Raw genomic sequence first — 72,089 nt, 5'->3', positions numbered from 1 at the left:
GAATGTCTTTTCCCTTATGTCGAGACTGTGACCCTGTTTCTGGACAACACCCCCAGGCAACTTCTGACAGATCGCTGCAGTCAAAGAATAGAATTTTGAATCGTCTCCCATTGTCTAAGACGCACTGTCAAGTTGTTTTAAATAGTTTAAAATGCATTAAAACAACTTAATGGAATATATAGAAAAGAAATTTTAAAATGAGTGATTTTAAGGCATTAAAATAATGTAAAATGACTCCAACAATTACCAGCATTATCTTCTTCTACAGAATCAGCAACTCCTATTCCCATGAATGCGGCTTGCCTGCTGTAAGAAGGCAAGCCTGATGAAACTTGAGATGAATCCTGACTTCTCCTCAAAATGACCACGTCCTGCTATTAAGTATCAATCGTGATGGAGCAGCAGGTCTGACCACTAGTCGACATTTTGGACTGAGACTATTCACCAGGGTTGTTTATTCCCACCGTAGATGCTGCTGGACTTGTCGTTCCTCCATCATTTTGAGCGTGTCAATCAGAGAAGCTACTGCTTCTATGGATGTTTGTGTGTGACTCCCAGCCTCCTGGATGGCCACATCTGCGCCAGGTATGTTAGAGACCAGGTTAGGGAACTGGAACTGCAGCTCGATGACCTTCGTCTGGTCAGGGAGAGTGAGGAGGTGATAGAGAGGAGCTATGGTCACACCGGGGCCTCAGGAGACAGATAAGTGGGTAACAATCAGGAGAGGGAAGGGCAAGAATCAGATACTAGAGAGTACCCCTCTGGCTGTCCCCCTTAACAATAAGTACTCCTGTTTGGGAACTGTTGGGGCAGTACGTCCTACCTGGGGGAAGCAACAGTGGCTGCGCCTCTGACACAGAAGCCCCCTTCTGTGGCTCAGAAGAGTAGGGAAAGGAAGGGGATGGCAGCAGTGATAGGGGACTCTATAATTAGGGGTTCAGACAGGTGATTCTGTGGACAGAGGAAAGAAACTCGGATGGTAGTTTGCTTCCCAGTTGCCAGGGTCCAGATGTTTCTGATCGCATCCATGATATCCTGAAATGGGAAGGAGAACAGCCTGAGGTTGTGGTACATATTGGTACCAACGACATAGGTAGGAAAAGGGAGGAGATCCTGAAAACAGACTACAGGGAGTTAGGAAGGAAGTTGAGAATCTCGGGATTACAGCCTTTGCCACATGACAGTGAGTATAGGAATAGAACGAGGTGAGGGATAAATGCGTGGCTGAGGGATTGGAGCAGGAGACAGGGATTTAGATTTCTGGATCATTGGGACCTCTTTTGCGGGAGGCGTGACCTGTACAAAAAGGATTGGCTGCACTTCAGTCCGAGGGGGACCAATATCCTGGATGGGATGTTTGCTAAGGCTATTGTGGAGAGTTTAAACTAGAATTGCTGAGGGGTGGGAACCGAACTGAAGAGACGGAGGAAGGAGTGGTTGGCTCACAAAGCTTGTAGACAGTGCAAGAGGGAAGATAGGCAGGTGATAGAGAAGGGATGCGCTCAAATAGATGGTTTGAGATATGTCTATTTTAATACGAGTATTATGAACAAAGTTGATGAGCCTAGAGCGTGGATGAATACTTGGAGCTGTAATGTTGCGGCCACTACAGAGACTTGGATGGTTCAGGGGCAGCAATGGTTACTTAGAGTGTCAGGCTTTAGATGTATCAGAAAGGACATGGAGGGAGGCAAAGGAGATAGGAGTGTGGCACTGCTGATCAGAGATAGTGTCACGGCTGCAGAAAAGGAGGAAGTCATGGAAGAATGTCTACTGAGTCTCTGAGGATGGAAATTAGGAAGAGGAAGAAGTCAATAACTCTACTGGGTGTTTTTTATAGACTACCCAATAGTAACAGGGACATCGAGGAGCAGATAGGGAGAGAGATTCTGGAAAGGAGTAATAATAACAGCGTTCTCGTGCTGGGAGATTTTAATTTCCCAAATATATCGGTATCACCCTAGAGCAAGCGGTTTAGATGGGGTGGAGTTTGTTAGGTGCGTTCAGGAGGTTTCTTGACGCAATATGTAGATAAGCCTATGAGAGGAGAGGCTGTACTATGGGAAATGAACCTGGTCAGGTGTCAGACCTCTCAGTGAGAGAGTATTTTGGAGATAGTGATCATAATTCTATCTCTTTTACACTAGCATTGGAAAGGGATAGAAACAGACAAGTTAGGAAAGTGTTTAATTGGAGTAAGGAGAAATATGAGGCTATCAGGCAGGAACTTGGAAGCATAAATTGGGAACAGATGTTCTCAGGGAAATGTACGGCAGAAATGTGGCAAATGTTCAGCAGATACTTGCATGAAATTCTGCATAAGTATGTTCCACAGAGGCAGGGAAAGGATGGTAGGGTACAGGATCTGTGGTGTACAAATGTCAAGGTCCAGTCCATTGACTTCTCATTTCAGTTAATTTCCTTTTCCCTGTGTTCCACTGGGCACCTTGATTAGGGCAGTGTTCCCCAACCTTTTTTGCACTGCAGACCGGTTTCATATTGACAATATTCTTGCGGACTGGCCGACCGGGGGCGGAGTGGGGGAGGTAGGGTTGCCAACGGACAAGAGTAGCAATCAAATACGTTGTTTACACGGAGAGACTACAATGACCACGAAGTCTTGCGCCGGCATCAGTGCGCATGCGTGATTTGCGCTTGCATATACGTGCCGATTTTTTCTATGCATCTCGTTTTTGACGATTCTGTTTGGGGGGTGAGGTTAATCACGACTGGAATATAGGTGATAAGTGGCTAATACACTCAATTTCATTTCTAAAAGGGTTTATCTAACGAATTTAATATTAAACACACAGCGCATATTCTCCTCGTATGAATATAGTGATAAGTCAGATAGGACAGGGGCGCTTGAAGTAAGTGTTGAATGAACTTCCAGTAGAAGTGGTAGAAGCAGGTTCGATATTATCATTTAAAGAAAAATTGGATAGGTATGTGGACAGTAAAAGAACGGAGGGTTATGGGCTGAGTGCAGGTCGGTGGGACTAGGTGAGAGTAGTGTTCGGCATGGACTAGTAGGGCCGAGATGGCCTGTTTCCGTGCTGTAATTGTTATATGGTTATGTAAGTAAGTCAATAGCATCATAACATTTTAAGTAACATTCGGATATTAAACACACAGCGCATATTTTCCCCGTATGAACATATAAAATCATTGCAACACACCAATATCGCTGAATCAGTGGGAGCACTGGGCTTGTTTCCCTGCAACAAGATGGTGCCATTGAGGGGTGATAGGAGACAGCGATACTCGAATGGGTTCCTTATGTCCAGTCTATTCCACAATTTAGTTTTCGTTGCATTCATTGCAGAAAACTTCGCTTCGCAGTGATATGATGTTGGAAATGGAAGCAACGTCTTCAGTGCTTTCCTGGCTACCTCAGGATATTTAGCCTTGACTTTGATCCAGAATGCCAGCAGAGATGTTATGTAAAACATACTTTTCAGCCCGCCGTCATTTGTAAGCTCGAGGAGTTGATCTTCTCCCCGCGCTGACATGGATGACGCGCGGGTAATGACCTCATGTGTGTAATGGCTCAACAGTGCGTGACGGGGAATGAGGAAAGCTGACTCCTATCGCCAAATCATATCGTTTCCTCGCGGCCCAGTAGTGCATGCTTTGAGGCCCGGTACCGGTCCGCGGCCCGGTGGTTGGGGACCGCTGGATTAGGACACCTGATCCTCATTTGAACCGGCAGCATAGAAACTCCAGCTTACATCTACTCGCTGCTGGTTCGTCACCTCAGCAGTGCGGCTATGCTCCTTCCGGGCTGCCAAGAATGAGTTGAGTCGAGAGCCTGTCATCCGTAGTTCCTGGGTCGAGTCGAGAGCCTGCCGTCCAGCTGAATTTTGCCAGTTGTTTGCCGCTTCATGTGCTACCCGGAGTCGAGGTACGAATGGACTGTCGTTGTTTGTTTTTATTGTCTTGTGTCCAGCTGAGTATTGCAGGCCATTTGTCGCTGCTCTGAGCCGTAATACAAACTGTCTGTCGTTGTTTGCTTTTGGCGTCTTGTGTCTGGCTGAGTATTGCTGGCTGTTTGCCGCTGCTCCAAGCCGTGATATGAATTGTCTGTCATTGTATGGTGTTGTCGTCTCCATGTCCAAACCCAAGTCCAAGCTCCATGTCCATGTCCAAGTTCCGAGCCCCGGTGCTGCGTCCAAGTTCGAGTCCAGGTTCTGTGATCCAGTCAAGTCCAAGTCCGTCTCCATGTCAAGTCTCCATGTCTGTGTCCTGCACTTAGGTCCACTCCCTACGCCCCATTGTAACAACAAAGGCTGTTGAAAATCTAGTCAAGAAGAAAAGAAAAGCTTACAAGAGGTTGAAAAAACTAGGTAATGATAGAGATCTAGAAGATTATCAAGCTAGCAGGAAGGAGCTTAATAATGAAATTAGGAGAGCCAGAAGGGGCCATGAGAAGGCCTTGACGGGCAGGATTAAGGAAAACCTCAATGCATTCTACAAGTATGTGAAGAGCAAGAGGATAAGACCAATCAAGTGTGACAGTGGAAAAGTGTGTATGGAACTGGCGAGATAGCAGAGATACTTAATGAATATTTTGCTTCAGTATTCACTACGGAAAAGGATCTTGGCGATTGTAGAGATGACTTACAGTGGTCTGCAAAGCTTGAACATTTAGATATTAAGAACGAGGATGTGCTGGAGCTTTTGGAAAGCATCAAGTTGGGTAAGTCACTGGGACCAGACGAGGTGTACCCCAGGCTATTGTGGGAGGTGAGGGAAGAGATTGCTGAGCCTCTGGCAATGATCTTTGCATCATCACTGGGGACGAGAGAGGTCCTGGAGGATTGGAGGATTGCAGATGTTTTTCCTTTATTCAAGAAAGGGAGTAGAAATAGCCCAGGAAATTTTAAACCAGTGAGTTTTACTTCAGTGGTTGGTAAGTTGATGGAGAAGATCCTGAGATGCAGGATTTATGAACACTTAGAGAGGCATAATATGATTAGGAATAGTCAGCATGGCTTTGTCAAAGGCAGGTCGTGCTCTACGAGCCTGACTAAATTTTTTTGAGGATGTGACTAAACACTTTGATGAAGATAGAGTAGCAGATGTAGTGTCTATGGATTTCAGCAAGGCAAATGATAAGGTACCCCATGCAAGGCTTATTGAGAAAGTAAGGAGGCATGGGATCCAAGGGGACAGTGCTTTGTGGATTCAGAATTGGTTTGCCCACTGAAGGCAAAGTGTGATTGTAGATGGGTCATATTCTGCATGGAGGTTGGACCAGTGATGTGCCTCAGGGATCTATCTGGGACCCCTTCTCTTCGTGATTTTCATACATGACCTGGATGAGGAAGTAGAGGGATAGGTTAGTAAATTTGCTGATGACACAAAGGTTGGGGATGTTCTGGATAGTGTGGAGGGTTGTCGAGTTTACAGTAGGACATCCATAGGATGCAAAACTGGGTTGAGAAGTGCCAGATGGAGTTCAATGCAAGGAAGTGTGAGGTGGTTCCTTTTGGTAGGTCAAATATGATGGCAGAATATAGTATTAATGGTAAGAATCTTGGCAGTGTGGAGGATCAGAGGGATCTTGGGAACCAAGTCCATAGGACACTCAAAGCTGCTATGGAGGTTGACTCTGTGGTTAAGAAGGCATTCGGTGCATTGGCCTTCATCAACCATGGGACTGAGTTTAGCAGCTGAGAGGTAATGTTGCAGCTATATAGGACACTGCTCATACCCCACATGGAGTACTGAGCTCAGTTCTGGTTGCCTCACTATAGGAAGGATGTGGAAACCATAGAAAGGGTGCAGAGGAGATTTACAAGGATGTTGCCTGGATTGGGGAGCATGCCTTACGAGAATAGGTTGAGTGAATTCGGCCTTTTCTCCTAGGAGCGACAGAGAATGAGAGGCCACCTGACAGAAGTGTACAAGATGATGAGAGGCATTGATCATGTGGATAGTCAGAGGCTTTTCCCCAGGGCTGAAATGGCTAACACAAGAGGGCAATGTTTTAAGTTGCTTGGAAGTAGGTACAGAGGAGATGTCAAGGGTAAGTTTTTTATGCAGAGAGTGGTGAGTGCTTGGAATGGGCTGCCGGCGATGGTGGTGGTGGCGGATATGATAGGGTCTTTTAAGAGATTCCTGGATAGGAACACAGGGCTTAGAGAAATAGAGGGCTATGGGTAACACTTGGTAATTTCTAAAGTATGGACATGTTCGGCACAGCATTGTGGGCCGAAAGGTCTGTTTTGTGCCGTAGATTTTCTATGTTTCTAAGTTTCTATGCTTGGATTATTGTGATGGAGAAATTGGAAAACTGGCTCCCTTATAAAGCTAGGAGATTCCAAAGGCATTAAAACACTTCCCAATTAAATCATTCATAGGGAACTTGGGAAAACTCACCATACACCATGGTATGTCACTGCTGCTAAATAGCCAAGGATTATAAGCAACTTTTGAGTCATATCTTTACTTTTAAATCTGTTGGTTAGGCTTTAACAATCCATCTCAACCATCTGAAGTTTATTCATTATTGACTTTTCAGACAAGATTTGCCTTGTTTGGAACTAAGTTGAAACTACCCAAACTAGAGGATTTAAATCAACACCAATAAGGTCCAAAAATTGTTGATTTTATGTTTCTAGATATGGTACTTAAAGACATCTGCCGCATGTATGTCATGTCTTTGGCTGAGATTGAAAGCAGAGCACATATCTATAAAATGGAACAGTGTGTCTTTGAAACACTCTGCAGCAAAGTTTCCTTTAATTTATATTTTAGTTTTCACAGCAAGTATCTGCTTTAAGATTTATCATTTCTATGGTTTCTCTTTCATTTGAAAGAAAGCATGGACAGAAATGTCAATGACAAAGAACTGTGGAGTGACAGTGTTCGCACTCAACAATTAATGGGCCATTGAATGTGTTACTACAGATCAGTGGCACATTAAGCACCTCATCTAATCTGTGTTAGATGAATATTAGGCAGGATGATTAACCAGTGGCTGAGATACTTTTGCCATTTTTTAACCCCCATGGCAGTTAGAATGCCTTGCAGGTACCTTGACGAAAAGTGAGGGGTAGAACTTTAAGTAGAATTCCCAAAATGCTCAGCAGAGCACTTTCAGCAGGGTCAAATCAAAGGTGGTGAAGAATCAGTAGATAGGAGGGAGACTCAAAATCTGTCACTTTGATACTACAACAACCTCTTACTCAATATTAGTAAGACCAAGGATCTGATTATTGACTTCAGAAGGAGGAAACCGGAGGTCCATGAGCCAGTCCTCGTTAGGGGATCAGAGGTGGAGAGGGTCAGCAGCTTTAAATTCCTTGGTGTTATCATTTCAGAGGATTTGTCCTTAGCCCAGCACATGAGTGCAATTATGAAGAAGGTATGGCAGCTCCTCTACATCCTTAGAACTTTGTGAAGATTCAGCGTGACATCCAACTTTGAAAAATTTATATAGATGCGCAATGGAGAGTATATTGACTGGTTACATCACAGCTTGGCATGGAAACACCAATGCCCTTGAGTGAAAATTCCTACAAAAAATGGTGAATATGGCCCAGTCCATCACGGGTAAAGTCCTTCCCATCATTGTGCACATCTACACAGAATGTTGTTGCAGGAAAGCAGCGTCTATCATCAAGGACCCCCACCACCCAGGCCAGATTCTCTTCTCACTGCTGCTATCAGAAAGCACATGCAGGAGCCTCAGGACCTATATCACCATGTTCAGGAACAGTTATTACCCCTCAACCATCAGGCTCTTAAAGCAGAGGGGATAACTTCTCTGAACTTCACTACCATTAACCTGATAGTGGCTGCTTCACCGCAGTAGTGGAGGGCATGGACTGACTTGCTGGAATGGGAATGGGAAGTTGATTTGAAAAGGGTGGTCAGCAGGACGGAGCAAAGGTGCTTGACACAAAGATCCCTCATTCTACATTGGGTTTCACTAATGTAGATGAGGCTGCACCTGGAACCCCAAATATGGCAGTCTCGCAGGTGAAGCGTGAGCGAGGAGGTGAAAGGAAAGATAGAGCATTTCTTTCAGTAGCAGGGATAAGAGCCTGGAGGGTGATTACTGGGGGAAGGATGCATGGGCAAGGGAGTCATGGAGAGAGTGATCCCTGTGGAATGTGAAGAGTTGGGGGTGAGGTTAGTAGTGGAAGGGAAAGATGTATTAAGTGATTGGACCCCATTGTAGATGGCAGAACTTAAGGAGAAAGAAGTGCTGGATGTGGAGGTCATGGGGTGGTAGGTGAATCTTACATCTCGTAGTTCTCTGAGAAGACCAAATTAAATAAAGTACCAATCTGTGCTGCAACTCCTCTTTCAGGATATGGGTGCCCGAAGGTGTCTGTTGAGATAAAACTGCCCCCGCTCTGACATCCAAGGCATCCACCTCCACGATGAAGGAAAGGTCCGTGTTAAGAAGAGCAAAATGGGAACTGTTATGAACGCTGTCTGAGATTTGCAAAAGCAGTCTCTGCTTTAGTAGTCCAAACAAAAGCGCCCGTGGATCTCTTAGTTAGTGCTATCCACAGGGCTGCCACTGAGCTGAAGTTCCTGATGAACTTTCTGGAAAAGTTAACAAATCCCAGAAATTGCTGGACTTGTTTCACAGTGGATGGCTGTGGCCAATCACTGACTGCCTGTGTCTTAATAGGGTCCACCTTGAGATTGTCATTAGAGATGATAAAATTGAAAAATGAAACTGTGGTTACTTGAAATTCAGATTTTTCCAGCTTCACATAAAGTCCATGATCTGGAAACCTCTTTAAGATATTTCTGATGTGAGTGATGTGTTTCCTCCATAGACTTCTAGAAAATTAGGATGACATCCAAGTAGACGAAGGCATACTTATGGAGAGCATCCCAGAACACGCCATTTATGAAGGACTGGAAAGCTGCTGGCACATTAGCAAGTGCAAAGGGCATGACTAGGTACTCATAGTGCCCTATCAGTGTGTTGAATGCAATCTTCTACTCATTACCCTCCTTTATGTGGACCAGGCTGTACACACTAGCTTAGAAAATAGTCTTACCCCTTGGAGAACCATGAAAGCAAAGTTCATGAGTGGAAGAATACTTGGCCATTATGCAATTCGGCTCTCTATAATCAATGCATGGCCATGGGCTTCTATCTTTTTACTGTACGAAGAAGAAGACTGCTTTGGCTGGTAAGGTGGAGGGGCAAATGAATCCCATTTCAGGAACCTCTTTTATGTACTCCTCCATAGAGCTTCTCTTCGGGTCTGAGAGCATGTTTAATCGACTCAGTGGAGGACAAGAACCAGACAGTAGGTCTATTGCACAATCGTAGGGTCAGTGATTGATTGGTGAAAGAGACAGAAGGCCATGGAAGAAAGAAGAAAGGAGGGAGGAGTACCAGAGGGAGATGATGGACAGGCAAGGAGATAACATGAGAGAGAGACAAGGGGATGGGAAATGGTGAAGGGGTGGGGAGGGCAGTGGAGGCATTACTGGAAGTTTGAGAAATCGATGTTCATGCCATCAGGTTGGAGGCTACCTAAACAGAATATAAAGGTGTTTTTCCTCCAACCTACATGTGGCCTTATCCTGGCAGTGGAGGAAGCCATGGAAAGACATATCGGAAAGGGAATGGGAAGTGGAATTAAAATGGGTTGCCACTGGGAAATCCCGCTTTAATTAGCATTGATTTTTCAAATTTCCAGTAATGCTTCCACCCCCCCACCACCACTCCCATCCCCTTGTCCCTCTCTCATTTTATCTCCTTGCCTGCTCATCACCTCCCTCTGGTGCTCCTCCCCCCTTTCTTCTTTCTTCCATGGCCTTCTGTCTCTTTCACCAATCAACTTCCTAGCTCTTTGCTTCATCCCTCCCTCTCCAAGTTTCACCTATCGCCTGGCGTTTCTCTCTCCCCTCCCCCCACCTTTCAAATCTACTCTTCAGCTTTTTTCCCTCCAGTTCTTCTGAAGGGTTTCGGCCCAAAACATCGACTGTACTTCTTTGCATAAATGCTGCCTGGCATGCTGAGTTCCTCCAGCATTTTGTGTGTGTTGCTTGGATTTTCTCTTGGTTGTAATTTGATTATCGAGGTAGCTAGATCAGAGGCCCTAAGTCCTCTACTGGCTTTCCCAAGGCAAGGGCATCCTTTAATTCACTTCAGAGTCTGTGGTGGTACAGAGTGGCCCAACCCTCCTCATTCCAGCCACACTGACGCACTTTAATCAGATGGTCCAAGGCTCTGTAAGCGCCAGCATGATGATGGAACACCCTCTTCAGGGTGTTCATAAATTCTTCTGAATCTCAACAAACCTCTGACCTCCAATCCCAATGCATGGTTGCCCAGGCGAGAGCTCTCCTGGTCAGGAGAGAGATCATGAAGGCCACCTTTCCCCTCTCCGTAGGAAACCAGGATGGCTGGAGTTCAAACACCAACAAACACTGAGTGAGGAAGCCTCAGCAAGAACCCAGATCACCACTGAAACCCTCCGGGGTCCAAGATGGACCGACTCCACAGAGCAACCGACAGCCTCACCTGAGCGACTCTGGCTTCCACCCTGCGACAGCTGGTGCATGGCGGCCTGGAGGCCATGTATCTCCAGGCTCTGTCTCAAAATTATCTCGGTCTGTCAGGCCACAGCTGGCAAGAGGTCCTGATACCTCGCTGGGTCCATGTTAGGCTCAATCATACTGTGATGAGAGACCTAGGCGAGGATGGTTAGGACCCAAGTATTGGAGTATCTGAGACTGGAATTGAGACATGAGACCAGACTGAGATGAGGACAGGGTTCCAAACTAGACACTAGATGAGAATCCTCAGTTCAGGTGCTCTTTAAATATAAAAATTCTGACGTCAAAGCATGGCCACCAATTAGTGGAGCCGGCCTCTACCTTTAAAGAGACTATGCCAGCTATCCATATTCCGGAGAATCGGAGCATCTAAACCCTGGAAGCTGGCGTGGTCAGGTGCACATTGTAATAAACGGTAACACAATTTGTTCTGCCAGGCAAGGTTCTGTTTAGACATTGCAATGTTTTTCATTCTCACTTTCATTCCTGACTGTAACTCAATTGTGTCTTCTTCTGCTGTTTCTATTGATACAGCGATTTCACTGCTCTTTAAAATGTGAGTTCTGCTTCAGTTAGGAGCCGATTTTTGAATGCTTTCTTGTAGGATTCTACAAGCTAAACAATCTATCAGTGCATCATTAAGCCCAACACTGAACTGACAATGATCAGACAATGACTATTAAGTTCCTCAATGGCACAATATCTCCCTGAGGTATTTAACAAAGGTGAAAGGAACAATTGAGAATAGCAAAAATGTTAGACTCCACATACGGTGCAAAATGTCCTATACAGCAGAATTCTCACACTCATATCCATAAAGGTGACCAGATTTCACTATGCCAGATTAATCAGGCAAACATGCATTTTTTTTCCAAAAGGTGACTGGGTGACATCATAACGATATGCAGATACGTGACTATCATGGTAATAAGGAAGAAAATGAAAGAGAAATGCCCTTGAATTAGATTCCTCGATAATATTTGTATGCATGTGTGTTTGTTCTTCCACTGCTAATCAGATGATGATATTACAGCTCGATATTTTTGACTGTTGCATTGCTGATCTCAAAGTCAAGACAAAACTAAAGCAGAATAATTAATCACTTTGCTTCTATTCATCCCATACTTGGAGATATATTTCTTTGTTATCTAATGTACTGTATTACAGACACAGTCACATAGATGAGCTGGGTAATTTAGCAGGGAATCCTTATTACCATGTCAAGAAAATCATAATTACCTTTTTAATATTCTGCAACATTGCTACATTCTGCTGTTGAATCAGTATGCCATGAATGTTGCTTTTTCACTATAAAATTACATTGGGTTATAGTTACTGAATAATCATAATTATAGCTTTCAGTCAAACAGGAATGAATGTTTATCACCTCTATCTCAAATATATACACATGAGGTCACTAATGTCATTAAACATTACTGTAACATTGTTGATAATTACTCAAGCATATGTCAACATCTATCTTTGTGCTTTAAGTTTCAAATGGCACTAAATAAATCCACAAAACTTTGGATATTTAGTGACAATATATTGGTTCATTATAAGAAGAAATCATAGATATTAAATATAAATAGTTTATGTGTAAGAGAATAAATGGTCAGATGTGTATCCATGCATGAGCAAATTTGGTGCTTTCATGTTCTTAAACGAAGCCAGTTGTAAGTACACACTCACTCACTCACTCACTCATTTATCCAATCACTCATTAACAGAGACATAGTCATATAAACACTCATACCATGGCCAGCTGTTATGCTGTACTCAATGTAGTGAGCTTTGAAGCTGCCTGGCTTCATCTTGCTTGCATTAGCAAGGATGTGCTCACAAGGTAGTGTCAGATGTCAAGGGTATACAATCACTATAGGCATTTGGCATCAAAAATATGGGAAATTGCGCGTTTTCTCAAAAAAATGCGGTTTGCTAGTGCTATCAAGAAGTAACAATAAGACTATGCAGCATTATTTCATGTCACCTTTGTACTTTGATTTTCCCTGCTGCACTATTCCTTTTTAAATATATGAACCCATCCGCTGTGTGATTTCCATGCAACTAAGCTGGTGGAACAGTAGCACAGCAGATAGTGCTTCTCTCTTCCAGATCCAGGAACTCAGGTTCGATTCTGCCCTCCAGTGCTCTCTGCTTGAAGTTTGCATGTTCTCCCTGTAGCTCTGCAGGATTGCCTAGGTGCTTGGGTCCCCCTGTATCACCCAGAAATTCTGGGTGGTATGTTGACTGGCCATTATAAATTACTTTAATATCGGTAGGTGGTGGGAGAACCAGGGGAGGTAGTAGACATGTGGGATAGAAGAGATTGCAGGAAAATAGGTGGGTGAATAAAAGGGTTTCTCTGAATGCTGACATAGAAATATAGAACATAGAAAACCTACAGCACAATACAGGCCCTTCGGTCCACAATACTGTGCTGAACATGTACTTACTTTAGAAATTACCAAGGGTTACCCATAGCCCTCTATTTTTCTAAGCTCCATGTTCCTATCCAGGAGTCTCTCTATCATATCCGCCCCTACCAACATCACCAGCAGCCCATTCCACGCACTCACCACTCTCCGCATAAAAAACTTACCCCTGACATCTCCTCTGTACCTTCTTCCAAGCACCTTAAAACTGTGCCCTCTCCTGTTAGCTATTTCAGCCCTGGGAGAAAGCCTCTGACTATCCATAAGATCAATGCATCACGTCATCTTGTACACCTCTATCAGGTCACCTCGCATCCTTCGTCACTCTAAGGAGAAAAGTCCGAGCTCACTCAACCTATTCTCATAAGGCATGCTCCCGAATCCAGGCCACATCGTTGTAAATCTCCCTTGCACCCTTTCTATAGTTTCCACATCCTTCCTGTAGTGAGGTGACCAGAATTGAGCATACTATTCCAAGTGGGGTCTGACCAGTGTCCTATACAGCTGTAACATGACCTCTCAGCTCTTAAACTCAATCCCACGATAGATGAAGGCCAATGCACCATATGCCTTCTTAACCACAAATTCAACCTGCACGGAGCTTTGAGTGTCTTATGGACTCAGACCCCAAGATCCCTCTGATCCTTCACACTGCCAAGAATCTTACCATTAATACAATGTTCTGCAATCATCCTTGGAAATTTACAAAGATGTTGCCTGGATTGGGGAGCATGCCTTATGAGAATAGGTTGAGTGAACTCGGCCTTTTTTCCTTGGAGCGACTGAGGATGAGCGGTGACCTGATAGAGGGGTTCAAGATAATGTGAGGCCTGTATTGTGCTGGAGGTTTTCTATGTTTCCATGTTTCTATTTGACCTACCAAAATGAACCATCTCACACTTATCTGGGTTGAACTTCATCTGCCACTTCTTAGTTTTGCATCCTATTGATGTCCCACTGTAACCTCTGACAGCCCTCCACACTATCCACAGCACCCCCAACCTTTCTGTCATCAGCAAATCTACTAACCTATCCCTCCACTTCCTCATCCAAGTCCTTTATAAACATCACGAACAGAAGGGGTCCTAGAACACACCTCTGAGTCACACCGCTGGTCACGGACCTCCAGGCAGAATATGACCCCACTACAACCTCTTTGCTTTCTGTGGGCAAGCCAGTTGTGGATTCACAAATCAATGTCCCCATGGATCCCATGCCTCCTTACTTTCTCAATAAGGCTTGCATGGGGTACCTTATCAAATGCTTTGCTGAAATTCATATACACTACATCTACTGCTCTACCTTCATCAACGTGTTCAGTCACGTCCTCAAAAATCATGCTCGCAAGGCACGACGTGCCTTTGAAAAAGCCATGCTGACAATTCCTGATCATATTATGCCTCTCCAAGTTCTCCTAAATCCTCCCTCGCAGTATCTTCTCCATCAACTTACCAACCACTGAGGTAAAACTCACTAGTCTATAATTTTCTGGGCTATCTCTACTCCTTTTCATGAATAAAGGAACAACATCTGCAACCCTCCAATCCTCCAGAACCTCTCTCATCCCCATTGATGATGCAAAGATCATTGCTAGAGGCTCAGCAATCTCTTCTCTCACCTTCCACAGTAGCCTGGGGAACATCTCGTCCGGCCCCGGTGACTTAACCAACTTGATGCTTTCCAAAAGCTCTAGCACATCCTCTTTCTTATTGTCTATATGCTCAAGGTTTTCAGTCCACTGTAAGTCATCCCTACAATCGCCAAGATCCTTTTCCATAGTGAATACTGAAGCAAAGTATTCATTAAGTATCTCTGCCATCTCCGGTTCCATACACACTTTTCAACTGTCACACTTGATTGGTCCTATTCTCTCACGTCTCATCCTCTTGCTCCTCACATACTTGTAGAATGCCTTGGGGTTTTCCTGAATCCTGTTCGCCAAGGCCTTCTCATGGCCCCCTTCTGACTCTCCTGATTTCATTCTTAAGCTCCTTCCTGCTAGCCTTATAATCTTCTAGATCTCTGTCATTACCAAGCTTTTTGAACCTATCGTAAGCTTTTCTTTTCTTCTTGACTAGATTTTCAACAGCCTTTGTACACCATGGTTCCTGCACCCTACCATCCTTTCCCTGTTTCATTGGAACATACCTATGCAGAACTCCACACAAATATCCCCTGAAAATTTGCCACATTTCTGCCGTACATTTCCCTGAGAACATCTGTTCCCAATTTATGCTTCCAAATCCCTGCCTGATAGCTTCATATTTCCCCTTACTCCAATTAATGCTTTCCTAGCTTGTCTGTTTCTATCCCTCTCCAATGCTATGGTAAAGGAGATAGAATTATGCTCACTATCTCCAAAATGCTCTCCCACTGAGAGACCTGACATCCGACCAGGTTCATTTCCCTATACCAGATCAATTACAGTCTCTCCTCTTTTAGGCTTAACTACATATTGTGTCAGGAAACCTTCCTGAACACACCGAACAAACTCCACCCCATCTAAACCCCTTGCTTTGGGGAGATGCCAATCAATATTTGGGTAATTAAAATCTCCCACAACAACAACTCTGTTATTATTACAACTTTCCAGAATCTGCCTCCCTATCTGCTCCTCGATGTCCCTGTTACTATTGGGTGGTCTATAAAAAACACCCAGTAGAGTTACTGACCCCCTCCTATTCCTAACTTCCACCCACAGAGACTCAGTAGACAATCCCTCCAAATTTTCCTCCTCTTCTGTAGCCGTGACACTATTTCTAATCAGCAGTGCCATGCCTCACCTCTTTTGCTTCCCTCCCTGTCCTTTCTGAAACATCTAAAGCCCAGCATCTGAAGTAACCATTCCTGCACCTGAGCCATTAAAGTTTCTGTAATGGCCGCAACATCACAGCTCCAAGTATTGATCCACGCTCTAGGTTCATCAACTTTGTTCATAATACTCCTTGTATTAAAATAGACACATCTCAAAGCCCTCAGTCTGAGCACGTCCATTCTCTATCACCTGCCTATCCACCGTCTCGCATTGTCTACCAGCTTTCCCTATTTGTGAGCCCACCGCCCCTTCCTCATTCTCTTCAGTTTGGTATCCACCCCCAAGCAATTCTAGTTTATACTCTCCGCTATAGCCTTAGCATATCTGCCTGCTAGGATATTGGTCCCCATTGGATTCAAGCGCAACCTGTCCTTTTTGTACAGGTCATGCCTGCCCCAAAAGAGGTCGCAATGATCCAGAAATCTGAATCCCTGTCCGCTGCTCTAATTCCTCAGCCACGCTTTTATCCTCCAACTCACTCTATTCCGATACTCACTGTCACATGCCACAGGCAGTAATCCCGAGATTACTACCTTTGAGTTCCTGCTTCTTAGCATCCTTCCTAACTCCCTGCAGTCTGTTTTCAGGACCTCCTCCCTTTTCCTGCCTATGTCGTTGCTACCAATATGTACCACAACCTCAGGCTGTTCTCCTTCCCACTTCAGGATATCGTGGACACGATCAGAAACATCCTGGACCCTGGCATCTGGGTGGCAAACTGCCATCCATGTTTCTTTCCTGTGCCCACAAAATTGCCTGACTGACCCCCTAACTATAGAGTCCTCTATCACTGCTGCCATCCTCTTCCTTTCCCTACCCCTCTGAGCCACAGGGCCAGACTCTGTGCCAGAGGTGTGCCACTGTTGCTTTCCCCAGCTAGGTCATCCCCCCAAACAGTACTCAAACAAGAGTATTTATTGTTAAGGGGACAGCCACAAGGGTACTCTCTAGTAATCTGACTCTTGCCTTTCCCTCTCCAGACTGTTACACACTTATCTGTCTCCCAAGGCCCCAGTGTGAATATTTCCCTATAGCTCCTCTCTATCACCTCCTCACTTTCCCTGATCAGACAAGGATCATCAAGCTGCATCTCCAGTTCCCTAACTCAGTCCTTAAGGAGCTGCAGCTCGACGCATCTGGCACAGACATGGCCATCCGGGAGGCTGGGAGTCTCCCGGACATCCCACATCTGACAACCAGTACAGAAAACCGACCTCACAAACTTACTTCCTATTCCTCACAAGTAACTGACTTCGCCTCAACCCATTATCAGCTAAGCCCCGTTGAGCCAAAGCCCCCCTACTCTGTCTCCCGCTCCTCCAATGCCCACTCTATAAAGCTGTCTGCTTTTAAACTTCTCCTGCTGGTCTAACTCGTGACATACTTGTGCTTGCGCAGTCATGTCACGATCAAACTGCTGAATGAAAAACTGTCTCCTTTTAAACTCTTCCCGCTGGTCTAACTCGCTGATGTTCACACGTTTGCGCAGTCATGCCTTGAAAGAAGGCATCGAAGACATGATGCCTTCTTTCTATGTTACAAAGAATAGGAGAACAACATATGAGAAATACTTCCTATCTCCAAAGATTTTAAAATAAATGTTATCATTACTCATAGATCTATGTAATTATTGAATCATAAACATTACAACACAAAGAATTTTTTTACCTTTGTCACCATTATAGCTTTTCAACTACCACCAATCTAAGTATTGAAAATCAATTTTCTGTTCTTGTTTTTCAATCACTTAGCATTATTTAAACATAAATAATTGATTTAATCCTTTTCAATGGATATTTATTGCAAAGAATGCAACCTTATTTGAAAATGTTGTGTTAGCTTCTCAGAAACAAGAGAAAATCTGCAGATGCTGGAAATCCAAGCAACACACACAAAATGCTGGAGGAACTCAGCAGGCCAGGCAGCATCTATGGAAATGAGTACAGTTGATACCTTGGCACGAGACTCTTCATTAGGATGCGTAAAGATTTCTGATGAAGGGTCTCAACCCGAAATGTTGACTGTTTACTCCTTTCCATAGGTGCTGCCTGGCCTGCTGAGTTCCTCCAAAATTTTATGTGTGTTGTACCTTAGTTTCTCCTTTTATCCTTCTGGTGATAATCCTGAATCTGTGTGGTCACTATCAAGTCACCAGTCAATGATTTACTTCTTTGAAATGAATGATTCACGATTAAGAAATTCTTTTAACATTTCTAGAGTAGAGAAAAAATATAAAGTTCTTCAAAAATCTAATTTCTGATTTCTGATTTCATTAGCTTTCTTATCAGTTCTTTGCCAAAATGGAATAATGTCCTAGCAAAATGATGACATAATCAATATCTTACATAAAATCAGCATTTTATTCACTGTCCTCCATACAAAACATCTCATAGATCATTGAGTTTCACCAGAGATACAAGGGACAACTGATGCTGGAAACTGGAGCAGAATACAAAGTTTCAGCAGAACTCACCAGTCTATTAAGATGCAATTCCTTTTGCTGTTACCTTCCTTCAAAAGAACCACGGAACCACATAACAGAGCATCCCATTAACATTGTCAACAGTATGATGGGTTGTTGGTATCCACTTTTTCATGAGTTTTACTGCTATGCATTATATCCATCCAAAAGATTCATTTGGAGCCCTTCCCTAATGTCGGTTTTAGAATGCAGTGTCTGAACATCTGTGATCAAAAAGGAGAGTCTTTCATATTAAAGATATTGGCAACATTCGGAGACAGAGAAAATTGAAAGCATTGGGAGGCAAATAAAATATGAGCAAAACTTAATAATTTGCAGTATGTTTGCTCAGATGGCAAAGAACTTGTGGAATTTGATAGCATAGAATATAATCAAGAAGGATATGGTTAACTTCCTAGATGCAAAAGGCATCATTGATTATGGGAAAAGAGTAGAAATGTAGTTTCAAGGCCAGAGAATCAAACATGATGGTTTTGAATGACAAAGCAGGCTCAAAGGACCAAATGACTTATACTTGTTCCTATTTTTATTTGTCTCAATAGCATTACATTTGGCAACTACTGTTACAATATGTGCATTTCAGTTCGCAGTTTATAAGATCATTGAACAAACTGCGTGAAAGAAAAATATAGTCAAATCAAAATTTCCACCTTTCTTTGGGCAGTTCGGTAGCATAGAGGTTAGCACAACGCTCTACAGTACAGACAACCAGGGTTCAAGTCCTGCCACTGCTTGGAAGGAGCTTGTACGTTCTCCCCATGACCGTGTGGGTTTCTTCCAGGTGCTCCAGTTTCCTCCCACAGTCCAAAGATGTACTGGTTGATAGGTTAATTGGTCACTGTAAATTCTCCCATGATTAGGCCAGGATGAAATCGGGGGATTGCTGGGTGGCGTTTCTCAAAGGGCCAGAAAAGCCCTCTTCACACTGTATCTCAATAAATAAATACACGAATAAATAATAAAGAGCTTTATATGTCACATGTACTGTACAACAAAACATTGAAACATGCAGTGAAATGCATCATTTGTGTCAAATCAAATCAGCGAGGTTTTTGCTCAGTGCAGCACGCAAGTGTTGCTGTACTTCCAGTAACAACTTGCTAACCTTTACCCTAACCATACCCATTGAAATATGGGAGGAAACTGGAACACCCGGAAGAAATACATGCAGTCATATGGAGAATGTACAAACTCCCTACAGTGGCCAGAATAAAACCTTGATCGATAATCTCTGGTGCCTACGCTAAATGTTGCGATTCCCTGACATTTCCTACAAGTAACTCTGATGTGATGACAGCCTCATATCTTATCCTTCCATAAGTCAGGACGGTTGAAAAACAAGAACTCACTGAATGGGAGTTCCCTGCACAAACACACGTTCACTCCAGCTGGCTATAGCCATTCATTGCCTCCAACACGATGTTCACAAGACAAAGCACAAAGTCCAGTAATCAGAGAAAAAGTTTTATGACATTGCAACACTTCTCCATTTTCAGGAAACACTGCAGAAGTCTGCAAATGGTACAGCTACACTTAAGTTCTGCTTTTAAAATGGTTTTTACATTATATAGCCCAAGGGCTATTTGCAGTCCATCTCCCACCTGCGCCCCTCAGCAAACTTGCTGCTCCATGTCCCTCTGAGCATCAGTTTATGGCTTTCCCAGCTGTGGGAAGTTGAATCAGCTGAGACTCAATGCTTCGCCCTCTCATTTTCTTGCCATTCAGCCAAACGAATTTAAGGAGATTGTGGAGATTTAAGGAGATTACACAAGTCATGACAGTGAGGAAACTCCATTAAAATACAATCATTTAGTTGAATGACATAAACAAATTGCTGGAGGAAGTCTACAGGTTAGGCAGGGAGAGGAATAAACACTCAACAGAGATGGAATAAGAGGTGTTCCGTCTCCAACCTGGGAGTAGTTTCATCACGAATGCAGAGCAGACGACGTATTGACCCATCAGAATGGGAATGGGAAATCGAATTGAGTTCCACATTTTGTCGCCAATGGAGCAAAGATGCTCGAAGTCGGGTCTCACTAATGTAGTGGAGACTGTATCAGTTGTTCATTTAATTAAACAACTAACTTGACATTATTTCACCTCCTTGCAAAGGCTTTTCTTCCATCTTTCATTGCCATCAGCCAGCAATTACTCCAGAAGATCAAAGGCCATGACACATAGGAGCAGAATTAGGCCATTCAGTCCATCTAGTCTGCTCCACCATCTTAGCTGATTTTATTATCCCTCTCAATCCTATTATCCTGCCTTCTCTCCCTAACCATTCGCCCTGACAAATCAAGAACTTATCACTCTCCTTTTTAAATATACACCATGACTTGGCCTTCACAGCTGCCTGTGACAATGAGCTCCACAGAATCACCACCATTCAGCTAAAGGAATTCCTCCATAACTCTGTTCTAGATGGATGTCTCTCTATTCTGTGGTTTTACCCTTTGGTCCTTGGACATCTTGGATGTCCAATCCTTACACACCTCCATTCCCCATCAAGAAGGCCTCAAAACCCTCCGCTACTTTCTGGACAATAGACCTCACCAGTTCCCCACCACCCCTACCCTCCTCCGGTTGTCAGAACTGGTACTCACACTTAATAACTTCTCTTTTGGTTCTTCCCACTTTCTTCAGACCAAGGGTATAGATATAGGCACTAGTATGGGCCCCAGCTATGCCTGCCTCTTCGTTGGTTATGTGGAACAGTCTGTGCTCCAAACCTTTTCTGGTACTGCTCCCCAACATTTCCTTCGCTACATTGATAACTACATTGGGCTGCTTCCTGCACCCATGCTGAGCTCGTCAATTTCATCGACTTTACTTCTAACTTCCACCCAGCCCTCAAATTCACTTCGCCTATCTCGGACACTACTCTCCCTTTTCTCGATCTCTCGGTCTCCATCTCTGGAGATAGACTGTCCACTGACATCTACTACAAGCCCACTCTCATAACTACCTCCACTATACCTCTTCCCACCCTGCTACATGCAAAAATGCCATTCCCTATTCCCAGTTCCTCCATCCCCGCCGCATCTGCTCCCAGGGTGAGGCTTTCCATTTCAAATGTCCTCTTTCTTTAAGGATCGTGGTTTCCCTTCTGCCGTCATCAATGATGCCCTCACCTGCATCTCCTCCATTTTCCACACTTTGGCCCTCACCCCATCCTCCCGCCACCACAACAGGGACAGAGTTCCCCTTGTCCTCACCTACTACCCCACCAGCCTCCGGATCCAGCACATTATCCTCCGCAACTTCCGCCACCTTCAACAGGACCCCACCACTAAGCACATCTTTCCCTCTCCACCCCTCTCCGCTTTCTGCAGGGATCGGTCCCTCTGCGACTCCCTCATCCACACATCCCTCCCCACGGATCTCCCACCTGACACTTATCCCTGTAAGCGTAAGTGCTACACCTGTCCCTACACCTCTTCTCTTGCCACCATTCAGGGCCCCAAACGGTCCTTCCAGGTGAGGCAACACTTCACTTGTGAGTCTGTTGGGATCATCTATTGCATCTGGTGCTCCCGGTGCGGCCTCCTCTAAGTCGGTGAAACCCGAGGCAGGATGGGGGACTGCTTCGTCGAGCACCTCCGCTCCGTCCGCCAAAACAGACAGGATCTCCCGGTTGCCACCCACTTCAACTCTGTTTCACACTCCCATTCGGATATGTCCACACATGGCCTCCTCTACGGCCATGATGAGGCTAAACTCAGGTTGGAGGAGCAACACCTCACATACCGACTAGGTAGTCTCCAGCCCCTTGGTATGAACATAGAATTCTCCAACTTCTGGTAATTCCCTCCCCCTCCCTTCCCCTATCCCTATGTCACTCTGCCCCCTCCCCCAGCTGCCTACCACCTCCCTCTTGGTTCCGCTTCCTTCTACTAGCCCATTGTGTTTTCCTTTATTCTTTCTTCACATTTCCTGCCTATCATCTCCCTGCCTCCCCTCCCCCATCCCTTTATCTTTCCCCTTACTGGTTTTTCACCTGGAACTTACCAGCCTTCTCCTTCCCACCCTCCCCCCACCTTCTTTATAGGGCCTCTGCCCCTTCCCTCTTCAGTCCTGACGAAGGGTTCCATCCCGAGACATTGACTGATCAGTTCCACTGATGCTGCCCGACCTGCTGAGTTCCTCCAGCATGTTGTGCGTGTTACCCTTTGGTCCTCGACTCCCCACCATAAGAAGCACCCTCTCCATGTCTACTCTACTTAGGCCTTTCAATATTTGACAGATTTGAATGAGAACCCCCCTCATTCTTCTAAATTCCAGTGAGTACAGACACAGAACCATCAAATGTTCCTCATATGTTAACCCTTTCATTCCCAGAATCATTCTCGTGAACCTCCTCTGGACCATCTCCAAGGCCAGCACATATTTTCTTAGATAAACATCCCAAAAATGCTCACAATACTTGAGTTTCCAAATGGAGAGTGCAGTGATTAAGGGTCAAAGCTCTCTATGAAGGTTCGGTACCACCTGACAACATCTGCTTCTGGCCAAAGGCCATGGTTACCTCATCAGGTAACTGTAGAGAGCACCCTGGTGTATGATGCAAGAAGTGCAGTCTCACAAAAGCCTTATAAAGCCTCAGCATCATATCATTGAACTTATGTTCCAGTCCTCTCAAAATGAAGATTCCTTTCTTACCACCAACTCAACCTGCAAATTAACCTGTAGGGATTCCTGCAAAAGGACTCCAAAGTCTCTTTGCACCTTTGATTTTTGAATTTTCTCCCCAACCAGAAAATAGTCTATGCCTTTATTCCTTTTATCAAAATGCTTGACCATACAACTTGCTAGAGTATATTCCATCTGCCTATTCTCCTTAATCTGCCTAAGTACTCCTGGAGACTCCCTGCTCCTTCCACACTACCTGCTTCTCCACCTACCTTTGCATCATTTGCTATCTTGGCCACAAGGTTATTAATTCCATCATTCAATTCATTGACATATAACGTGAAAAGAAGATGTCCCAAAACAATCCCTGCAGAACAACACTGGGCACTAGCAGCAAACCAGAAAAGGTGCCCTTTATTCCCACACTTCGTTTCCTGCCAGTCAGCCAATCTTCTTTCCATGCCAGTATCTTTCTTGTAATATCATGGGTTCTTATTCTATTACACAGCCTCATGTGTGGCACCGTGACAAACCCACCTTCTGAAAATCCAAGTAAACAACATCCACTGACTCTCTTTTGCCTATCCTGTCTGTTATTTTCTTGAAGAATTCCAACAGATTTGCCAGGCAAACTTTTCCCTTAAAGAAACCATGTTGACTTTGGCACCTGCTCCTTAGTAATAGCAACTACACTCACTCTGCCCCAACACTTCTGATTTTCTGGTGTGCTCCTATTGTCATCTACAGTGAGGAGAGACACAAAATACTTATTACATTTGTCCACTGTTTCTTTGCCCCCTATTACTCCCTCTCCTGTATCATTTTCCAGAGGTCCAGTATCCACTCTTGCCTCTCTTATACTCTTTATATATCTGAAAAATACCTTTTTGCATCCTCTTTTTTATTTTATTACGCAAACACAAGGAAATCTGCAGATGCTGGAGATTCAAGAAACACACCCAAAATGCCGAAAGGTCTCGGCCCGAAACATCGACTGTACCTCTTCCAATAGATGCTGCTTGGCCTGTTGTGTTCCACCAGCATTTTGGGTGTGTTGCTTGTTTTTATTTTATTAGCTAGCTTTCCTTCATATTTCATCTTTCCTCTTCTAATAATTTTTTTAGTTGTCCTCTGTTTGTTTTTAATGACTTCCAAATCCTCTGATGTCCCACTATTTTTGTTATATTTTATGTTCTCTCTTTTGCTTTTATGATAACTTTGACTTCCCTTGTCAGCCACAGTTGTGTCATGCTCCCTTTAGAATATTTCTTCATCTTTGGGATATATCTATCCTGTATCTTCTGAATTGCTCTCAGAAACTTGAGCCATTGCGGTCGTGCCATCATCCTTGCTAGTGGCTCTTTTAATCAATTTTGGTCAGCTCCTCTCTCATGCCTCTGTATTTCCCTTTACTCCACTGGTACATGATGCATCTGACTTTATCTTCTCCTCTCAAACTGTAGAACAAAATCTATCTTTTTATGATCACTGCCTCTTAAGGGTTTCTTTACTTAAGCTCTCTAATCATATCTGGTTCATTACAGCCATCCAGAATTGCCTTTCCCACAGTGGGCTCATCCACATGCTGCTCAAAAAGGCCATTTGATTGGCATTTTATGAATTCCCTTTCTTGGTATCCAGCACCAACCTGATTTTCCCAATCTACCTGCATATTAAAATCCCCCATGACTATCATAAGTTTGCCCTTATTACATGCTTTTTCTATCTCCTGTTGTAATTTATAACCCAAGTCTTGGTTAATGTTTGGGAGCCTGTATATTACTCCAAATGGCCTTTTTTGACTCATGCACTTTCTTAGCTCTACCCACAAGATTTCTACATTTTCTAGTCCTCTGTCTTCTCTTTCTAAGGGTTTGATTTCATTTTTGCCAACAGAGCCACTTCACCCCATCTGCCTACCTGCCTGTCCTTTTGATACAATGTCTATCCATGGATGTTAAGCTCCCAACTATGATCTTCTTTCAGCTTTGACTCAGTGATGCCCACAACATCATACCTGCTAATCTCTAACTGCGCTACAAGATTGTTTACCTTATTCTGTATACTGTGTGCATTCAGGTCCATAGCAGATACCAACTCATTGGCTCGTCACTCAATCTTGGAACATCCGGACAGCAAAGATGCTTACATCAGGATGCTCTTTATCGACTACAGTTCAGTTTTCAAGACTATCATCCCCTCAAAACTAATCAATACGCTCCAAGACCCTGACCTCAATATCTCCTTGTGCAAATTGGATTCTGGATTTCCTCACTTGTTAGGCCCCATTCAGTTCAGATTAGCAACAACATCTCCTCCACGATCTCCATCAGTAAAGGTACACCACAGGGCTATGTGCTTAGACCCCTGCTCAACTCGCTTTACACTATGACTGTGTGGCTAAGAACAGCTCCAAAGCTATATTCAAGTTTGCTGATGACACCCCTGTTGTGGGCTGAATCAAAGGCAGTGATGAATCAGTATACAGGAGGGAGATTGAAAATTTGGCTGAGTAGTGTCCTAACAACAACTTCTCACTCAGTGTCAGCAAGACTAAGGAGCTGATTGTAGACTTCAGGAGAGGAAAACCAGAGGTCAATGAGCCAGTCCTCAGCAGAGGATCAGGGGTGGAGAGGGTTAGCAACATTGAATTTCTCAGTGTTGCAATTTCAGGGGATCTGGCCTGGATCTAGCATGTACTTATACTCTATTCTTGGTTGGTGCAAATGTAATGAAACCCAATTTCCCTCGGGATCAATAAAGTATGACTATGACTATGACTATACTTACTGTAATTGTAATTGTGAAGTAAGAATGGCAGTGACTCTACTTTCTTAGTGATTTGACATGACATCTAAAGCTTTGACCAACTTCTATAGATGTGTAGTGGAGAGTATATTGACTGGCTGCATCACAGCCTGGTATGGAAAAACCTTTCAACAGAAAATCCGACAAATGTTGTGGATTCAGCCCAGTACATCAAAAATAAATCCCTCCCAACCATTGTGCACATATACTTGAAATGCTGTCAAAAGAAAGCAGCATCTATCATCAGATATCCCCATCGTTTCAGGCCGTTTCCTTTTCTTGTTGCTGCCATCAGGTAGAAGGTACAAGAGCCTCAGAACACACACCACCAGGTTCAAGAAGATGGAGCAGAGTGATGATGGCGTTAAACGGCAACTCCTTTGCTTGCATCTTCGGAAACAGCTCTGTCTCTATCTTTAATATTTTCATTTTTCCCTTTCAGGGTTCTTTTAAAGACCTTGACCTGGAATTACACACCAAATGTGGGATGGGACCCACTCTCGGGGTTTCAGGACTGGCTGTTGTTCAGCACGCCTGGGGGCTCAGCCTAAGTATCCGGCTTGACTTTGGAAGCCTAGGATCTTTGGCTTCTGGAATCGGGCAGATTGAGGGTCGGTATCACGACAGGAGACCCACATGTCGTCAGGGGAGTCAGAATATCTGCGGCTGCGTGCCCAGAGACTCGTGATCTTTGGGCACAGAACCAAAAAAAGCGATGTAGCAGACTTTTAACAACGTAATCCAGGGAATTATTTGTTATGTCTCCCCAGTCGGTGTGAAAATGGAGACACCTCTTTCTCCCTTATTAGGGAAAGAGGGAACCAGTCGAATGTTCAATGCCGGGTGAACAATGTAGTCTTGGGGGTAACTGCAAGTCTGTGTGTTTGCTGTTGCCTTGCTCATACTTGAGTGCTCGGTGACGGGAGCTGAGGCTTTTATTTTGCCGGTGGGCGGGAGGGGCAATTGTTGCTTGTGGCTGCTTGCGCACAGGAGGGGGGAGTTGAGGGGGATTTTGGGGTTCTAATGTTTTCACTGTCATTCATTCTTTGGGGCACTGCTCTGTTTTCGTGGATGGCTGCGAAGAAAAAGTATTTCAGGATGTATATTTTATACATTTCTCTGACATTAAATGTACCTTTGAAACTTTGAAAGAACAGTTACTACTCTACAGCCATCAAAATAAACGGGGATAACTACACTCACTTGTCCATGCATTGAGTTGTTTTCACTACCAATGATCTCACTTTAAGAACACTTTACCCTGTTATCTCATGTTCTCATTATTTATTGTTATTTTTTTATATTTTCATTTGTATAGTTTTCTGTCTTCTGCACTCTAGTTTATCTTTCATTGATCCCCTTCTATAGATTTACTAAGTATGCCAGCAGGAAGATAAATCTCAGGGTTGTGTATGGTACCATACAGTATATATATTTTGATAATAAAATTTTCTTTGAACTTTGAACTGTGATAACAGCTTCTGGACTGTATTTATCACCCTTTTTTGGTTTTTGCTCCGTGTTACACTTCACCTCGTTCCACTGATTGCAATTTTGCCCTATCCTTCCTCACAGTCTCACCACATAATGCATCACCTTGTATACCAACAGTCCAATACTCAGCCCTGTCACTTCAATTCCCATCCCCCTGTAAACTTACGAAGGGACCCAGTGAAAGGTCTCAGCCCAAAGATTCGACTGTTTGTTCCTTTCCATAGATGATGCCTGACCTGCTGAGTTCCTCTAGCTCTATTATGTCAATCCTCAACTTCCTTTTCTACAAGGAAAACAAACTCAGCCTATCCAAACTCTCCCTATAACTATAATCCTTCAAACTAAGTGACATCCTGGTGCAACCATATTCTTGCTATTTTGTAATGACCAGATATGCACTTGGAATCCAAGTCGGTTTTGTAAATTGTCAGTATTAAGCCCCACCTTTTATATTCTATGCCTCAATCTATGAAGGCAAGCATCCTGTATGCCTGCCTCACCACCTGTACCAAACTATGGGCCTGAGCCCCCAAGGTTCTTTTGTTCATTAATATTACTTAATTCCTTATTATTTCCTGCATATGTCCTATAACTATAGTGTTTGACTTCCCAAAATGCATTGCCTTACACTTGTCAAGATGAAATTCTGTTTGCTGATACACTGCCCAATTTTCCAACAGTTTATAGTCTTTTATGTCCTTCAAGAAGCTTCCCCGCTATCCATAGCACCACCAACTTTCATATCATCCACAAACTTATCACATACTATATAATATTTACACTGAAGTCATGAATATATATACCACTACTAACCACCAATCGCTGCAGTACATCACTGGTCACTGACTTTCAGTCAGAAAAGCATTGTTTCTCTACACCCTACGCCTCCTATAACTGAACCAATTTTGGATTCAAATTGCTAGCTCACCTTGGATCCCATGTTCTTTAATTTTCAGCATGTTATGGTATGCACCCAACCACACCAGCCTCTGGGGCTTAGACGTCTGATCCTCTGAAGTATGAATAGCTGGTGTACTCGCTTTAAGGATTCTGGCCCGCTCTACTAATTGGTAGCCATGGTTTGGCACCAAGATTTGGATATTCAAAGAGCATCTGAACTCAGGTTTGGTCCTCAATCGTCAGCTCCACTTTAGTTCAGTCTGTGACTGCATTTAGGATTTTTGTCTTGTTTGGATTCTCATCAAGTCTCATCAGGTTCTCACTTAGCATCTAGTCAAGAACCCTGCTCTCATCTCAGTTTCAAAGTTTTGTCGTGGTTCTAGTCTTGCATACTCCTGCACTTGGGTCCTCACCATCCTTGCCTTTGCCCCTCATCACGCTGTACCTCCCTATCATGTGGGATCTTGTTAATACTCTTCCTAAAGTTAATGTAAATCGCTCTATAAAATATGGTCCCAGTGTAGGTTGATGGCAGTTTTAATGGTTTCAGCATGGACTAGATGGGCCAAAGGGCCTGTTTCTGGGCTGTACTTCTCTATGACTCAATGAAACCACAGGCATATGATTCTGAATTCAGGCAGCAGATATATGTTCAGAATGATGTTTCTGTTCATTATCATTTCATGAGACAGTGTACGGCACTCCAAATGGTGCATTAAATATTAGGATTTATTCTTTTTTTTATTTTCCTTCCTGATGAATCTGACTAAAATTATATAGTTTCATAAATTCTAGATGTCATGTAACATGCTAAATATATTAGTGTTCAGCTTCTATGGGCAGGGGGCTGATTACTTAATACTATTTCTCTGAACTGTCTCAGGATCTTTCTCTGACATCTAAGGAACTGAATGCTTAAACTGTGCTGTTATGTTCAGATTTCTTTTAGATAATTTTGAAGGCTGTAAAAATGGGCTGGAGTATACAAATAGTTCCTGTCAAAGATCATGTCATCCTGTCCTGATATGAGATAAAACAGGAAATGATACTGATTTGCATCTATCAGGGAAGGCATTAAACTGAGCTCCAGTCCATTCTTTCACATGGACATAAAAGATCCCAGAATATTCTCCTAATGTCCTGGTCAATCAATATCAATAAAACAGATTAACTGTCTATTATTATATTCCAATTGGAGGAACTTGGCTTGTGCAATTTGACTCCCATATTTCTCCATATGACTGCTTTCCAAAAATGTTTCATTGACTGGAAGATGCTTCACAACATCTGGAGCACAATAAAAATGGAATGTGTTTTCCCAGTTTTTCATTTTCATTTTTGGTCCCTTTTTTATCCCTCTTCCTTTCTATATATTTTTCTATTTGTTTTTTAAACCTGATTTCACTTTTTCAATTTTAATGCAATGGGGGCATGGCTTGCTGGAGGTGTCAAAAGTCCAATAGAATAATCAGAGTTTAGGGATGTGGTTGGTGGGAGCCAAACAGTCTTGTCAGGGTAATGGGATTGGGATGGTGAGAGCCATCAATATCAAAAATTGATGTATGAAATGAGGTTAATGGTTCCCTGTGTGAAGCCTTCATTGAAAAATTATCAACATCTTTGACACTTTCATGGGCATGGAATCAGTTTCTTTTCATTTGTGACCACTGTTTGGGGGAAACTTATCTCTGGCAATGCCTTGATGTCATTGCATTTATATTAAGTCAACTTACAGGTACCACAGACTTAGACTTCGAGTAAGACTTTTTCTAAGCATTATTTGTCTTTAGGTATTTATATTTAATTCCCTTCTCTGAGGATCGTCACATTTTCATGGTGGAGAAGCCTATAAGTTCCTGAGATCCTGAGAGCAATGTTGTCTGGAGCGGAGCTCCTGCGAGGGTCACCCTGGGCGGTAAGGTCAAGGGGAAGCAATCCAACCAAGACCTCACCAGTGGAATCTAACTGAGACCTCACCCACTGAAAACTTTAATTGTCTTCCTTGATGTTCACTACACTCCCAATCTTTGTGTCATCCACAAATTTGCTGACCCAGTTTACCACATTATCATCCAGATCATTGATAAAGATGACAAACAACAATGAACTCAGCACTGTTCCCTGTGGCATACCACTAGTCACTGACCTCCAACCAGAGAAGCAACCATTTACTACCACTCACTGGCTTCTCCCGTGAAGCCAATGTCTAATCCAATTTACTCCCTCATTTTGAATGCCAAGAGACTGAACCTTCTTGAGCAACCTCCCAAGTGGGACCTTGTCAATTGCCTTGCTGAAGTCCACGTAGACAAAATTCATTGGTGGCGGACTGCAGACGGCAAGGCTGGCAGACGTGGAACTTCCCTGTTGAAGTGGGGACAAGAGGATTTCCCGCCATGCCATGCTGGAGATGATGGCAGCTTTAGGGATACAAGGGAGAACCAGGAAGAGAGCCATTAACACCATGGCCCAAGCAGCAGAGAGAGCGTCCAGTTGGCTTTGGCTGCAAAGGGACGATATTAGCTGGATGTCTGACCGTCGGGGGTAGAAGGCTGATCACCTTCTGCCGTCCCACCATCCCGAGGATGTTCCAGGTTAGTGGGTGAAACGTCTGAAGACGGATGGACCCAGCTGATGACTCGACGGTCCAACAGCAGAAACATCACAGCTGTTTAAGGTAATATCAACTTTCCTGGTAACCTCCCTAAAAAACTCTATAAGATTGATTAGACATGACTTAACATGACTTAACCATATTGACTATCCCTGATCAGTCCTTGTCTGTCCAGATGCTTATATATCCAGTGTCTTATAATACCTTCCAGTAACTTTCTCACTACTGATGTCAGGCTCACCAGTCTATGATTTCTGGTTTATTCTTAGAGCTTTCCTTAAACAATGGAACACTTTTAGCTATCCTCTAATCCTCCAACACCTTACCTGTGGCTAAGGATCCTTTAAATATCCCTGCTAGGGCTTCTGCAATTTCTACACTGGACTTCCATGGAGTCCGAGGGAATGCCTTGTCAGGCCCTGGGAATTTCTCTACACTAATTTGCTTCAAGAAAGCAAACACTTCCTCTGTAACCTATATAGGGTCCATGACTTTGCTGCCGCTTTGTCTCACTTCTAAATACTCTGTATCTGTCTCTCAAGTAAATAGAGATGCAAAAAATCCATTTAAGATCTCTCCATCTTTTTCGGCTGTACAAATAGTTTACCACTCTGATCTTTTAGACCAAATTTTGTCTCCTGCTACCCTTTTCCTCTTAATATAGCTGTAGAAGCCCTTAGGATTCCCCTCCACCTTGTCTGCTAAAGCAACCTCATGTCTTCTTTTAGCACTCCTGGTTTCTTTCTCAAGTGTATTTCTTATACTCCTCAAGTGCCTAATTTGTTCCTACCTGCCTATACTTGCTATATACCTCCTTCTTTTTCTTAATCAAGGCCTTAATATCTCTCAAAAACTAAGATTCCCCAAAATTGTTATCTTTGCCTTTTATTCTGCCAGGCACATACAAGTTTTGTACTCTCAAAATTTCATTTTTGAAGGCCTCCCAGTTACCAAGCCAGAAAACAGCCTGTCCCAATCCACATTCGCCAGATCCTTTCTGATACCATCAAAATTGGCCTTCCTTTAATTTAGAATATCAAACCAAAGTCCAGACCTATCCTTTTCCATTATTACCTTGAAACTAAGGGCATTATCATCATTAGATGCAAAGTATTCCCTTACACAAACCTTCATCGCCTGCCCTGTCTCAAAGCAGATCTCGTATTGCACACTCTCTAGTTCGGGCTGCTATGTCCTGATTAAGGAAAATTTCCTGAGCACATTTGGCAAACTCTTTCCTATCCAACCCTTTACAGTATGGGAGACACACCCTCAATATGTGGAAAGTTAAAGTCACTTACTGTAATAATCTTATGTTACTTGCAACAGTATGTGATCTCCCTACAAATTTGCTGCTCTAAATCAGATGTACAATTGGGTAGTCTAATATAATCATATTAATGTGGTCATACCTTTCCATTTCTTCATTTCTACCCATAAAGCCTCACTAGACGAGTTCTCCATTCTGCCCTGACTGAGCACTGCCATGACGTTTTCCCAGACTAGTAATGCCACCCCTCCCCTTGTAACCCCTCCCACTCTACCACGTCTAAAATAACAGAACCCCGATCACCGTGCTGCCAGTTCTGCCCTTCCTGCAACCAAGTCTCACTAATGGCTATCACTCGTAATTCCACATATTGATCCATGCCGTAAGCTGATCCGCCTTTCCTACATTACTCCCTGCATTGAAATATACGAGTTTAGAACACTATTTATTGAGATACAGTGCGGAATAGGCCCTCCTGGTTCCTCGAGTCATGGAAGAACTCACAATTACCAATTCAACTACCAACCGGTATGTTTTTGGACTGTGGTGGAAAAACCATGTGGTCACATGGAGAACGTACAAACTCCTTACAGGCAGTGGAGGAAATTGAACCCAGCATGTCTGTATTGTAAAGCGTTGTGCTAACCACTACACTACTGTGCCACCCCCACCATGCTCAAGCTTTCGATTCCTAACTTTCTATGTAGGCCTAACAGCATTTTTCTCCACTCCACTATCTGTTCTACCACTCTGGTTCCCATCCCTCTGCAACTCTAATGTAAACCCCTCCATGCAGCACAGCAAACCTTCTTGCAGGGTATTTGTCCCCCTCCAGTTCAGGTGAAAATTGGTCCTTTTGTGCAGGTCCCACCTTCCCTGGAGGAGAGCCCGATGAAACAAAAATCTGAAGCTCTTCCTCTTGCACCTTCTCCTTAGCCACATGTTAAACTGTGCAGCTTCTCATTTCTGGCTTCATTAGCACGTGGTACAGGTATCATTCCTGAGGTCACAAATAGAGGTCCTGTCACACAACTTAGCACCTAGTTCCCTAAACTTACTTCACAGGACCTCGTCACCCATCCTACCCATGTTGTTGGTATTGACATGAACCACGATCTCTGGCTGCTCACCCTCCCGCTTGAGAATACTGTGAACTCTATCGAAGATCACCCCGACCCTGGCAAACGTGCGGAAACGCACCATCCCGGAATCTCATTCTCATCCACAGAACCTCCTTTCTGTTCCCCTAACCGATGAATCCCCTGTGACTACAGCTCGCCTCTTCTCCTCCCTTTCCTTCCAAGCCACAGGCCAGATTCAGTGCCAGAGACCTGTTGTGCACCTTTGGCTATTGGCCAAGAATGCAGCAGCACACACCCGCAGCTATACTTCAGCTTCCCTCAACACCCCTAACACCCCAGCTCCACCCGACTCATACTCTGCCAGGTAGTGAACCTACTCTCAAGTAGCATTAATGATGCCTGTGCTCCTGAGCTTGGATAAGGATAAAATTAAAGTGAACTGTATGTCTAGTAGTGATGTTGGGGAGAGTCCATTAAAGGAGTCAGGGTGCTCGATGACAGAAGAGGTGAAGATGGTGAAAATAGAGTTAGCTGTGGAAGCAGGCTCATGTGGGTAATCAATCCATTATGTTCAATGCGCTAGAAAATATTCAGAAAATAAACTATTTTGCCTTGTATGCATTTCACTGGCAAATGTAGACACACAGCTACCTATGAACTGCCATCCTGAGCAGGACATTTTGCTTAAGCCAGATTTAATATTGATAAACCCTGTAGAAACAAACTCCACACTGCAAAAAAAATCTTTTTAGCACAAAAACACTGCATGCATGAGTGACCTGACAGAATTGTTAATATTTAATTACGTTCCCTTTAAACATTTCAGATACATGGCTATGTGGAAAGAACTGGGTCAGCAGGTGGACACAGAGAGCTAACACATTGAGAATATGCTTCTGTTTGCTTTTGTATTGATCCCGAGTGTCAAAAACGGCTTTGATCATGCCCTACCAAAGCATACTAATTTGCTAGATCAAGTCTGTCAGAATATCGACTGAAACCAAGGAGCCCTGGTGGCAGCTTTTGTGCTCAGTTCAGCAGGGAGCCTGTCTGTGAAACAGGATTATCAGGGGGTCATGCAGACAGCCAAAGTGTGCCCGTCATTTTCCTTCTTCTAATGCATTGGGGCGGGCTCATGTATGTGATTGAGATGTACTAGACAGGAGGCACACCAGTGAAGAAATCAAAAATCATACTTGCTGCGTCTGGCAGTTTATTGCAAGCCACAAATGTGGTGATAAAGAAAACAGACTCCAGGATGATTTGCATGGTCTCAATTATTGTTTTAATTCTTGGTATGTCTCTCCACAAACACCAAATGCAATTTAACTTCAATGTTTACATCAAATATATACAGAACGTTTCGTTTTTCCATTGTGATGATGTGAATTTTTTCACCAATTTACACAGACACTTAGACTGAGCCTTTGTTTTTGTAAAATGACTAAATTTACTTCATGTTCAAGTTTAATTGTCATTCTACCATACATAAATACCCATGAATACAGCCAAATGAAACTGCTCCTCTGGGGCCAAGGTGCAAATCACAATACCAATAGTCATACACAGTACAAGGCACATATTACACATATAATTACAGCAGCAGCAAACATATACACACACAAAAATAATAATCCCTGAGTGTCATGCCTTGTAGACTGATGGTGCATGGGATGTTGTTGGCAAGAACAAGCCCACAGCAATCCAATTATCATACTCTAGAGCAGCTCCAGAGGAAAGCAATCCAGCTTGTCTTCTACTGCATGAACGCTAGACAGCAGCACTGACGGTGGGGGGGGGGGGGGCAACCCGCAACCCAGCACGGATGCCCACTCCATCACATCACCTCCGGCAACTCCTCCCCTGGCCGGCTGCAGCAGGAGACCCCGTAGCATGGGGGCCTGGTCCACACGACAACCGAGGCATGGAGCTCTCTCGCCTTCAGCGTGCTGATGAACCAGTGAACCGGATTTGCAGTATTCTACTTTATCAATGTCCGGCAGGGTCTTGTGATCATGAAAGAATGTCCAAGACAATCACTTACACCATTTTTTGGAAAGCACACTGACTCCGATACCTTCCTGTAGATGGCGACAACATGGTCCACAGCAAGTCCAGTTCCTCTGCTATCGAGCAACTCGCAGATGGGGTAAACCTGCAGTACTTGATAGTGATGAAGAACTGGAATAATAATTAAACTCAATCGCTTCCTTGTATCACATTAAACTATTTTCATGTCAGATGTGAAGTTATCCTATCTGTAATCACTACCTATTGCTTTGGTCAACACAAATTACCACTGAAATGCAAATGTCTATTTCTGCTGCCATTTACCATAGTCAATACTATTGTCGATTTCGATATATTTCACCAGCTATATACCACCAAGTTCAGGAATCCTCTATGAAAATAGAAATCCTGAATTTGTTATGGGATTTTAGCTGAAAACTTTCTTTGAGGGGTAGCTTGCTTTGGTGGCCATAGCACTATAAAGGTCTTATCAATTAGGATCGCAGTGAGCAGGGTATTGACTGCAAGTTTTGGCCCATTAATTTCCAGGGCATGGAGTTCAGTTCTTTTTATTAACTGGTTATCACCTCTTTTCTCACTCCATTTGTGTGGGTCAGCCAACCATTAACACCTCTAAATGGTTTTCAGCAATCTAAACTGCAATAGTGATGTTTAATTTATACAGGATCCATTTCTCCACTGGTTCTTCCATTAATCCACTGAAACTTTGGAAGAGATATTGGAAATTTCAGGAAAAATGGTAAAGTATAATCTGCATGGTTTTTGAGATTTGTGTTGTGGTTTTGATAAAGTTATGGCTGACAATTAGGAAAATGTCTGGAAAATTCACCCCACGGGGTTCAGTGTCTGTTCCAGCTTCACATAATTCAACGACATTGATGCGACACTCTTTGAGTCTGAACAACATAAAGTATCTTGATCTATCTTAATGATTCCATATAATACGGTATGGAGCTTTCTGTTGGCAATGTTATTGAAAGAATACCTAATACACACATATCAAATTCCTGACTACACTCTTTTAGTGCAGGCATTAATCTACTGAAATGGGAGAGACAGTCTAACGTCTCAAGATTAATCACTAAAGTAACATTGTCAATACAAATTTTTGCCATTCGTTGGATAGATGAACACTTCCAAGAAAAGGAATTTGCTTAATTTTGTTAAGATTAATTTGAAAACAGTTGCCGGTCATACTTGGAATCCTTGAAGTAATTATTGTGAGATTTCCACTTGAATTGTAGGTGGTCTGATTCAACTTTGCCCTTCCCTCTCCCTCACAGGTGTCTGAAATTGACCCAAACTGCTCACAGCCTTGGTACTCCTTTTAACCATGAGCTGAACTTCTCACCAATGATCCTTTATTATTATCCACACCAGCTTAGTAATGATCTGATTCAAACCACTACTGTCTTCTTCAATCTCTTGTTAAAGTATCATCTTTGTTTTTGCAGAAAAGCAATAATTTTCAAATTTTTATATTTTAAATTCCAACTCAGAGTCATTTATTCATCACATGTACAGTGGAAGGTGATGCTTATATTAACAACCAACACAGCCCAAGAAAGTGCCATATATCCTATATTCCCACATATTCTAAACTCTCTGTATCTGACTTTGATCCAATGGCCTTCTCCCCAACAAACTCCAAGACATTCATGTTCCTTCATTTGGCCTCTCTTCCTGATTTTAAACTCACTTACGTTATTGGCTGTGGAGTCAGCTGCCAGGGTCCGAAAAATCAGAAGCATTGATCGCTGGGAGTTTTCATCTTCCTGATCCTCTCCCTTCTTTCAGACATTTATTAAAACTAAGCTCGTTGACCAAGCTGCTGTCATTTGTTCTATATTTCTGATTGATAAGCTACCTTTGTGCATCTTTCCACCAAATGACTGCCAAGTCAACAATGATACTTGAAGATTAACGCAACATAAAGCTGTTGAGCCACTGTCCCTTCTCTAGTCATACGGGGTAGAGGGAGAACTTGCCATGTGTGTGAGAAGAGTTATAGAGTTGTAGAGAGTCACAGCAAGGAAACAGGCCATTTGGTTCATCTTCCATAATGACAGCATCTAACCTGTCTACCCCTAACCTGTCTTATTCCTCCCCATGTTCCCATCATCTCCTTCAAAATTTTACTCCTCATCTTCACATAAGGGATGAATTACTTTGGCCAATGAACTTATCAGCCCGCACGTCTTTGGGATGTGGGAAGACACCAGAGAACCCGGAAGATACACATGTGGCCACAGGGAGAACATGCATATTCCACACAGACAGCACCCGAGGTCAGGATTGAACCCATTGTGATGCAGCAGCTCTTTTAGCTCCAGCATTTTGCCACACACGTCCTGTCTCAAACTTCAGAATCAGAATCAGGTTTACTATCACTGGCATGTGACGTGAAATTTGTTAACTTAGCATTGTTCAGAGAGAGAGAAAAAAATAAATAAAACATAATAAATAAACAATTAAATCAATTACGTATATTGAATAGATTATTAAAACATGTGCAAAAACAGAAATACTGTATATTAAAAAAGTGAGGTAGTGTCCAAAGCTTCAAAGTCCATTTAGGAATCAGATGGCAGAGGGCAAAAAACTGTTCCTGAATCGCTGAGTGTGTGCCTTCAGGCTTCTGTATCTCCTGCCTGATGGTAACAGTGAGAAAAGTGCATGCCCTGGATGCTGGAGGTCTTTAATAATGGGCACTGCCTTTCTGAGACACCACTCTCTAAAGATGTCCTGGGTACTTTGTAGCCTAGTGCCCAAGATGGAGCTGACTAGATTTACAACCTTCTGCAGCTTCTTTCAGTCCTGTGTGGTAGCCCCTCCATACCAGCCAGTGATGCAGCCTGTCAGAATGCTCTCCATGGTACAACTATAGAAGTTTTTGAGCGTATTTGTTGACCTGCCAATTCTCTTCAAACTCCTAATAAAGTATAGCCACTGTCTTGCCTTCTTTATGACTACATCAATATGTTGGGACCAGGCTAGATCCTCAGAGATCTTGACACCCAGGAACTCGAAGCTGCTCTCTCCACCTCTGGTCCCTCTGCGAGGATTGGTATGTGTTCCCTCGTCTTACCCTTCCTGAAGTCCACAATCAGCTCTTTCAACTTACTGACGTTGAGTGCCAGGTTGTTACTGCGGCATCACTCCACTAATTGGCATATCTTACTCTTGTACGCCCTCTCATCACCACCTGAGATTCAACCAACAATGGTTGTATCATCAGCAAATTTGTAGATGGTATTTGAGCTATGCCTAGCCACACAGTCATGTGTATATAGAGTAGAGCAGTGGGCTAAGCACACACCCCTGAGGTGCACCAGTGTTGATCGTCAGCGAAGAGGATATGTTATCACCAATCTGCACAGACTGTTGTCTTCCAGTTAGGAAGTCGAGGATCCAATTGCAAAGGGAGGTACAGAGGCCCAGGTTCTGCAACTTCTCAGTTAGGATTGTGGGAATGATGGTATTAAATGCTGAGCTATAGTCAATGAACAGCATCCTGACGTAGGTGTTTGTGTGTTCAGTGAAAGTTATGCTGATACAGACCATAGGAAATGGAATACAATTTATGTTCACCCAGACAGGTACCTGCTGGTGAGGTATTCACAAAATGGACTTGTGAAGGGCAGATTCTGTTTTTGATGCATAACAGACAAATGGAAGTGAAGGCACACTGGCTTAGAGGCTCTATTTCTGTGCTGAATAAGATGTGTTAAACAAATTGATAAGCCAATGCATGTGTTGTTTATGGGTACAGCATTGCAAACCTCCATTCCACCTGAGACCCAACAGAGTCGTTTATTACACGTTTACAGTTTTCAAAGCCTTTTTCTCTGCTTGTCATAGCAGGAACTTTAGTTGGTTATAGGAAGAACATATGGGCAGTTCTGGGTGTTATGGGGAGAAAGCAAGAGAATGGGGTTGAGAGGGATAATAAATCAGCCTGACAGATGGCACAGTTTACTGGACGGCCTAAATGATCTAATTCTGCTCCTGTCTCTTCTGGTGTTATTGTGTTATATGAAAACTGGGCTATTAGAAGTCATGTTTTGAACTGGCGGCATCTGGATCAACAGGCAGATTGGGAGTTGCAAAGGGAGTTCACAATTGTCTGCTGCAGAATACAAAAAAAACAAGTTAATTCCATAAATCTTATGGATTGTTGTAAAATTCCACCTGGCTTAAAAAAAAGCACTTCAAGGGAGGAAATCTACGGTTCTTACTCAGTCAGAGCTATTTGTGATTCCAGATCTTCCGATGTGGTTGAGAGTTAAATGTCTTCTGAAATAGCTGAATAAGCCACTCTCTTCAAGCACAAAAAGCAATAGGTTTTGCCAATGTTGCCCAGATCTCAAAAAAATGAAAACGAATTTCAAGGTCATGATTGAACCAGGATTCTTTGGTGGAGATCCCAAACACATTAATATTCAGCCAACTCTAAGCACCAAACTTAGAAAGCCTGTCCTTGCAGTGTTTGATTTCTAATTAATTTTCTGAAAAGTAAACCTTACAGTTGCAATGATCTGCTTTTACATGTGCAACCCATGCCATCCACAGATTCTATAATGCATGACCGAATGCATGTAAAATGCACAATAAATATACCGTGAATACATAGGATACATAAGATAGCTTATATATATAGATTGTTTGTATGTCCTTGAAGTGACACTGGGCACAGGGGTATCAATACATAAGATGACTCTGACAGGAAATGCTAGGGTGTGGAGGGTGGATCAATGGCTGGAGGTGTTGATCAGCCTTAATGCTTGGGGATAGTAACTGTTTTTGTGTCTGGTCATGCTGGCATGGATGTTATAAGCTGCCTCTTTGATAGGAATGGGACAAACAGTCCATGAGCAGGGTGGGTGGAATCCTTCAGGATGTTACTGGCCCTCTCTACTGTGCATCTGCAGAAGGACATGAGTATAGATATGCATAGTCTGGCTCTCCTCAGCTTCCTCAGAAGCTAGAGGCATTGGTGAGATTTCCTATTTGTGCAGGACCATGAGAGATTGTGAGAGATGTGCGCTCTCCAGAGTTTGAATCTGATCGCATTTTCCATTGCTGTGCTGCTTTTGTAAAGAGAGTATGAGTGAAGTGAGATCTCCTGAAGTCAATAACCATCTCCTTTGTCTTGTTAACATTGAGGATGAGGGTATTTGCCTGGCACCAGGCCTTGAGATCACGTACCTCCTCTCTGAAGGCCGTCTCATCATTGTTGGTGATGGGCCCCACCACTGTCGTGTCATCGGCAAACTTGACAATATGATTACTCAGGTGTAATAGAGAAAATGTGTTATCTAGAAAAACAAATTGCAGGAATGAAAATAGAAAAAGTCATGCGTTAGCAAATGGAATTGTGAATTTTACACCTCTGTGACTGAATATGAAAACAAAGAAGTAGTATTGAGTTTATTTAGTCATGCAGTCATAAAGAGATGCAACAGTAGAACAGGTCTTTAGGCCCTCCAGGAAAGTGGGGAGAAAGAATAAAACATGAAGACAGAAGTTGGTCATATTTTATGGTGCACTGGATACAAGACATGATCAGAGCAGAGCAACGATTCAGTGGAATTTGAAATAGCTGATGAAAGGTAGGTTAAAAGTGTTTCCATTTCATTGGTGCAAAGATGAGTAAACTTACTACTACTACTACGTCGACTCAGACGTAGGGGGCCGGCGTCGGGCATGATGACGGACTCTCCACTTCTCCCTCTCCCTCATCAATGTGTTCAGTTCATCTACATTAGCCGTGCCGTTGTCTTCTAGGAGCGTGTTGACCATAGTCTTGGGAGGGCGCCCAGGGTTCATCCTCCCGTGCTTGGGCTCCCATATAGTGACTAGGCTGGTACGTAGCTCAGGGTGGCTTTAAAGAATGCATTATAGAATCTGTGGGTGGCATGGGTTGCACATGTAAAAGCAGATCATTGCAACTGTAAGGCTTACTTTTCAGAACTTAGTAAACTCGGTAAACTTAGGTGCATTTTAAAGAATTATAAAATATTTTCTGAAGTACATATTAAAAGATTGATCCCCCTTCATTTTTTTCTTTGTTAACCAGTCTCAAGTAGATACAAGAAGAACTTGTAACCCTCAGGTTGGGCCAGCTGCGTTAATCTAGGGGGAGACAGCCTTGTGCCCGGCCAAATTTGAGAAATTTTGTTTGGCTGGATGCTGCTTGAAGTGTTCCCCTGTTACAAATCAGTACCACAAAATAACAAACAGTACACAAAACGCAATTAAATAATTGGGCTTTATAATTCTTAATTTGACTATAGGGTTAGTAAAGAAAACAAAAAGAAAAAGGGCCCATTTTCATGAAACAGGCTAATGCGCACGTTGGAGCTCATGGTTTTCCCCGTCTGTTCAGTCTCCATCGATTTCCCCTGGGCATCATCGACTCCCAACCCCATTCCAAGTTCGCTCAGTCCTTCAGTCTACGACTTCCCCGTTCTGGCATCTTCTCTCTCCATATTTTCCCAAACAAAGGCCCACAAATCCCTTGCTCTCAGGCACACAAGAAAGAAAAAACCCTCCCATCATGGGATGCCGCACATTTCAAAGCCCCCGTTATCTCTAGTCATAACCCTAACACACTGCTGCTACAAAGAAGCCATTACATTGGCAGTGAAACCTCCTTTCCCAGGGTGTTACAACTTAAAGAAGGAATTGGAATTCTTTTTGTAATTCCAGAAAAACTGAATATTTTATGAAGATGGCACATTTCTTCATATCCATTTGTATTATCTTCTAAAGAAATAGTGTCCTGGGCCCCTTGATGCAATAAATTTGGGATATAACATTTTGAGAGGCATGGAAGGGTAGATGGTCAGAGTCTTTTCCCATGGTAAAGGTAAGTTCAAAGTTTAAAGTGGCGGGGGGAGTTCAAAGATTTACAAGAGAAGTTTTTTTTTTCTCTCACATGGACAATGGTGGGTGCCTGGAATGCGTTACCAGCAAGATGGCAGAAGCAATATGACAGCAATGCTGAAGAGGCATTTAAACAGGTCTGTGAACAGGAATGAGATGATGTCGACAATGTTCAGGTTGATGGGATTAGTTTAAACTAGCATGATGGCTAGCACAGACATCATGGGCCAAAAGGCCTGTTTCTGTGCTATACTGTTCCATGTCCCATATTCTAATATTTGTCATTAGGGCAAATCAATAAAGCACGTAATTTATCAATCACTCACTATCAGGTTAACATTCCCTTCCTGATGTGAACAACTGAAGAAAGAAAAGTTAACTTAAAGAAAATGCATTGTAGGACCCATAAATCTGTTCTCTATCTGCATTGTATTTTGTGATGTGCATTTATTATATTTATTGTGGTAATTAGTCGCAAGAGTAGGGCTGTGGTAAAAGCAAAGGGAATAAGTTATGTCTTCATGCTTTGTTCATGGCAGTTTCTACTAGCTGGGAACTGGCAGATCCGCTCAATAACACTCAATTATATTTGTGTAAGCTTAAGTTTCATTGCTTCAGGTTTGCATGTTTACTAATTGCTGGTAAAGGATCGAATAAAGGATTCAACTTTTGGAGCAATAGTTACAGGAATGAGGGCTGCCAAATAACAAATCTGTAGGGCTGCCAGCAGCAGAAATTGTTTTGTTTTTGGTTTTGGCTTGGTTTGGCCGCTACAGGCATGGAAAAGGTAAATGCAAGTACAGGCTGTTTGATTGCTATTGTTGGACAAATGTGTTGTAGCTAAATCTGTCTCTGCGATAAGTTTTCCTTCACACAAATATGCAATGGGTTCCTGGACAAAGTAAGAATGACAAAAATATGAAACCATTGAGAAGTAATGAAATGCTACACTAACATGGGGTCCTTCTGCATGGGCTGAAGCACAAGCGGCCAATGGCAATTGTTTCACTGTAATCATTCATAAGGGTCAGGTGGACATGAATTCAAAATAATAAATACATCAAAAGGGCGAAGAAGAGAATCACGAAAGTGCTCATATTTACCTTAATACTAATTTTTTCCCTGTTTGTCATTCAGAAAGAAATTATGAAGTGCTTCATGGCATATTTTAACACTTGGAAATGGTTTTCACTTCAGCTCTCAGGTATACCACCACACTCTCTATTGTCAAGGTGGGATGGTCAAAGTTAAGGCTCACCCTTTTATGTGACTCATAAAACAACAGAGCAGCCTGTGTTTTCTACCTTTATGTGATATTTCAAGACAGAAGCAAAGATTTCACTTTGCCTAAAGGCTTTCATGTTGAGACAAAGAAAATATTAGCAAAATCAACAGTGGTAATTTCTGTTAGACATTGTGGCGCATAAACTGAGCTGCAAATTCACACAAAAATGCAAAATGAAGAATTTCATGTGAATGGATAGATACCTTACCTGTCAAACTTATAGAGCAACACCAAATATTACTCGGGGGCATGGACTCCAGCTCACAAGAGCAAACATGAATGGACATTTTCTTCATTGAACGTTTTACACAGGACAGGAGGATAGAGTGGAAGTGGGTACAGTTGGACAAAGTAAAAGAAGACTTTAAGTGAAAGATCCCTGCAGAAATATATCCACCTTTCCTCCTTGACAGAAGCCCTGCTCATTTCAGCAATGCAGCTTTAATACATGCCTGATAGTCTTTCCTGAGACTCCAGTGGAATCTCAGGGTTCAGTCTAATTCAAATGCATCCAGCAAATTTTCAACGCCACCAAAGTACTCTCTTAAGCAGACAGGGATAAGCTAATATAGATCCCAAAAGCAAAAAGATACTGTAGCGGTGTGCTACACACAGCGCTAAAATAACCATACGTAGTCGGTGAGTTAGAGTTGTGATGAAAGAGATTTATTCAAACTTTGCGGCCGGCTTTAAAGCCTCCCCATTCCCGCCCTCCCCGGGTGGGACTGCTGTGGGGAATGCATAATCGCAGACCCTTTCCGCGTGCGGGATTCTCCCCCTGCTGGTGAAGGTGGCCTGGCGCCCTTTTTTGGGCCGGCCTCTCTGCCGGTGCGCGCTGTTTTGTGAGCCGGTTCAAGTGCGCTAGAAAGTGGGTCGCCACATAACCCCCCTCCGCCCCAGAACCGGCGATACCTCCCCCAATGTCCACAGTTTGGATCGGCCTCTGTTTGGGAGGTCTGTCCCTGCGCCGTGGTGCCTGAGCCTGGACCGGCTGCGCCAAGTCCACATGGGCCGGTTTGAGTCGGTCCACCGTGAAAACCTCCTCTCTCCCCCAAATGTCCAGCACGGACGTGGACTCATTGTTCCTGATCACCTTAAACGGCTCCTCGTAGGGCCGCTGTAGCGATACCCAGTGTCCGCCCCATCTTACAAAAAGAAACTTACAGTTCTGCAGGTCTTTGGGTACACAGGTCGGGCTCTGCCCGTGCTGTGAAGTGGTTATGGGGGCCAGGTTACCGAGCCTCTCACGTAGTCTGTCCAGGACTGTTGCGGGTTCTTCCTCTTGCCCCCTTGGGACTGGTATGAACTCTCCTGGTACGACCAGGGGTGCGCCGTACACCAACTCGGCCGACGAGGTGTGCAAATCCTCCTTGGGCGCTGTGCGGATTCCAAGCAGGACCCAGGGAAGTTCGTCCACCTAGTTAGGCCCCTCCAGGCAGGCCATGAGAGCCGGCTTCAGGTGACGGTGGAAACGCTCCACTAGTCCGTTCGACTGTGGGTGGTAGACAGTTGTGTGGTGTAGCTGCGATCCTAAAAGGCTGGCCATAGCTGTCCACAGGCTGAAGGTGAACTGGGTGTCCCTGTCGAAGGTAATGTGGGCTGGTACCCCGAAGTGTGCTACCCAGCTTGCAATCAGTGCTTGGGCGCAGGATTCGGAGGTGGTGTTGGTGATCGGGACTGCCTCTGGCCATCTGGTGAACCGGTCTATCATAGTTAGGAGGTACCGCGCTCCTCGTGACACTGGCAGGGGCCGCACGATATCCACATGGATATGGTCGAACCTCCGGCGGGTAGGTTCGAACTGCTGCGGCGGAGCCTTGGTGTGCCGCTGCACCTTGGCCGTTTGGCACTGCGTGAACGTTTTGGCCCATTCACTGACCTGTTTACGCAGCCCATGCCACACGAACCTGTTGGCGACCAGCCGGACGGTTGTCCTGATGGAGGGGTGCACTAAGTTGTGAATGGATTCGAAAACCCGCTGGCGCCAGGCTGCTGGGACGATGGGGCGGGGTTGGTCGGTGGCTACGTCACATAGTAGGGTCCTCTCACCTGGGCCTATGGGGAGGTCTTGGAGCTGCAAACCGGAGACTGCAGTCCTGTAACTAGGGATCTCAGCGCCTGCCTGCTGTGCCTCTGCCAGCGCTGCATAGTCCACCCCCGGGACAGGGCCTGTATGGTAGGTCTGGATAGTGCGTCCACCATGACGTTGTCCTTTCCCGAGACATGCCGGATGTCCGTCATGTACTCGGAGATGTAGGACAGATGTCGCTGCTGGCGGGACGACCAGGGGTCGGACACCTTCATGAACGCAAAGGCAAGCAGTTTGTGGTCTGTGAACGCGATGAAGGGCCTACCTTCTAAGAAGTACCTGAAATGCCGGATTGCCAGGTATAGTGCCAATAGCTCCCGGTCGAAAGCACTATATTTGAGCTCGGGTGGTCGTAGGTGTTTGCTGAAGAACGCCAGGGGTTGCCAGTGACCCTCGATGAGTTGTTCCAGCACTCCACCGACTGCTGTGTTGGATGCGTCCACCATGAGGGCAGTAGAAACGTCCGTTCTGGGGTGTACTAGCATCGCGGCGTTTGCCAAGGCTTCTTTGGTTTTAACGAAAGCGGTTGCGGCCTCTTCATCCCACGTAATGTCCTTGCCCTTACCCGGCATCAGAGTGAACAGGGGGCGCATGGTTCGGGCTGCTGAGGGGAGGAAACGGTGGTAGAAATTCACCATACCCACGAATTCCTGCAGGCCTTCGGTTGTGTTGGGTCGGGGAAGTGGCAGACCGCGTCTACCTTGGCGGGCAGCGGGGTTGCCCCGTCTTTAGTAATCCTGTGGTCCAGGAAGTCGATGGTGTCGAGTCCGAACTGGCATTTGGCTGGGTTGATTGTAAGGGCGAATTTGCTCAGGAGGGAGTAGAGCTGGCAGAGGTGGGACAGATGCTCCTGACAACTACTGCTGGCTATGAGGACGTTGTCCAAATAGATGAATGCAAAGTCCAGGTCACGTCCCACTGCGTCCATTAGCCGCTGGAACGTCTGTGCGGCATTCTTTAGACCAAACGGCATTCGGAGGAATTCGAAAAGTCTGAAAGGGTTGATGAGTGCTGTTTTGGGGATGTCGTCTGGATGTACCAGGATTTGACGGTATCCCCAGATGAGGTCTACCTTGGAAAAGATCCTTGCGCCGTGTAGGCTTGCTGCAAAGTCTTGAATGTGCTGCACAGGGTAGCGGTCTGGCGTTGCAGCCTCGTTCAGTCTGTGGTAGTCACCGCATGGTCTCCAGCCCCCCGTTGCCTTGGGCACCATGTGCAGAAGGGAGGCCCATGGGCTGTCGGACCGTCGTATGATCTCCAATTCCTCCATCTTCTTGAATTCCTCCTTCGCCAGTCAGAGCTTGTCCGGGGGAAGCCTTCGAGCACGGGTGTGGAGGGGTGGTCCCTGGGTCGGGATGTGGTGCTGTACTCCGTGTCTGGGCATGGCTTCCGTGAACTGTGGTGTCAGAACTGATGGGAAATCCACCAGGACCCTGGTGAATTCGTCGTCGGACAGTGTGATGGAGTCCAGGTGTGCGGCTAACAGCTTGGCTTCACCCAGGGAGAACGTTTGAAAGGTCTTGGCGTGGACTAATCGCTTCCCTTGCAGGTCAACCAGCAGGCTGTGAGCTCGCAGAAAATCTGCCCCCAGGAGTGGTTGGGCCACGGCGGCCAGGGTGAAGTCCCACGTGAACCGGCTGGAGCTGAACTGTAGCCGCACCGTGCGGGTGCCGTAGGTCCGTATTGTGCTGCCATTTGCGGCCCTCAGGGTGGATCCTGGTTCTCTGTTGCGGGTGTCGTAACTTGTTGGAGGTAAGACGCTGATCTCCACTCCGGTGTCAACCAAAAAGCGGCGTCCCAACTGCTCGCCCCAGACATACAGGAGGCTGTCCTGATGGCCAGCTGCTGTAGCCATCAGCGGCGGCTGGCCCTGGTGTTTCCCGGGAATTTGCAGGGCAGTCTACAGCGGCGGGCCTCTGTGCCCCACCGCTGGTGGTAGAAGCACCATTGTTCGTTGTGCTCCTCACTCCCGTCGCTGGGTGTTGTAGGCTCTGCTGCTGGGCCTGGTCCGGTCTGCCGTTGGGCACGTGGCTTGGTGATCTGTGCGACGGACACCCCTCTCTCTTTCCTGGCATTCCACAGTGCATCTGCCCGGGCCACCACCTCCCGGGGGTTAATGAAATCTGCGTTGGACAGCAGCAGGCATATGTCCTCGGGCAGTTGCTCTAAGGAACGCCTGCTCAAACATGAGGCAGGGTTTGTGTCCTTCAGCCAGGGCCAGTATCTCGTTCATTAATGCTGACGGCGGCCTGTCTCCCAAACCATCCAGGTGTATTAAGCGGCGTGCTCGTTCGCGCCATGAGAGTCAGAAAGTCCTTATGAGCAGGGCTTTGAATGCTGTGTATTTGCCGTCCTCCGGGAGCGTCCGTATAAACTCCTCAACTTGAGCATCTGTCTCCTGGTCGAGGGAGCTCAGCACGTAGTAGTAGCGAGTGGACTCCGAGGTTATCTGCCGAATGTGGAATTGTGCTTCTGCTTGTTCGAACCACAGATGGGGTCACAGTGTCCAGAAGCTTGGCAGTTTTAACGAAACTGTGTGAACAGATGTGGCGTCGGTCATCTCTGGTCCAAATATTGTTTGGGCCGTTGGGATCACCAATTGTGGCGGTGTGCTACACACAGCGCTAAAATAACCACACGTAATCGGTGAGTTAGAGTTGTGATGAAAGAGATTTATTCAAACTTCGCGGCCTGCTTTAAAGCCTTCCGTTCCCGCCCTCCCTGGGCGGGACTGCTGTGGGGAATGCATATTCCCAGGCCCTTTCTGCGCGCGGGACTTTCCCCCTGCTGGTGAAGACGGCCTGGCATCCTTTCTGGGGCCGGCCTCTCTGCCGGCACGCACCGGTTCGTGGGTGCTAGAAAGTGGGCTGCCGCAATAGTAATATTACTTTGCAATTCTAGTTTAATTGAAAATTCCTCCTGAAAGGAATCCAGAAATGGCAGACTTTAGCTTTTTAGATAGATGAGAAAAGCAGTGTTTATTTCTTAGTACACTGGAGATTGTGAAGAGATCTGATGGAGGCATGTATGGGGAGAAGGCTGGGGCGTGGGGAAGACTGGAAGAATTGGATTAGCCCAAGATTGAATAGTGGAGCAGACTCGATGAGCGGAATAGCCTACTCCTGCTCCTATATATTATGGTCTTAAGGTACTTAAAATCATACAGGTTATACTTAGCATAGATACAGTATCCATTGGCAGAGCAGTCAAATGAAGTTAGTTGCCAAAATAACCAAACATGATGTGAGGAACTTGAGGAACTGCCAATTGTTTGGATGTTATTCATGTCACTGATGTTTCTGATCATGCAAACTTATGCAAGAAATTATAGCAAATGTCATGTTCGAGAAAATTTTGATACACACCAAGCTGCATGAAAGATCATGACAAAAAAAAATAAGCTGGTTTCACTGATTTATCAAGAAATTAACATTTTGTTCTGCAAAAGACTGAGAGAAGTGTCTTTGAATATAGAACATAGAATGTAGAAATCTACAGCCCATTAAAGGCCCTTGGACCCACAATTTTGTGCTGACCATGTGACCTACTCCAGAAACTGCCTAGAAATTCCCTATTGCGTAGCCCTCTATTTTTCTAAGCTCCATGTACTTACGAGACTCTTAAAAGACCCTTTTGTATCCACTTCCACCACCGCCGCCAGCAGTGCATTCCACACACCCACCACTCTCTGTGTGGAAAAACTTATCCCTGACATCCCTTCTGTACCTACTTTCAAGCACCTTAAAACTATGCCCCCTCATGTTAGCCATTTCAGCCCTGGGAAAAAGCTTCTGGCTATCCACAAAAACAATGCCTCTCATCATCTTATACACCTCTATCAGGTCACCTCTCATCCTCCGTTGCTCCAAGGAGAAAAGGCCAAGTTCACTCAACCTATTCTCGTAAGGCACACTGTCGAATCCAGGAAACATCCTTGTAAATCTCCTCTGCACTCCCTCTATGGTATCCACATCCTTCCTGTAATGAGATGACCAGAACTGAACACTGTACTCCAGTTGGGATCTGACTAAGGTCTTATATTGCTGTAACATTACCACACAGTTCTTGAGCTCAGCCCCATGTTTGATGAACGCCAACACACCACATACCTTCCTAACAACACTGTCAACCTATGCAGCAGCTTTGAGTGTCCTATGGACATTGACCCCAAGATCACTCTGATCCTCAACACTGCCAAAAGACTTACCATTAATATTATATTCTGTCCTCAAATTGGACCTACAAAATAATCCAGTTCAGACTTATTGGGGTTGAACTCCATCTGTCACCTCTCAGCCCAGTTTTCCATCCTATCGATGTCCTGTTGTAAACTCTGACAACCCTCTGGACTATCTACAACACCCCCAACTCATCAGCAAACTTATTAACCCACCCTTCTATTTCCTCATCCAGGTCATTTATAAAAATCACAAAGAGGAGGGGTCCCAGAACAGATCCCTCCAGAACACTACTGGTCACTGACCTCCATGCAGAGTATGAACCATCTACAACCACCCTTTGCCTTCTGTGGGCAAGCAATTTCTGGATCCACAAAGCAAGGTCTCCTTGGATCCCATGCCTCCTTACTTTCTGAATGAGCCTTGCATGGGATACCTTATCAAATGCATTACTGACATCCATATAGACTGTATCCACTGCCCTACCTTCATCGATCTGCTTTGTTACATCCTCAAAGAATTCAATCATGCTCATAAGGCACAAGCTGCCCTTGACAAAGCCATGCTGCCTATCCCTAATCAGATTAAGTCTCTCCAAATACTCATAAATCCTGCCTCTCAGGATCTTCTTCAACAACTTGCCCACTACTGAAGTAAGGCCCACTAGTCTATAATTTCCTGGGTTATCTCTACTCCCTTTTTTGAACAAGGGAACAACATTTGCAACCCTCCAATCCTCTGGCACTTCTCCCATCACTATTGATGATGCAAAGGTCATCGCCAGCGGTTCAACAACCTCCTCTCTTGCTTCTCACAGTAGCATGGGACAGATCTCATTCAGACCAAGCGACTCATCTAACTTAATGCTTCTCAAAAGCTCCAGCACATCCTCTTTCTTAATGTCCATATGCTCAAGCATTTCAGTCCATGTAGGTCATCCCCATATTTGCCAAGCTCCTTTTCCCTATTGAATACTGAAGGAAAGTATTCATTAAGTACCACCGCTACCTCCTCCGACTCCATGCACATGTTTCTGTTATTTCACCTGATTGGTCCTATTCTCACACGGCTCATCCTCTTGCTCTTCACATACTTGTAGAATGCCTTGGGGTTTTCCTTAATCCTGCTCGCCAAGGCCTTCTCATGGCCCCTTCTAATTCTCCTATTTTCATTCCTGGCAACCTTGTAATTTTCTAGAGCTCTAACATGTTTCTGACTAATAGCATCATATTTCTCCCTACCCCAATCAAATACTTTCCCAAATTGTATGCTCCTATCCCTCTCCAGCACTATATTAAACAAGATATATTTGTGATCACTATCTCTAAAATGCTCTCCCACTGAGAGATCTGACACCTGACCAGGTTCATTTCCCAATACCAGATCAAGTACATTCTCTCCTCTAGTTCGCTTATCTGCATATTGCATCAGGAAACCTTCCTGAACAAACTCCACCCCATCAGATTATTGTACACTGTTAATATGTGTCAGCATGTTTGGTGGGCTTTGTAATTGTTAGGAATAAATTCTGGGTTGTTTGCGTTCTCTGGTGAATTAAGCAGACCATCTGGCTCTCGTGAATTAAGCAGTGTGAAGGTCCATGATGACGCTGGTGGGATGTAGACTCAGTTGCTCCACTGACTATGCACATGAGTGCAACCTATTGAGTATTTTATACATTATCTTCACAGCTTGACTCTTGGGCTAGACCACACAACAGTTGGCCCCCATTGCCTTTGAGGATATGACTGAAGAGTCTGCCGGTTCAAGTAGGTCATCTCTCCTACTTTGCACTTCTTTTAGGGGAGCATCCCAAAATCTTGAAACCAACTTTCTCCAATGTAATTTTATTCACTGCCTTTCAAGGATGATTCACATATTATGTAATTGCCAGTGCGCAATCCAGCCACAATACACATTCTTATTAAATGCTTTAATTACTGAAGGTTAGCTATAAGAAATGCTGTGATTAGGATTTTGGCCCCACTTTTTGCTGCCTCTGCTCAAAGATTAGTGTGGTTATCATGATCGTACAGAACAAATAAAAAATGAACAAGCAATAGAAAGCTGCAATACTGCATGCCTCTCTATAAATGGGTGCAAGTTATTCACACGTTCAAGGTCTTCACAGACTGCCCAATTTAATTCAAGTTGCATTTCAATCTAATGGAAAGGTAACTTTCTTTGGACTCAAAAGTTAGATATTTTCATTTTTCATTTGCTGTCACCCTGGAATATTCTGGAATTTGCAAGAAATATATTTATTTTCTTTGATGGTGAATACAAGTAAGTTATTCCTTTCAACACACACAAAAAAAATGCTGGTGAACGCAGCAGGCATACACTGAAGAAGTTATTCTTTTGACATGTAAAGATATTCATGGGGAGCTCTCTTTTTGGTTTATTACAGTATATTTTAAATGCACAGATTTGGAATTGAAAAGAATACTGTTTCTTCATCTGAGTTTTTTGTGCTCATGCATTTGACGTGTAATTGTCAGACTAGGATTATATTGCAAAATGCGCAGGGCTAGGTCCAGTCCACAGGGAGCCCTGGCTCCACTTAGTCTTATTCACCACCTTCCTTTGTCTGGCTTTGTTATGATTGTCTATCCCTGTATCTTGCACTGGTTGACTTCATTATTTTTATGTATTTCTGTTTTCAGTTCTTCTTTTCCAAGTAGAAATAATTAAATAGACAAAAATGGAAGGATTACTACTCATCATAAGCCTGCCTTTGAACAGATACTAGAATATATCGGTGCTTTTCATTTATAATGGTGTTCTTGCACTGCTCTGCAGAAAATTGCCTGATACTGGAACATAAACCAGCACAGCTCAATCCAGGCTCTTTGTCTCACATTGTTGTGCTGACCCTATAAACAACCAATCTAAATCTTTCCTCCTACACAGTCCATAACTATCCATTTTTCTTACACCCATGTGTTTACCTAAGAGCCTTTTAAATATCCCTGTTATATTAGTTAATATCTCCACCCCCAGCACCCAGCACTCTAAGAAACCTACCTCTGATATGTCCCCTTAACATTACTCCACTCACCTTGTTCTCTGGTATTGGCCATTGCCGCCAAGGATAGAAGTACTGCCTGTCCGCTCCATCTGTGCCTTTCATAGTCTTAGAAACCTCTAGCAAATTGCTTCTTATCCAATCCTGATGCAGGGTTTTGGCCCGAAACAACAACTATATATTCCCTTCCATAGATGCTGCCTGACCTGCTGAGCTCCTCCAGGACTTTGTGGGTATTGCTCTGAATTTTCCAGCATCTGCATAATTTCTTGTGTTCGTGCCTCTCATCCTCCTTTGCTCCAAAGAGAAAAATCCCTAGCTTTGATGCAAGGGTGTCTTTCTGCTTCAGACTGTTCGCCTTCCTGATATTCACTCAGAGTGCAGTAAAACACTGATGATCTGCAATATGCCTATTCACAAATCCTAATCATTCAGAATCTAACGTTTGCTGCTCTTTGTTAAAAATCACCACGGCCCAGGTTCCCACACTCCTATTAAAATATCAAGGCCTCGTTTCCTGTGCCCACATCAAATTCACTAGCACCCGGTTCCTGTGCTTCCTTTAAACTGGTTAGGGCCTGGGTCCCTGGATTCCCTTTAAGCTCACTGAGGTCATTGAAAAATGTATTATAATACTATATGCATAAAAAATGAATTGAAAGTGTATTGGATATTAACATGATTTTCATCCTATAGTGCAAGCAATCTGTCAGGCCAGCACTACCAAAATGTGCCAAATTGTCAGAGTTGTACTGCAGTATGACTTAAATAAGATTTAAGATTCAAGATTCAAGTACATTTATTATCAAAGGAATGTATAAATTACACAATCTTGAGATTTGCTTGCTTACAGGTAGTCACAAAGCAAGAAACCCAAAAAAAACCAATTAAAGAAGAAAAAAGAATAAAAATAGGCCCAAAGCCTTGCTAAGCATTCGTATCAGTGGTCAAAGAACACTGAGGCTGTCTACAAGAATGGTCAGAGCCGTCTCTATTTCCTGAGGAGACTGAGGTCCTTTAACAACTGCCGGACGGTGCTGAGGATGTTCTACAAGTCTGTGGTGGCCAGTGCTCATGTTTGCTGTTGTGTGCTGGGGCAGCAGGCTGAGGATAGCAGACACCAACAGAGTCAACAAACTCATTCATAAGGCCAGTGATGTTGTGGGGATGGAACTGGAGTCTCTGACGGTGGTGTCTGAAAAGAGGATGCTGTCCAAGTTGCATGCCATCTTGGACAATGTCTCCCATCCACTACATAATGTATTGGTTGGGCACAGAAGTACATTCAGCCAGAGACTCATTCCACCCAGATGCAACACTGAGCATCATAGGAAGTCATTCCTGCCTGTGGCTATCAAACTTTACAGCTCCTCCCTTGGAGGGTCAGACACCCTGAGCCAATAGGCTGGTCCTGGACTTACTTCCATCCGGCATAATTTACATATTATTATTTAATTATTTATGGTTTTATATTGCTATATTTATACTCTATTCTTGGTTGGTGCAACTGTAATGAAACCCAATTTCCTTTGGGATCAATAAAATATGTCTGCCATCTCTCTATCATATCAAAATTCCAAGCCTGAGTCCAAGTCTGCTGGAGACTAGAGGCTGAAGAAAACAGCCTGTCCTGAGGTTAAAGGAATGTGTGTGTGCAAGGGTGGGAGGGAGGAACAGGGCTTCTTTGCTGTTGTTTTGTGGATTGCTGTGTTCTATGTTGCTCTGGTGAGTGTTGTAGGCAGGCTATGGTGATGCTGGAATATGCGGTGAAACTTACTTGCTGCCCTGAGTGCGTCCTCAGGGTGTGTTGGTTGTTAATGCAAATAATGTATTTCACTGTATCTTTCAATGTCCACATGATAAGTAAACTTAAATCTTGGAATTTATTATTTTTTAATTTAATTGGGTCGTGACCAGTTCATGCAGCTTTAAACAGCAATTCTGTCCTCCTGAAAAAATAGTATTTGGGCCAAGGGAGCACAGAAGTATTATGAAGATGAAGGAAAATTGAGGAAGCCATTGGAGCCCCCATTTCTATCATGTCCCATTCACACTTACCTCAATGTCCCCAGGCAGCCTGTTGGTTATCTGATATTGTGCCAGTATATTAACAGGCACTTTCTCTGGAATGCCAATTTGTTACCGGGTCCTTAATACAAGAATGGTTATTGTTTCTTTGCTTCTGAACTGATTTTACTTATGTAATTTCATTCATTTTCTTTGTTTCTCTATCAGCCTGTGATTGCTGTTGATGTACGAGACATTGGCTTGCAGAAGCTGTGAGCAGCAATTGATAAGGAGTGAGGTCATTATCAGTAAAACTACAGTCACAGGTAAAGAATGATTCAGCACTCACTGTTCAACCCCTTCACACTATCCACTACCATAAATGGTCCAAATTATTATCTAGAAGAGGCATTAAGATTACATCAGATTTTAAGTTGATATGAAAGAACAAAATAAAAATGAACAAGTCATTCTGCATTCACTGGAAATTTTGAGTAACAGACATAAAATGCTGGAAGAACACGTTAACTGATTCTTAATACATCATTGGGGCAGTATTTTATTAAGGTAGGTACAAAGTGTTATCATTTTTAATTTTAAAAAGAGCGATAAACATGTAAACATCAGAAGCATTTAAGTATTTTGCTTTACTTTTCCCTCCCTGAGCCTCAAGATCAAGAGGTAACAGTTTCTCTTGGACAGTAACGCAAAGCATCTGCTGTGTATCAAGCACATACTTTACGACTCTCCTGATGTTTACTTCCATTGACTTCAATGGGCTGCAATATTAGTGGAGCATTTTACAGGATTGTTTTATGCAACTATATCATCTGCAACTTTGTTGGACTGTTGCCCTAAGTCAGAAATTTGTGGGTTTAAGTTGTTCTCCAGAGATATGGACACTGAAAATCAGCACAGACTTGCAAATGCAGGATTGAGAGAGGCTTGCCATCTTTCAAATGAAAGTTTTAAGTCAGGTTCCAAACATTTGCTCAGGTAGATGAAAAGAAGACTGTATAACTCTATTATGGTAAAATATAGAAGTCCTCCTAATATGTATCCTTCAATCTTTTAATTAAAAGGTAGCTTTTCCAATTCTTTAATTTACACAAGTAAATGAATACTAAAAATATGAAATCAAATCAGAAAATGCAGCACATACTCAACAAGTCAATCAGCATCTGTAGAAAGAAAATGAGTCTTGGAGACGGAGGTGGAGTTAAGATGGCGCTAAACGGCTACTGTGTGGGCACGTGGCCAAGTGGTTAAGGCATTGGACTAGCAACCTGAAGGTCATGAGTTCGAGCCCCAGCCAAGGGAATGTATTGTGTCCTTGAGCAAGGCACTTAATCACACATTGTTCTGCGACGACACTGGTGCCAAGCTGTATGGGTCCTAATGCCCTTCCCTTGGACAACATTGGTGTTGTGGAGAGGGGAGACTAGCAGCATGGGCAACTGCTGATCTTCCTTACAACTTTGCCCAGGCCTGCGCCCTGCAGAGTGAAGACTTTCCAGGCGCAGATCCATGGTCTCACAAGACTAACGGATGCCTTAAATTAAATTAAACGGCAACTCCTTTGCTTGCATCTTCAGAAACAGCTCTATTTCCGTCTTTAATATCTTTATTTTTCCCTTTCAGGGTTCTTTTGAAGACCCCAAACTGGAGTTACACGCTGACTTCAGTTCTTTGTGGGAATGGGACACATTCTCAGGGTTTCAGGTCTGGCCGTTGTTCAGCACGCCAAGGGTTTGGCCTGAGAGTCGGGCTCATATTTAGAAGCCTACGATCTCGGGGGTCTGGAGACGGGCAGATCGAGGGTCGGTGTCACAACCCGAGACCCGTGTGTCATCGGGGAGGTCGGGATATCTGCTGTGGGCCCAAAAACCTGGGATCTTTACGATCTTCAGGCACAGAGCTCGAAAAAAGCGACACAACGGACTTTTAACATCGTAAATCAGTGAGTTGTTTGTTATGTCCCTCCACTCACTGGGATTGGAGACACCTCTTTCTCCCTTACTAGGAAGAGAGAGAACCTGCGGTATGTTAAATGCCGTTGTGAAATGCGAAGTCTTTGGGGTAACTGCAAGTCTGTGTCTTTGCTATTGCTTTGCTCACGCTTGAGTGCGATGCTTGCTTTTTTTCTGCCGGTGGGGGGAGGGGAGGTTGTTGCTCGCTTCCGCTTACACACGGGGGGGAGAGCTGGGGGGGACTTTGGAGTTTTCAAGTTTGGCTGTCATTCGTTCTTCTCTGTTTTTGTGGATGTCTGTGAAGAAAAAGCATTTCAGGATGTATGTTGTATAACTTTAAATTGCACCTTTGAACCTTTGAACCGTTGAATTATGTTTCAGATTGATGAACTTGCATCAGAGCAAGTTTTTAGTGGGCACAAATTGGATGCTTCATTCGCTGCAAAAATAGAATAGAACAACATTTAAAAGGTGTACCACAAGCTGAAAATCTCTTGATAAGGTCCTGAGCTTGTAATATGAATGCAATAAATGCAAGGCTTTCAAAAAAGTTCTATGTGTATTCTATAGACATGTTTTCACCATTTTCTTTCTTTGAAGTTTGCTTCCTATTAAAGGGTTTGCAAATTGGTGAAGAATTGAAGAATTGGGAACATTATTTGTAACACTCTGAAATCTGATAATGCAAATTGCCTCTGAAACTGGAGATAAAAGGAGAAAAGAGTTCCTAGCAGTCAGACATTGATGAGCTGACAAGGAGTCAAGAAGGGAGAAATGAAAATGAAACAGAGGAAAGAGAAATCAGGAATAGAGACTTTGAAAAGAATACTTTAGGAAAGATGGAAGAGTTAGAGCAGTGCATGTGAAGGTTGTATTAAAATAGTTAATGTCAATTTTTAGACTGTGGTTGACACAGTGTATATACACTCAGTGGCTACTTTATTAAGTACAGGAAAAATGTTTGTGGTCTTCTGCTGCTGTAGTACATCCACTTCAAGGTTCCACGTGTTGTGTGTTCAGAGATGCTCTTCTGCACACCACTGTTGTAACGCATCGTTATTTGAGTTACTGTCACCTTTCTGTCAGCTTGAACCAGTCTGGCCATTCTCCTCTGACCATTTTCGCCCTCAGAATTCCTGCTCACTGGATTTTTCTTGCTTTGCACATCATTCTCTGTAAACTCTCAAGACTGTTATGCATGAAAATCCTGGGAGGTCAGCAGTTTCTGAGATACTTTCACCACCACATTGAGTTGCTGCCACGTGACTGGCTGATTAGATATTTGCATTAATGAGCGGGTGTACAGGTGTATTTAATGTAGTGGCCATTGAGTATATGTTAAAATTATTATCAAAGACCAGCAAGCAGCAAAAACTTAATTTTATGCTATGTTTTTTGGGAGATGACTTTTGTGATTCAGCTGACGGTACTAGATACACCCAAAAAATAACAACTTAAAATCAATAGACTAATCTGAAATGACAGGGCAGTAAGCTTCATGTCTTCTTTCAGTTACATCTATCAAGCACAAAGGATTTCTGTTATTTATACTGAAGCTGGCGTCATTGCGCATGGAAGGAATTTGTTTTGATGGCTCTGAATAATCATTACAAAATGATGCAAGAGCATTTTAATGTCAGTATGAAAACATTACCGTTTTAAAAGATCAATAGGTCTGTCTGCTCTATGACACGGGATCAAATAAATGAAGGTTACAGTATAAGTATGAATATGCTGACACAGCCGGTGCAGATCTCCTTAATCTTTTATTTCAGAAGCTGGCAATAAACATCCAAATGAGATAGCATTATCCTTGAAGAATTTAGGAGGAATATACTCCCGTATAGTCATGAGGTCCAAGTGTATTTCCTTCTTTATTTGATGTATTGGAAAGAATTGATTAACAGATCATGCTAATAGGATACTAAAGAGAACTCTATTTTTGCCATTATTGAAAAGTGTGATTTCAATCCTTTAAAATTTAGATTGATTTTGGACTGGAGTAGCATTGATCAGTTGTAAAACTAGATTATATGAAAACAGATATACCTCTATAAGTCAGTGCAGTAAATGTTACAAAGACAACTGTCAGAATTGATGCATTAACTGTTTTTGCTAAGCTTACCTGATTTACATACACCTGGAACATACACTTTCCATAAATAACATCATCCAGTGTGCACATACATCATGGTTCACACTGATAGTTCTTCACTTCCTGAGAACCTTTGTCTATCCTATGTGCAAAATCACTGAAAACTTTCAAAGTATGCAAATTATATGTATTATACATCTGTCACATAAAAGAGAAATCTCAAACCAGGCCCTTCAGAACATAGGTTCATTGATATTAATGAGGAATAGCAATGCAGATTACTTACTAATTCCTTGTTTAGTCTATATTTAACATTAGGAAAAAAAAATTACAAATATAATCCATCTGCTCTTCTTACTTGTGCATATCTTTCAGGTTTGTCTGTATTGGTATCCTCATGGACTTCATACATATGTATTGTATTCGGAGGAAGATGAACAAGCCCATTTCAGACTGTAGACTTTACACTTCAGGTATTAGAACCATATTTCATTCCTAGCAGAGTGCCAGTCAATTAAACAGTTCCACTGATCCCTACAACTGGGGCACTTGAAAATGGTAAATATTATATACATGGAAAGAGACGTCCAATTTTATCCATGCCTGGGAGAGACTTACGTTGTGAAAGCCAGAGAAAATGTTTACAAGACAGGATATAATCCTACAAATCACCAGGAGTTGGTCCAAGCCAATCAGCAGCATGGATGAGTTTGATGTTAACGGGTGTTCTAAGTTTTTGCTTCTTGGGTTCTTGGGAGGTATGTCTTCAGGATCTCCCTCTATGCATGGAAACATCACCATATAACACACAAATGCCCTGTTTTCTGCACCAATTAATCCAACCATTTCTCATTGAAAAACATGGAAGTTATCACAACTGTGGACACTGTCATGTGTTCTAGGCACGCTCGCAGGTGGGCTGCTAAAAGAGGATAGCAATCACACTTGTGAGAATGCGCACATTCCAGCTAATTAGGGTTTCCTGTAATTGTATTTCACTCTCTTCCTTGCGTGTCAGTCTTGTCAAGTCTTGATCAAGGCACAGTGATGACAACGCCTCCTGCTTACCTTAGTCCATATTCTCGGAGGGAAGATCAGTGATTTAGATAGACACTCTTTATGGTGCAATATTAATTTATTTCCAGCTTACTGCTTTCAAGCCGAGATGACACCATTAGTTTGTCATTTGAGGGTTTTTAGTTAGTGGCCCTCTTGGCCTTGTGCTTATTAATAAAACATATAAAACATGAGTGAACTGTTCATTGCATGTCTGCATCTCTCCCTCTGAACTTGGATCATCACTGAGGTCCTGTCAGCAAGACTTGACTGGGAAATGGACACACTGAAAAGAGAACAGCTGAGATTAGCCTTGAACTTCATTTATCAGGGAAGGGGAAGTTAAAGTCCGTGGAGACTGGGTTGGCAGAAATGGATCCCGCAGTGCAACAACTCCTCTCAGAGCAGCAAGCCCAGTCCAAGATGGAAGAACAGATGTTAGCACTCGCAACTCGCAACAGACAGTCAGCATCAAGGCGTCAGCCATTATTGTTCTGACTGCCACTGTTCAACAGCTCACAACAACAGCCAAAATCAGGTGGCAGCCATTACTGCTATTACTGCCACTGTTCAGCAACTTTCTGCCAGCTTAGTCCCACTTTGAGCACCAGGACCTCGCCACCCTCCTCCACAGCAGTCTCATCAGCCTCAGCCACTAATGCCCCAATTCCCTTGGCAGCCTCTGGACCTGAACCAAGCATCCCTCCACCAGTCAGAAAGTCCAGTTGACTCTGATGGCTGCAGGAATTTTATCACCAACCTTCAAAGCCCAGCCAGGTCAGGTTAGTGATGATGCATGTAAACTGGCTTACATGATGAATCTCTCAGACCGATCCCCACTCAACCTGTTCAGCGTCCTACGAGAACAAGATTCTCCTGCAGCCCAGTCTTCCCAGCAATTTGTAGTCAAGTTCACAAGGTGTTTGACTTTCCAGTACAGGGTCAGGAGGCTATCCACTGACTCCTGGACCTGCACCAAGGGAGAGGGACAGTGAGAGACAATGAGACCATGCAGTAAAGTTCTGCACTCCTGCAGTTGAGATGGGGTGGAACGAGAGAATGCTCATCACTACATCCCAGCATGGGCTGTGCACAAAGGTCTGGCACAAGATCTCAGTGTACGATGAACAGGACAGAACCTGATAAATCTGTCCATCCCAGGAGGCAACTGGGCAGCTGAATGGTGCAAGGAAGGTATGCCCTGAGCCTCCTCTTCATCAGACCACCACCTGTCTTCCCTTCCTGTCTCATCACCCATTATGCAGTCCATGGAAGATCCCATGCAGGTAGGGGGCCTACGCCGATCTCAGAAGGAAGGAGATTGGCGCAAAAGAACAGGGGGTTGCTGCCTCTACTGTGGTTCTCTAGGACACTTCCAGGCATCATGTCCCCAAGTGCCTGGTAGAAGAGGAGATCCATCCACAAGAAGGGGAATTCTGATGGGTCAATTCTCCCCGAAAGCATTTTCCCCTAATCAAGTAATGCTCCCAGCTTCCTTGCACTGGCTTTTATTGGCTCCGGGACAGCCTGTAATCTCATGGATATCCCTTAGGCTCAAAGATGCTAAGTTCCCACTCAATATTTGAGAGAGGATATTGATATCAAGGCTCTGGATGGTCAGCCACTGGGCACCAGCAATTTCCACCTTTCCACAGTATTCATCCAACATGTGCCAGAGGGCAATCATAGGGAAAAGTTCTCCTTCTATCTTGCTGACTTGCTTCAACTGCTGCTAGTGCTTGACCTTCCCTGGCTCTCATGACACAACTTGCAGATTCATTGGTCCCTAAAAACACTCCAAGGGTAAGGACCAGCATGTCTGTCTACCTGTCTGAGTCCACTCAGTGTATTCCTCCCATGAGCCAACCATTAGTGTGGACCTGTCTGGTGTTCCAGCTGAATATGTTGACCTTCTTGAGGTCTTCATTAAGAAGGAGGCCATCTTCCATCCGCCACATTGGCCAGATGACTGCACCACCGACCTCTTACCGGGTTCTCGTCCTCCTCGGGGGCAGCTCTTTCTCCTCTCTCATGCTGAAACAATAGCTGTGGAAGAATTCATCTTGGAGCCATTAGCCTTAGGATTTATCTGCCATCTGCCTCACCAGCAGGGGTGAATTTCTTTTTTTGAGCAGGAAGGATGGCAAGCTCTGTCATTCCACTGATTACTGATTCCTCAACAACATCATGGTGAATTAGTGCTGACCTCTTCCCCTGATTGCCTTGGTATTTGAATATCTCCAGAGAACAACCATATTCTCTAAATAAATCTGTGCAATGCTTACAACTAAATTTGAAAAGGGGACAAATAGAAGACCGTTTTCAACACCCTCACTGACCATGATGAGTACCTTGTGATGCCATTTGGTAGAGCCTACTCTCCTGCTGTTTCTCAGGACCTGGTCCGAGACATGTTGAATCAGTTTGTATTTGCGTACAGTGGATTCCGGTTAACTGGGCCATTGGTTAATCGAGGCAGCCACTCATTTGGAACAACTCTTAAAGAACAAAATCTAATGAAGAAAATTGCTGAGATTCCCTTTGCCGAATAGGTTCTAACAAGTGTCAGTTGCGCGCATTTTTGTGGCTGGTGGATGCTACACTGTAGTACGAGCAAACTATTTTAAAGTAGCACCAGTTGCATGCGTTTGTGTTTAAAAAGTAGTGATTTTTGTCACTGATAGTTGGCAAAAAATAAGCAGTAAGACAATTCTGAATGGTTTTGCTCACTGTGGTTTCAAGTGAAACCCCTTTTTCACCAAGTGTCTCTTGAGATGTAGCTCATTAGTTCCTTGCTAACAACCGCTGGGCTCAGCGTTGAGAAAACCAGATTCCATACATCTAAAGTCGATATAACTTGGGTCCTGCCAAACCCAGGAAGTTGGGATGTCTCACCCACCTAAACCCTGATCTGTGTGAATACTATGTAACTACTACCCCCATGCAATTGCCCAGCGGTAAGAAATAAGAGACCATACACTGCATATTTACAAATGTCAACTTTATTGAACAGTTAGTAGGGAAAAGAAAAATATTAAAAGAGCCCATTACAGTTAACACAGCCCAATTGTACTTGAAACTGTAATTATCTCACGCAGTGGACCCATGGTCCGTGTGAAAGTGCACACCACTTTCTGAATGTCACTCAAAATCCCCACCTTCCGAATGTCACTGAAAATCCACCTCCAACAAATGGGCTCCCCCATGGGAATATTGGTCTTTCCTCCTTGAAACCATTCACCTGCGCCAAGCACCTTGTGCAACAGGTTTGGCATCCCCGGCCAACTTCCCTCCTGTCTTCTCCCAGCCTCCACCAAAAAGGCCTCAACCCAGACCAGTGTCCATCACAAAAATCTCTCCACCCAGTGTTCTCTAGAACCTTCTCCCAATTCCACTATCCTGATTGGTTGGCACAGAATTCCTAAGTTGAACAACATAGCTCTTTACCTTTTGCTCAACCCCAAACATGCTAGAAGCAGAACAGACTGTTCATACAGAACTGCTAAAATTGAATACCTACAGCGTAGCAGTAAAAATCTTAACCAGGGTGTTACAGAAGCATTCAGACTTGGGGATGCTAGAAATGGCCAGGAGTGAAAAAGAAACTGTTCCATTACTTCAACAAGTTAGGAACTATGAAGAATTTGAAGGTATTGACAATCATCTTGAATGTTACAATTAAAATGAAGATTTGGAGAATGCAGTTGTGAAAAGTATTATATGATGGCAGTCCATTATCTACACTAGGTGTCTGCACTGATTTTGTTCATTGCATATACTCGATGAATTCTTCTGTTGATGATTATTAGGAATTAATAGTGTTTTATAATTCTGTAGTACTATCAGTAGCATTCTATTTTTTCTGTATTTCATTTAAATACATAATTTATTACTTGATTTCTAATTTTATACTTTTTTACCTACATCCATGAAACTTCAGTAAATTGCGACAACCACTTAAATGGGCAAAAATGGCCTGGTCTCGATGTGCCCCTATTAACTAAAATCCATTGTATTTTGATGACATTCTTACCTGTTCCTGCACTCACCAGGAATGTGTGCCATGTGTCCGAAAGGTTGTCAGATAGCTCCTCAGGAACAACCTTCATGCCAGGTCAGAATAGTGTGAGTTGCACAAAGAACAGGTGCCATTCTAGAACAGGGGCTAGATCTCACCCCTTCCAGTGCTCAGATGGATCCATGTAAAGTTCCAGCAGTCACAGAGTGGCCCAAGCCACCTAAGCCAAACAGGTAAGGCTTCCTCAGAAATTTCAGTTCCATTGTGGCTCCCTTAGATACACTCATCAAGAAGACCGCTGCAGGATTCCAATGGATAAGTGAAGCAGACCAAGCATTCTCAAAGCCAAAGAGACACTCAGTCAGCCCAGTGCTCCAACATCCACACCTATACCGTCCATTCATCATTGAGTTTGATGCAATTGATGTTGGCATGTAACTGTACGTTACCAGCACTCTTCAGTAGATAATCAGGTACACCCTTCTGCTTTTCTTTCCCATTGCTTTACTCTTGCAGAGTGTAACTATGATGTTGGTAACCAAAAACTTCTGGCTGTCAAGGAATCCCTGGAGGCATGGCGATACTGGCTTGGGGGATTAGAGCACCCCTTTCAGGTATCGACAGATCATGGAAACCTCTCCTAAATTTGTGACTCAACTCCTGTCAAGTCTGATGGTCTGCCTTCTTCACCCAGTTTAATTTCACCCTCATGTACCATCCTGACAGCAAGAATACCAAGGCTGATACTCTCTCCCAGCAGGCTGACATCTCAGAAGACAACGCCAATCCGGAGTCCATCTTTCCACCCACATGAAAAGCTGCTCCAGTGATTTGAGAAAGAGAAAATGAGCTGAAGGCAGTTTTTGTGTTCAACAGTCAGACCAAGGTCCAGGTTGGGATTTCCCAGCTGGCTGTTTGCTCCTGCCTCTGTGCAGCCAAGAGTGTTGAAGTGGGGTCACTCTTCCTGTGTGGTTGGGCACTCGGGTATTCAAAGGACCCTGAAATTTATAAAAACAGAGTTTTTTTGTGGCCATCTATAGCCTAAAGTGTCCAAGATGTCCAAGATGTGTCCTCTTCTACATTGGTGAGACTCAACATAAACTGCGCACTACTTTGTTGAGCACCTCCCTCCATTTGGAGAAAGCGGAATTTCTTGGAGGCCAACTGTGTTAATTTCTATTCCCATTCCCCTTCCAACATGTTTGTCCATGGCCCCCACTTCTGCCATGATGTGACCACTCTCAGGGCAGAGGAGCAACACCTCATATTCTGTCTAGGTAGCCTCCGATCTGATGGCATGAACATTAATTTCTCCTTCTGTTTTTTTTTCCCCTCCCCATTCCCTGTTCTTCTGTTCCTCACTCTACCCTCTAATCTCTTCTCTTCACCTACCAACAACCTCCCCCTGGTGCACCTCCATTCTTTCTCCCATGGTCCACTCTCCTCTCATATCAGATTCCTTCTCCTCCTGCCCTTTGCATTTTCCACCCAGCTTCTTACCTCATCCCCCCTCCACCACCTACCTGGCTTCATCTGTCACCTTCAAGATTGTTCTCCATCCTCTCCTCCACCTTTTTATTCTGTTATCATCCCCTTTCCTTCCCAGTTCTGATTAAGGGTCTTCAATCAAAACGTCGACTGTTTACTTATTTCCATAGATACCGCCTGACCCGCTGAGTTCCTCCAGCATTTTCTGTGGGTCGTTTCTGCCATGTTCTGAGAAAGAAGGTCAGTGATTTAGGTAGACTCTGTCCGTGACGTGATGCTAACTTCGTTCTAGGTTACTGCTTTTGAGCAAGGCTGACACCATTAGTTTGAGGGTTTTTAGTTGGTAGTCCTTTTGGCCTAATGTTTATTATTTTCCTTTGTTCTTATTGAAGCTGAGTGATTCCACATCTGCTTTCTCACTCTAACCTTGGGCCATTACTGTACTCATATCAGAAATTCATATTGCAAATGTACATCACATTTGCTTAATATGGTACTGATGGCAGGTAGTGGCATGAATATGCAACTAATTGATGAGGGTAGGTGCAGAATACTGCACATGAAAGGTCACAGTGCTGATCACTTTGATGCCTCTTGTAATTACTCATAGCCTCCTGCAAGCATTCATAAATAAGGCAGTGCTCAAGTAACACAGGGAAGGAAATATATCTCATCTGGTAATACCTTAAATGAGGGAGAGCAAATGACCTCCGTGCCATTAAAGCTGGCAGTAACAAAGGCAAGCTGAACCTTTTGTTTTGTAGATTGGGATATAAAAGGTAACATTAACCTTGGAGCATTGTGTTCAGACTTGTTCAGCCCAGTATACAGCTAATCAAAAGCAAAGGGAAATGTGCAATGCAGATTCTCCAGAATGTTGTTTACAATTATTAAGTTTACAATAGATCAATAATCTAACAGTCATTTGAAAGAAAGGATCAAAATAATATGATTGACATAACTGTACATTCTTCTTGTGACCATGTGGACTTCCTTAAAGTTCTCTCACTTTTTGCCTATATCCCCTTCGTGGCGTGGCAAAGAGTCAAAATCTATAAATATATGTATTAGGGCTCACTGAAGAATGAAGAATTCTCCAGTTGGTCTATCTAAATATCATCTCACAATCAGAAAATATCTGAAACAAATTTGCCTGAAAATTTATCCCTGATTGGTAGTACATGGCATCTTCCTGCCTTCCTTCCTTGCGCCCTTAACTCCTGGTGGAGTCGTCAGGACACCATCATTTCAAGCTTTTTACCAGTCTGTTCCATCCGTCGCGGTTGTGTGCCAGAGCCTGGGTCACTGCAAATGTTTTCCCTGTCCATTCTTTAATGTTGTCCGTCCATCTTTTCCTCTGTGTACCTCTCCTTCTTTTCCCCTCCACAGTTCCTTGTAGAACAGTCTTTGCAAGGCCACTGGATCTTGTTATGTAGCCATACCATCTCAGCTCTCTTTTCTTCACCGGTGTGAGAAGTTCTTCATGGGGGCCAATGTGGTGCTGGATGGTCTTGCAGACCTGATCGTTTGTGATGTGGTCCAAGTATAAGATGCCCAAGATGTTGCGATAGCATCTCATTTCCAATGCCTGTATCTTCCTCTGTAGCTCTGCTGTGTGGGTCCATGTCTCGCAAGCGTACAGCAAGATGGAGAATACCAAAGCACACAGGAGTCTGATCTTGTACTTCATGGTGATGTTGCTGTCTCTCCATATTCTCTTGAGTTTGGATAGTGCAGTCATTGTCTGTGCAGTTCTTGCCAGGACTTCTGGTCTTGATCCTTCATCACTGATGATTGCCCCCAGGTATTTGAACTGCTGCACTGTCTCAAGTTTCTGACAATGGACTGAGACGTCTGTTGTGATGGAACCACTGGCATTTGCCATGAGCTTGGTTTTCTCAGCACTTACTTCCATTCCAAACTTTGTGGAGGCTCTGTCAAGATGGCAGACCAGGTTGGCCAGTTCGTCCTCTTTTCCTGCAAGTACATCAATGCTGTCAGCAAATCTTAGGTTTGTGGTGTTCCTCCCTCCAATGCTGACTGTGCCCACATGATCTTCACGGGCAACACTCATGATCCGTTCCAGGAAGACATTGAAGAGAGTTGGGGAGAGGAGGCAGCCCTGACGGACTCCTACAGAGATATGGAACCACTCCCCGATGGTGCCCTGAGCGAGCACTGTACTGGTTGCCTTGGCGTAAAGCTGATGGATTGTATGAATCAGCTTCTGCCCCATGTTGAATTTCTTCATGGTGACCCATAAGGCATCATACCAGACTTTGTCAAACGCCTTCTTAAAGTCTATGAAGACGTGGTAGAACTCTCTCTGGTGCTGAAGGTGTTTCTCACAGTGGGTGTGGAGTTTGAAAATCTCAGTGGTGCTTCTGCCCTTACGGAAGCCTGCTTGTTCCTCGGCAATGATGTCTTCCGCCTGAGGTCTCTGTCTGTTCAAGATGGCTCTGAGCATTACCTTGCTTACATGGCTGATCAAACTGGTGGTACGGTAATTCTAGCAAAGTTGGAGATTGCCTTTCTTGGGAAGCACAATGATCAATGACTGAGTCCAAAGTGTCGGCCATTCACCTGTCTGCCAGATCTTATTGCAGATGGTGGAAAGCAGGTGGCCTCTCCTCCATGCTTCAGCAGTTCAGCAGGGATGTTGTCAACTCCTGCCGACTTCCTGCACTTCAGTGATTGCATTGTGGCTTCAGCTTATTCATGCATGATTGGATAGTAATCCTCACTGGAAGATTCCTGTACATTCAGCATGCCTGGATCCTCTTTGCTCTGGTACTTGTACAGTTCTGAACAGTACTCTGTCAACCTTTCCATTATTTCCTTTCCTTCTGTGAGACTTTTGCCATTTTTGTCTTGGACGGTGTTCACTTTGGCTTGTTTTTCTTTGGTAAGATCTTTTACCAGTTGGAATGCCTTCTTTGTGTTGTTGTTGGAGAGGCTGCCTTCAATATCTGCACATTGTTCAGCTATCCATCTTTGGTTTGCTTCCTTCATTTCCCTCCTGATTTCCTTGTTGATTTTCCTGTATTCTGTTCTTCTCTCTGCTGTGTTTTTATCTTTCTTTAATTTCCTTCTTGTGTCACACATATCCAGTAACTTGTTAGTGACCATTAGACTTGCGACGGCTTTTCCCCAGAATCTTACTTGCTGTTTCTGTCATCACTGTGTTAAAGTTATTTGTGGTGGTCTCCAGGTATTCATCAAAGAGCATAAACTCCCCCCCCAGTTGCCGCCTGAAATTCTTCAGAGATGGCGGGGTCTTTCAGTTTTTCAAGGTAGGATCTTAGCCGTGTACATGGCATATTATTTTGCAACTGTGGTTCATTGAGACTTAAAACAATTATTAAGTTTCCTCTTTCTGTGCAAGAGGCTTTAATGAATGGGATGGGTTATGCTGGATTATACTGGTTTCACCCATCACCCACGGAAGATTTTGTAACTCTCATGCAACTGTGGATGTCCTAAATTGAATAACTAAACCTTGTTGACCATAATCCTGCTCTCTGATGTTACTTGACTCCATATGAAGCAAAGCATGCTGACGTTACACTTGGCTTTGGCTATCAACTCCTGTGCCAGGCGCAGGATCTGATTATATATTCCCAAGCATAAAATTTATAAGCCCAGTGGAATTGTAGGGCTGTGGGGAAGAGAGATAAGATTTTTTTTTAATGTATTTATGTTTTGTTTAAAACAAGAGGTTCTGCAGAGGCTGGAACTTCAGAGTAACACACACAAAATGCTCAAGGATTGAAGCAAGTCAGACAACATCTATGGAGAGGAATAAACAGCCAAACTTTTGAGACTTGGCCCAAAACATTAGCTCTTTATTCCTTTCCATAGAAGGTGCATGACCTACTGAGTTCCTCCAGAATTTTGTGTGTCTTACTCATGGTTTGCTTCATATTTTTAATTTAAAACATTCTTCATTCTCACTGTATTCATTGAAAATTTTGTAATTTTTTATGCTTTAAGTGTTAAAGGTAGCTGTTATAGACGGGCCAGAGCTTTTTCAATGATGTTTTTTGAGGATGAAACTTGTTTGTTCTGTTGCTAGAAGCCCCGCTGTCTCTCGGAGCCTTGTCCCTGCTGCCCTGATTTCCCAAAAGATATTCACTGAAGTTCAGCAATGCACTGATTTTTTGGCTGTAGATTGCCAACAATGCAAATGCAGAAAAAATCATATTTGTTCATACACTGTCCTGTCCTGTTCGACCATAAAAGATATCTGCCAATTTTTTTGAGTTGCCAAATCAGAAATAAAAATCTTGCCAAAAGTAAGATATATATTTTTTGCAGCTCAAGGCACCCTATATGCAGCTGTTTCCTGTAGCAAAATGTCTAATAATAGAATGCCATGCATTCTTCCATGGCCTTAGTATGTCCCGATGTATTTTACAGCCAGTTATATATTTTTGAAGTGGAGAGAGCATTACAAATGGCACTTAATTCTTACAAGTACAAGGTGATACATTTTGAGAAGTCAGATAGTGGTACAACACATACCGCACGACTAAGGAATGTCGAACAAAGGGACTTTGGGGTTCAAGTGCCGGATTCTCTGAAAGTAGGAACTTATGTGCAGAGGGTAATGAATAAAGCACCTAGCATGCTTGCCTGCATTTATCAGGGAATGGAATATAAAAGATTGGTCATTCTTTCACAACTTCACAAAATTTTTGCTAGACCATACTTGAGTACTTTGAGCAGTTCTGGTCACCTCACTGTGGAAAGGATGTGATTAGAATGGTGAGGGGCAGCGGACTGGAGGACAGTAATTCAGGTGTACATTTGGTTAGGCTGGGTTTGTTTTCCCCAGATGAAAGGGGGCTGAATTGTGACCTGAAAGAGGTATATAAAATTATGAGGCATGGATAAGGTCACTAGTAAGGAACTTTTTCCAATGTCAGTGGCATCAAAAACACTAGGGCACTTATTAAGCAGAGTGATAGGAAATTTACAGGGGATATGGGGTGGGCATTTTTTTTCTTTATACAGAGAGTGATTGATATGTAACTCATTGCCAGAGGAAGTATTAGAGTCAGAGATAATCATTATATAATTAGACAAATACTAAAATAGGAAAGGCACAGAAGTTTATGGACAATGCAGGCAAATGGGAAATAGTGTAGATGGAGGGACAAAAAGGCCAGCCTAGATGTCGTGGGTCAGTGAGACTTTTTCTATGTTGTACATCTCTATGACTCTGTGACCTGCAGGGACACAATTGTTTCCTATTCTTGTAATTCTAGCATAATGAACAAACCCCTCCTGTTCCATTCCTTCTGCAATCATTAGCCCCTATTTTAACACCAGCATCTTTTGAAATAGACACAAGGGACTACTGGAGGAACTTAGCAAGTTGAGCATCACAAGGGAGGAAAGGAATTATCAACATTTCCTGAAACATTGACGATTCTTTCCTCCAGCCCCACCCCACCCTCCAGATGCTGTTCCTCCAGAAGGTAGTTTGTTGCTCTGTCTTTTGAAATGCCCTTCATAAGCTTCATCACAATTTCAAATCTTTAAAAATCTACTTTAAAAATCAACTTAATTCACATCTCTTTTACCCAGCTCCACCCTGATAGAGGGGTGCCCTTTCGAAACAGAGATGTGGAGAAATCTCTTTAGACAAAGGTTGGTGAATTTGTGGCATTTGTTGCCACATGCAGCTGTGGAGGCCAGGTCATTGGGTGATACTTAAGGCAGAGGTTGATAGGTTCTTGATTGGACATGGTATCAAAGGTGACAGGGAGAAGGCCAGGAACTGGGGTTGAGGAGGAGGGAAAAAAGGACCAGTCATGATTGAATGGTGGACAGACTCAATTGGCCAGGAGGCCTAATTCTGCTCCTATGTTTTATGGTAATAATTTTTCATCCTTTTCCTCAGCAATGCATTCTTTTCTCAAGCGTTTGTAAGTGCCTAGAACCATTTTTCTCTACTACTTATCATTAAGTAAATTTGTTGCTTTGTACTATTTAATCTAATAGCCAACCTATTGCTAAATTGCCCTAGACTGTCCTCATGGTCCCGTTAACTTTGCTTGCTTGTGTTCTTATTCTTAATTTTGTTTCAATGAATTGTTGAATCAGCCAATTATATTTATTCGCGATTTAAGGAAATCTCAGTCTCTGCAAAACTCTGAGTCACAATTGGCAGCTACTTTGAAACAAGTAGCCTGCCTTGCATGATGCCAAAGCGCACTGAGAAGTACAGTTCCTTTGTTATGTTGATTATATGAATGTATTCATTCTATATAACTAAACAAACGCATTTAGCAGCAGAGACAACTACGTCTTGTAACAAAAGACAGAATTTATCAAAACAGAAGCGTTTTTATTAATTTAATAACATCTGGAAATCCATTCAGTGACAGAACTACCCAGTACAGGGTTCTTATGTCAAGCACAAGAACATCCAAACCATTTAAAGCTTACACTGAAAAACAGAGCAATAAATAATGCCCTCAGGCAGCTATTTGAATCTTTCCCTTATGTTAGTACCTCAGCGTTTAGGATTAGTTTCAGTCAAATTTAGTCAATTATGGCAGACCCTCTGTCTTCTGCATAAAGCAGAAAGGAGTAAGGATTTCCTTAAGGCTCCTCATTCATTTTTAAATTGAATTTTGGTTCATTTTGTTTTCTTTTCAGATTTCCTTGTCTTGCTTGTCTGCTTATGTTGCTTTACTTCTCAATTTAGCTTCCCTAGGAGTATTTCTCAATCCTTTATTTATTCTCCCTAATCCCTATTTTGCTTTATATTTCAGAATACTCTCCTCTGCATGCAGAATACAGTAGTGCCAAACAATATGGAAATAGACCTTCAGCCCATCAAGTATGTGGTGATCATTAAGCTCCCAC

This window comes from Mobula birostris, chromosome 3 (genome assembly GCF_030028105.1).
Source record: "Mobula birostris isolate sMobBir1 chromosome 3, sMobBir1.hap1, whole genome shotgun sequence".
In the NCBI taxonomy this organism is placed as follows: Eukaryota; Metazoa; Chordata; class Chondrichthyes; order Myliobatiformes; family Myliobatidae; genus Mobula; species Mobula birostris.
The sequence above is the reverse complement of the archived record's forward strand: the minus strand, read 5'-3'. Positions refer to the sequence as shown.